The sequence below is a fragment of the Nicotiana tabacum genome, chromosome 6, assembly GCF_000715075.1.
Source record: "Nicotiana tabacum cultivar K326 chromosome 6, ASM71507v2, whole genome shotgun sequence".
Taxonomy (NCBI): Eukaryota; Viridiplantae; Streptophyta; class Magnoliopsida; order Solanales; family Solanaceae; genus Nicotiana; species Nicotiana tabacum.
The window spans coordinates 23009847-23071028 of record NC_134085.1 but is presented as its reverse complement, the minus strand read 5'-3'; the positions used below and the strand labels follow the sequence as shown (position 1 = coordinate 23071028).

The 61182-nt window shown below is 39.8% G+C and overlaps 1 protein-coding gene across 1 annotated transcript; it reads right to left on the bottom strand.

Annotated features, from left to right (window-relative positions):
- Positions 1-24460: 24460 nt before the first annotated feature.
- On the bottom strand, positions 24461-25384 carry LOC142181738 (protein FAR1-RELATED SEQUENCE 5-like). Its single transcript, XM_075255219.1, has 2 exons — positions 25203-25384; positions 24461-25103 (listed from the first exon to the last, which is right to left on the bottom strand). Exons 1-2 carry the CDS (start codon positions 25382-25384, stop codon positions 24461-24463), a joined length of 825 nt encoding a protein of 274 aa, XP_075111320.1.
- Positions 25385-61182: the final 35798 nt, after the last annotated feature.

The window sequence follows — 61182 nt, the reverse complement described above, 5'->3', positions numbered from 1 at the left end:
ATAAAATTATATATGTATATGATTCCATGGGTAGTGTAACATACAATTGTGCGCTTGAACATGTCAGAATTTATGCCCGGTTGATCACACACAGTCTCAACTGCTTGGATTTTGGGGCACATAATAAATTTTATGGGGAAAGTCCTGTGGAAAAATTTCAAATTATGTGGATGAAGACACCGCAACAGACTAACAAGTACGTGTTTCACATATGTTTTACCATGCATCTTATGTTTATTATTTTTTGCCCTTGTGTTAACTATTCTTCAATTTCTTTTTCATGTGTTTTTTGTAGTGTTGATTGTGGTATATTTGCTCTTAAGTTTATTGATATGCGGTTGAAGAAAGAAGATATCTTCAATTTCGATCAAAGTCAGTCATTGACATTCAGGAGAGAATTGGCTGCCAATCTTTGGGCTCATGGAAAGTGAAAAAAAGATAGCGGCTATGAAACTCCAGAAGAACAAAAAGGACATGATTATGGAAATTTTGAAGAGACTCTGTGTGAATTTTTTGATTAGAGGATTGGTTGAACATAATTTGGATTTTGTGAATATACATTAATTATTTTTTTAGTTCACTTTTGTGTCATACAAATATGTTTGTGTCTTTTATCATGAATTTTAAATACATTTTTGTTTGAAAAAACTTAAGCATGAAGTAAATGACTTCTGCTTTTTAAGCTGAAGTTTTGGTTAAAAGTCATAACAAAACTATTGAATCCAACACAAAAACTTCAGCTTATCGGGTGCTGAAGTTTTTAGAAATATACTAAAAACCATCAGCACATTGGGCCGAAGTTTTTTGAAAAAGCTTTACAACAAAAACTATTGAATCCAACACAAAAATTTCAGCTTATTAGGTGCTGAAGTTATTAGAAATATACTAAAAACTTCAGCACATTGGGCCGACGTTTTTTGAAAAAGCTTTACGACAAAAACTATTGAATCCAACAAAAAAAATCCGCTTATCAGGTGTTGAAGTTTTTAGAAATATACTAAAAAACTTCAGGATATTGGGCCGAAGTTTTTTGAAAAAGCTTTACGACAAAAACTATTGAATCCAACAAAAAAACTTCAGCTTATTAGGTGCTGAAGTTTTTAGAAATATACTAAAAAACTTCAGCACATTGGGCCGAAATTTTTTGAAAAAGCTTTACGACAAAAACTTTAGCATGTTTTGGTATTTGTTTTAACTTGATACTTATCTTTTTTGCATTTTCTAGCTACTTCCTTATTTAACTTGATACGACAAAATTTTTAGCATGTTTTGGTATTTTTTTAACTTGATACTTATTTGTTTTACCACTTACTTGTTTTGTCAACTACTTATCTTGTTACATTCAATTTCTGTGAACAAAAAATAATTAACAATCTCTTCAGTATTTATAGATATTAAATTGATTAGGTGCACTCTTTGGCTATATTAACAATCTCTTCACTTTAAAATTTCATAGTCATCCATAGATTTCTATCATATTTCTTTAAATTTGTATTCAAAGAAAAACAAGAAAATGTTGGCTAAGACATGTTTATTGGGTGTAGCAGGGAGTTCGTGGGAAGCAAAGATAGTGAAGGAGAAGTCGAAATACTTCATATGCGAAGGAGAGTGGCCAGATCAAAAACTCGAGCTCCAGGACAATTTGTTCTTTTTACTAGTTGATAAATTTAACTTTTAGGAAAAAGAGCAAATTTCCTGGGGCTCGAGTTTTTGATGTGGCCACTCTCCGTGACATATGAAGTATTTTGGACTTCTCCTTCACTATCTTTACTTCCCACGAATTCCCAGATGCACACAAGTAAGCATGTCTTTGGTCAATATTTTCTTGTTTTTTTCTTATGAAAGAAGACGGTAGCTGCTAAAAAAATCATAGTACTAAACTTCATCAACCTGTTTCTGACAGAAAATGCTTTGGTGAAATTAAATTTGGTGAAATGGAGCGTGACTGTCTTATGCTCATGGTGCTGCAGTGAATTTGTATGAACGCCTTTTCACACTTGGAAAGGTGTTCATACAAATATGTGGAAAATGCAAGAATATGGAAAATGTAATTCAGAGGTCCGTACAAGGTGGTGAAGTAAGGTGCTCGTATTGCCGCTTCTGTGAATCAGTTGAAGTCACAGTGAAGGTTCATGAAATGTGGTTAAGAAAACCAAAAAGAGCAACGAGGACATGACTATGGAGAATATGAATACACTCTGTGAATTTTTTGAATAGAGAATAACTTGTAAACAAAAAACTAATTTTTTCTTTTTTTCCAATGATGTAAGTGAAAACAAAATTGGATTTTGTGAATATACATTATTTTGTGTGAATTATGTGAATTGGATTGATTCAAATATTTTTGTGTCTTTTTTCATGAATTTCAAGTATATTTTTGTTGAAATTCAGCATGCCAAACTTGAGCATGAAGTAAATAACTTTTGCTTTTTAAGCTGAAGTTTCGGTTGTGAGCATGTGATTTTTGCCCTATATGAATTACTCCCATAAATTCAAAACAAAATAATTTCTTTCATTGTTCGCAATTTTGTGGATTTTCGTGACATGTTCTGTTATTTGTTTGCATTAAATTAATTATTAATTTAATTGTTTTTAAAAAGGGAAAAATCAAATAATAATAATGTATTTTTACAATTTTAATTTTAGTTTCGAATTTTGGTAGTTTTTCGTTGATTTGATATTTAATTAATGGTGGTAATTATTAGTTAGAATTAATTAATTCAATTTGATAAGATAATTTGATTAGGAATTAATTTAGGTTTTATTTTTAATTTTAATTTTATTTAAAAAAAATTAAAGGGAAAATTGAAAAAAAGAGAAAGAAGAAAAACAAAAAAATGAGATCAGATTTTTGGGCCAAATCTGATTTTCCAGCCCAAAATAGCCGTTTAACCCAGGCCTAGACAAGCCAAAACCCGATCCGGTCACCCTTTTCCCCGAACGACACCGTTTCCTTGGCAACAGATCAAGACCGTCGAGGTTTCTTGATCGTCCGGTCCTGAAGCTGGGATCATCTGATATTTAAGTGTACGAACCACTCAGACCCCCCCTCGTCGTCTCCAACACTCCCAAAGACCCCAACGCAACCCCAACGCAACCCCACCGTGCACCATCGCCGGAAATCGCCCTGCGGCGGCGGTAGGTCTCTGATGGCCACCAAATTTACACCCTAGCTCCTTCTCCTTCTCCTCGTTCCAAATCCACACCCCTTTTCCCTCTAATCACACCCGAACGTCTCAAATCTGGCTCAAAAGTTCCAAACCCTAATCTGCCGCCACCAACCACCACCAAACTTACACCCCATTACCTCCATAATCTCCTCTACCCTATCCCGTAGTCGGTTTTCCCCAAACATGGCTTGAGCCCTTCGAATTTCAAAAATAGGGCTCGAGTTCAGAAGCCAAATTGGAGGTCATGCATGCAAGTTCAGTCCTCCGTGTTTCTCTGAGTGTCCAAGTCTGTTTCATCTCAGAGTGGTGTTATTCGTGTGTTCTTACCGAAGAACAAGCGAGTTGCACTATTTTGAGGTTAAATCAGAATTGTTCGATGTCTTCAAGTCTAAATCGGTAAGTTTTCTCTTTCTTTCTTCATTTTGTTTGTTATTTTTGCCCCGCCTTTTCATTTTCTCCCTTCTCTAGCATGTTCTGAGTGAAATCAGTGTCGAAGTCCAGTTTTCCTTTCCAAATTTTAGCCAAATATCCTTTGTTATCTTCTTGGTTTCATGTTATTTTTCCTGATAATAATTTAGGTTGGATTGTTAATTAATTGATTAATCAGTGTTGTTTTAAATTTCGTTTGTTTTAACTTTTGGGCCATTGGGGTTTTCTCTGTTCATATTTTGTTTGGGAATCTCATGATTGGCAAGGTTGGACCTAGGCCCAAAGAAAGGGTTCAGCCCAGGTCTTGCCAGAAATAACTTTTGTGGAGCCTTTGAGGTACAACCGGACCCATTCTGGGCTGATAGGATAGGGTAAAAACAAGGAAGTTGAAGGGTAATTTAGGAAATTGGGGTAAGGAATCTTATTCTAACTAACTAGGAAGCTTCTAGGAAGCTGGGGAGGGGGACTAGTTTGAAGTTCTGAGATTTAAAAGAAGGATACCTAAGCAAAAATGAAAATTTCTAAAGGTTTGAAATGCAATTGTGAATTTATTAGAGCTGCCCTAGTGGCTTTCCTATAAAGGCATAAGTTACTTGCAGCTCAAGGGAGATTTTTTTTCGAGAGCTAAAAATCCAGAAAAAATACAGAAGCTGCATAAATTTACACTTTCATAGACTTCAAGAGCTAAAAAAGGGGTTCTGAGCAGCCGAAGGTTTTAAAAAGAAGCTGAATCTGTTTGGTATTCAAGTTTTTGGTTCACTCTTGAGTGGATTTTAGTTCTGAGCTTTATGTGATATCATTGTGAATACAAAACTGGGCTAAAATGGTCTTTTCTCAATCATTTCTGGGCTGATTTTGTTGCTGATTCATATTCCTGCTACTGATTCCATTACTGATTCTTCATTTCTCTGTTTTGCTTTGCAACTTCCAGGTATTTCCTTCAAACCTTGAATGGAAATGAAACTTGTTATGGCAATTGTGCTTGAACTATGTAACGCGAGTCGAAGAAATTGATCGTTGCCTTTTCCCTGTTACCTTACCAGCTTTGATGTTTATTATAAGTCGTCTTCACGTTCCTCCTAAGGCTCATATAAGTTATTTAGTTTATGCTCATTATCTTTTGGATTTTTTATGGTAATGTATAAATGTTTCCCTTTCACTCGCTTAGCTTGAATGTTTTAAGGTTCTTGATCATGTGTAGGAGCAACAGAGAATTATTGCAAAGAAATTTTAGTAGTATTCAGTGTATTTCAGGTCTGTTTGGGATCTGTTGAGACCCATGTTGTTTGATTGAATGCATGTTGTTCAGCTTTTCTTTGGGTTAGCTATACACTTGAAGATTAAGGTTTGTTTATTAGACAAATATTGTTTGCTGCTGAGGAGACTCGATATGGAGTCTTAAGGCTCCCGGCGGGTTACCTTGAAATCTCGCTTGGGCTCGCTTGGGCCCAAAGTTCATTTTTCTTATGATGTGGCCTTGTGAATCCAAGGCAAATATGGTCCTGAGGTGCAGACAGGATTAGAATTATAAGTTCAGTTGCTCTATGTTTGAATAACTAAGAAAGCAAAGATGTTGGTTTAATCGCTGCTCAACATAGCTTTAGCTGATTGGTATTCAATAAAAATATGTACAATGCTGAGTTCTTGGGTATGATCTGGCATTGGAGCGTGCAATTGGGCCTTTAACGTTGGCCCCGTGCCTTCGACGCGCTGCAACTTTTGTTCCAGACTTCTGTTATCTTTTGTGATTTGAGTCCGTGACTGATTTAGGCCGGCTGTTGGTTGGGTTCTATATTGATGAAATGTTGTTCCATTTCGCCAAGTCACTTGTTTGCTTTAGACGGAATTCAAATTACCTTAGACCTTTAGCTAACTAATTAGACCTTTTCAAAATGGGTCGAGGCCCGCCCGATTAGTCAAATGTATAACTTATGGCCTTCAAAAGCTCAATTTCGAACTTCCTTTAAAAATTGGGAATGAGGTGCGCCGTGTCAAATAAAATCTTAAAATGCATGGCCCTCTACTAATTTCTTATGATTTAGATATAAAATAACAAATATTCGTAGTTTATTTTAGGCCCGTTTAATATACCACCGTGATCGTGGACATGTTCGCATGAGATGATTACGGTTTCTAAAAAAATAAAATCGGAGTATGTGTTCGCGCAACTTCGGCTAAACTTTCTTAATAATAATAATAATGCGGTATTAATTGTGGACACGTTCGCGTGACATGATTTTGACACGCCAAACAGACAGGTAAACGTATGCGTGACCCATTTCAGGATAATTTTCTTAATTAAAAAGCGATAAAAGGTAAATGCACATAGGTTCTAAAATCAGTAATTAAATAATTTTAGTAAGCCAAGTATGATCAAAGCGACCGTGCTAGAACCACGGAACTCGGGAGTGCCTAACACCTTCTCCCGGGTTAATACAATTCCTTACTCGGATTTTTGGTTCGCGGATTGTTAAACAAAGTCAATCTTTCCTCGATTCGGGATTCAATCGGTGACTTGGGACACCGTAAATCTCCCATGTGGCGACTCTGAATCTTTAAATAAACAAATCCCGTTTTGATTGTCCTTTAATTGGAAAAACTCCCTTATATTTATACCCTTTACGGGGTGTAGTAAAAAAGGAGGTGTGACAGCTCTGGCGACTCTGCTGGGGATCGAACCCAGAATCTCTGGTTCAGGGTTCAAGAATTCGAGCTTGTTAATATGATTTTGTTTGGCTTTATTGTTAATATTACTGTATTTTGTGAATCTTTTGTGCTAAATGCTATTTGTTTACCGCTTTAATATTATTTGAATTGTATATAACTGTCTTCTTACGCTACCCATCTGAGTCTTCTGGGAATGGTGCATACGTTCGCATAGCCCGTTTTTTCTGTAGAAATTATACCAAATAGAACGAGGCTGGGCAAGCGACAAGGCCGGGTAGACTTCAGTGCTCCCGGTACGTCGCCCCCTCCTCAGCCCCAGTTGTCCGCCCGGGTACCCCAAGTCTAGACCAAAACCCCAGAGTTTAAACGTAGAAAAACACAGTCTCATGCTGGATCCCTAATAGGAACGTTTGTTTGCATCATGTGCATTTGACTTAGGGGACTCAACACAGGGGTTGGGTCTTTTTAGGACAGGTATGCCCGAAATAACAGAACATCCTGATGCATTCTACGTGCTATGTGAACATTTATTTGTTTTGGCTTGCATGCTGACCGGCCAGGGAAAATAAAGCGAAAAAGGAAAACCAAGAGTGATATAGGGAAGGAAATAAGGCTCGGTTCTAAAAATCCCGGTATTTGAAAAACGTCCTGAAACTCTGCCCAAAATCTTTCAAAAAGAGTTATTTCAAAAGAGTCAAACACTGTGTTCTTTCAAATGTGTCAAAACTGACCGAACTACGCAGGTCTGATTTTCACCGGATGTGTGATACATAGGCAACCTACATAAGGTTCGACCTTATTTTTGAAAAAAAGAGAGAAAGAAGAACAAGAAAAGAGAGTCGGTGGTCAAGTGAATGCAATCTTGATTTTTGGTCAAAATAAGCTGATCCAGCTTCGGCAATGTCTTAAACCGTTCTTGCCGAGATAGCTTCAGAGTATTCTTCAGTTGTGGAAAGGCTATTTTCGTAAAAGAATGGACAAGTTTGTGAAGGGTCATAAAATAATTCCACATGTCTTCAAAATTCGCGTGAAATTGGGAAGGGGCCGCATTTGCAAAAACAGTCACTTGACTAAAGTTGGCATATAGGGGAAGAAATTATGGTTCTTTTCTTCTTTTCTTTTCCCTTTCTTTTTCTTTTCTTCTTTAAAAAACTGTTTACAAAAGGGTCCACTCGAGTCAACCCTAACCTTAATCTTCCACAGGAACAAATAAATACCATCCAGGCACCGCCAGAAGTGGTCAGGGAACAGGCTCAGCTACACTTGCGTATGTGGTGGAATGATCTAGACGAAGATGGTCAGAAATGGGTGAAAAAGCACTTGGGTGCTCTTATAGACATCTTTGAGATCAAACCACGGGAAGATCTGATCAAAGCTTTGGTAACTTTCTGGGATCCTATCCACAATATCTTTCATTTCTCGGATTTTGAGATCACCCCTACTTTGGAGGAGATAGCCGGGTACATTGAATTCGGACGGTATTTGAGGAAGCAAAAACTTATATTTCCAAGGGCTCCATCGGTGCACAAGTTCTTTGACCTCCTGAATATTAGTAAACAGACGAATAAAGAACGTGTGAGCAACGGGTGTTGTGCTTTCCATTTCTTATACTTCAGGTTCGGGCACTCTACTGGTTTTGAAATGCATGAAAAAGGTCTGAGCAACAAACAAGACAAGGGCCTTTGGCAAATTCATCGCCGGTTCGCATTTATTGTGGCATTCTTGGGGATCATGGTTTTTCCAAATGAGAAAGGGACGGTGGATATTCGTATGGCTAGAATTGCACAAATCCTTACTACCAAGGAAGATAATACACTTGCCCCGTTGGTGCTGGAGGATATTTATCGAGCATTGACTCTATGCAAAGCAGGGGCTCAATTTTTTGAAGGTTGCAACATCCTTCTGCAAATGAGGTTGATCGAGCACCTTCGCCATCATCCCAGATTCATGAGTTATGGTTCGAGCCCGAATAACTTCATCACTAGTTACAAGGAGAGGATAAAAGATTATAACGCACCAGAAGGGTTTGAAGCATGGGTCTCTCACTTGAAGGTTCTTAACGTAGGCCAGGTTGAGTGGACTATAGGATGGCTCCCGAGGACAGAAGCCATCTATATGACCGCTACCAAAGGCTACCTGAGGTTAATGGGTGTAAGGAGTATTCAGCCATATGCACCGCAGAGGGTCTTGAGGCAATTGGGAAGGTATCAGATTGTGCCTGAAGATGAAGATCTAAGAACCTAGGTCATAGAGTTACATCCAGAAGCTGCATTGCCCGAGGCTGTAGTTCAGCAGGATTGGAATAGATGGTGGTATCTAAAATATGGCACCCAGGTACCAGACATCGCCAAGGGGGAAGTAGATCCAAATTATGTTGCTTGGTTTGAGAAAACGTCTTATGTAAACAACGAGCCAGAGCCCGAAAGTCCCGCCAAAAGGCCTCATGTTCAAGCCTTTGATGATAAAATTCAGGAGAGGTTAGCTTGGGGGGAGAAGGAAAAGGAATATAAGGCCATTATCCATGGTCTACGAGAAGAGTTAAGAAATGTCACCTTCAACAATGATTTGCAGGCACAAGAGGCCGAAGGTGAAAGGAGAAGATTGGTGCGAGAAAATGAAGCCCTCAAAGCTCGGGTTTGACAGTTGAAAATTGAAGCGAGAACCCAGGCCGAAGCATGAAAGATGAAAGGATCATTTATAACCTTACTCAAAAGGTACGTGACTATGAAGATGACCTGTAGAAAGCTGAGTCTGAACTAGCAAAAGCACGGGCAAGGTTGGCTAAAAGTGCCGAAGGGCGTGCAGCTTTCGTCCAACAGATGAAAGAAAGATATGCAAAAAGAGGTCACGGGTTAGGAAAAGGCAATTGGCAACCTCAAGGGTGAAATGGCTAAACAAGCCAAAAATTTTAAGATTGAAAGAGAACACTGTTACGCCTTAATGGCACGGCTAGAAAGAGACTTGCAACAATTCCAAGAGCAGAACCAGGTAGCCGAACGAACTTTGGAAGCCAGAACCGAACAAATTGGGCGCTTGAGTCTGTATTTTCTTTCCATTAAAGTCTTCCAGTTGTTTTGGAGTCTGTATTCTTTTATCAGAGTATGTGGGCTGTTTGTTTTTTGAGTCTGTATTTCGTCTTTCATCGGAGTCTGTTAGTTTCTATTTAAGTTTATTTCCGAGTCTTATTATGAAAATTTCAAGAATGTTTTATTATTTTTATCTCCAAAACTACGCTCGGTATGATTCATACGGGGTCATGATATGTAGGCAATATCCATAGGATTCGACCGTAACCAAATGATAAAGAGAGAAAGAAAATAAGAGGAAAAACAAGAGAGTAAAGAAAAAAAAGAGAAAAGAGAGAGAGCGGAAAAACAAGACATAAAAGAGAGAAAATAAAAAAATCAAGAGAGAATAAAAACAAAGAGAGAATGAAAGGAAGGAAAAGAAAAAGAAAGAAAAGGGGAAGTTTGCAATCGAAAGTAAGAAAAGGCCGGGATGTCGCATGCAACCTATAAAATACATAATAGAGACAGTTAACTTTTTAGGTGCATTCATGCCCAATGTGCGGTCGCCAATCTGTTAAAGCCTAATCGCTAACAAGGTTGTTGTTGATGTATTGAGTCCAGGCAGAGGTTAGTTGATCGGCATTCTGGAAACTCACTCATACAACACCCGATCGAAAGACAGGCTGAATATGGCCAACCAGGAATCAGAAACAAGTATTGTCGACCCATCAAAAGAAGTGGAAGAATTGGACGTTAATGCAATGAGGGAAGAAATGTATAAGCTAAAGCAACATATGGCTGAAATGTACCAAGCTTGGGCCAAGGGGCATCCACCACCGGTTTATCCCGCCAACCCTGCTTATATCCCACCATCATCCCAACCTCCGGAGCCTCCCACTGTGAACTCATCTCCATTCTTTCCCCTCTACCAACAATGCCATAGCGCCACTTCCCATACCTCTCAAGATCCACCATCCAAACAAGTCCCATACCCTCCCCACCAATTACACCTGTTTTTGTGGCACCTCCACCTGCTACATTACATTGATCTTCCAGTGAACCTCTGTTCCAGACTCACGACAACCAGTACTATCCCCCTGAACACACCTTCAAAGTTCCAGAACCATATCCTTACACCCCTCATCTTGATCTCCCGGTAGAAACCGAGACACCATCCAAAAATCCCGAGCATGAAGAGATGATCAGAAAGGTCAAAAGCTTAGAACAGTCGTTCCGAGATATGAGGGGGTTGGGAGGTCAAGTAAGTGTGGCCTATAAGGATTTATGTCTGTTCCCAAATGTTCAGTTGCCAGCGGGGTTCAAAATGCCCAAGTTTGATCTATACGAAAGGCATGGTGACCTAGTAGCACACTTAAGAGGATTTTGTAGCAAAATAAGAGGAGCAGGTGGAAGAGATGAGTTGCTGATGGCATATTTCAGCCAAAGTTTAAGTGGATTGGCCTTAGAATGGTATACCAGACAAGATCACAACAGGTGGTACACATGGGACGATTTGGCCCAAGCCTTTGCCTGTCATTTTCAGTACAACCTCGAATTTATCCCAGATCGTCTATCGTTGACAAAGCTTGAGAAGAAGCCCAGTGAAAGCTTCAGGGAATATGGATTCCGTTTGAGAGAGCAAGCAGCGAGGGTTGACCCTCCGATGAAAGAAAGCGAGATGGTTGATTATTTCTTGCAGGCTTTGGAACCCACTTATTTCGGTCATTTGGTGTCAGCAGTAGGTAAGTCCTTTAATGAAGTCATAAAAATGGGAGGCATGGTTGAAGAGGGACACAAGTCCAACAAGATCATGAGTTATTCAGCAATCAAGGCAACCACTCAGGCCATTCAAAATGGTACTGGGGGTGTGCTCGGGAAGAAGAAGAAGGAGGATGTTGCGACAATTGAGTCGGGAGCTTGGGTTGGATCCAGGAACCTTCCCCGTTACTACAACTAGCCACGACCCTATCTCCCAAACTTACCCCCACACTCCATATAACCCACCACAACACTATTACCCACCACCAGATCCCTATTTTTCTATCCATCAAGCACAAACCTATACCCAACCTCCCGCTCACGCACAATGGCGTGCGCCAGCCCCACAAAGTCCATACCTAGCTCCAAAAAATGCCCATCCACCCCTAAGAGTCTACAAAAATCCCCCTAGAATAAGTTTTCGGCCAAATCAAGCCTTTAAGAATGAGAGGTTGCAGAAATAGAAGACCTTCACTCCTTTAGGAGAATCATATGCTAGTCTATTTCACCGACTGAGAAAAGTTGGGTATGTTGAATCCGATCGAGGCTAAACTACCGAATCCCCCTCCCAGAAATCTTGACCGCTCGGTGAGTTGTGAGTATTGTTCAGGGACCCGGGACATGATACAGAGAAATGCTGGAAATTGAAAACAGCCATTCAAGAACTCATTGACACCAATCGGATTGAGGTCCAAGCTCCGGAGGCGCCCAATATCACAGAATCCCTTGCCAGCCCATCATGAAACAAATATGATTGAGATAGTGCATAAAGGAGAGGAGCCTAAGAAGCCTTCGCAAACTGTCATGATGATTTGGGCTAGTGAAGCCAGGCCATTTGAAAAGTGAACAAGTGAGAAGTTTGTGATCAAGTTGAACAGGGCAAATAATGAACCATCTGTGGAGGTCAAGAAGGGGTCCTCAAGTGACGTTGCAGGAAAACATGAAAGAGCAAAAGTGGTTGTGCCAGGAGTGACGAACAAGCTTGGGGTAATTGTGAAGGGCGCCCCCACGGATCCTGTCATTATCAAACCGGTAACTCAATTACCGATAGTCAACAACAAGGCAGTCCTATGGAATTATGAACGAGTGACCGTGACTTACAAAGGGAAAGAAGTTAAAGAAGAAGTGTGTGAGACTCATGGTTTGACTCGATCGGGGAGATGCTTTGCCCCCGAAGAGTTGAGAAAAGTTAAGACCTCAAAAGATAATCCAGTGTTGGTGAAGAAAGCGGTGACTGAGGAAGAAGTAGAAGAATTTCTGAGAAAGATGAAAGTGCAAGACTATTCCATTGTGGAGCAGTTAAGGAAGACACCAGCTCAGATCTTGCTCTTGTCATTATTGATCCATTTAGATGAACACCGTCGTGCTTTGATGAAGATCTTGAACGAAGCCCACGTTCCTGACAAAATCTCAGTAAACCACTTGGAAAAGATAGCTAACAAGATATTTGAGGTAAAAAGAGTCACTTTTTCTGATGATGAGTTGCCTGTGGAAGGTACCGAGCACAATAGAGCCCTCTATCTGATGGTGAAATGCGAAGATTTCGTGGTTACTCGGGTACTGGTTGACAATGGGTCTAGCGCGAACATTTGTCCTCTCTCCACATTGAACAAGCTGAAAGTGGAGGATGAAAGAATTCGCAAGAACAATATTTGCGTTCGGGGATTCGACGGTGGAGGGAAAGATTCAGTCGGGGACATAGTGCTTGAGCTCATAATAGGGCCAGTTGAATTTACTATGGAATTCCAGGTGCTCAATGTGGCCGTTTCCTATAATCTGCTATTGGGACGACCTTGGATTCATGCTGCCAAAGCGGTCCTGTCTACTCTGCATCAAATTGTCAAGTTTGAATGGGATCGACAGGAAATTGTCACACACGGCGAGGATAATTTGTGTGTGCCCAATGATGCCATTGTTCCGCTCATAGAGGTCGAAGACGACAAGGGGCCATGGGTTTATCAGGTTTTCGACATAGTATCGGTAGAGAAAATTCAAGAAGGGAAGTGCATTCCAACTCCAAAGGTAGCTACTGCATCAGTCATGGTAGCCGTTGAAATGCTGAAAAATGGTTTTGTACCAGGTAAGGGTTTGGGTGCATCTCTGCAAGGTATTGTGCAGCCAGTTTCTCTTCCAAAGAATCTGGATACTTTTGGTCTGGGGTTCAAGCCTACAGTTGCAGATGTGAGACGAGCCCGCAAAATGAAACAGAAATCATGGGCATTTCCAAGGCTAATCTCGCGCCTGTCCAGATCATTCGTCAGGCCAGGTATCAGAAAGCAATTGTTGTCAAAGGTTCCTGGATCATTGATTGGTGCTTATGGAGACTTGGAAAAGGGGTTCAAAAGGTTATTCACCGAGGTTAACATGGTTGAGGCTGGGGAAGAGCCCAACAAGGCAGATGTGCAATTCGTGGGACCACATGCAAAAGTCAGCAACTGGGAAACTACTCCTCTTCTTACCCGGAGGGAGTCTTGGTAGTGGGTTTTGATTTTCTTTTAGTTGTCTGGATTATTCCAAGTTCTGTAATTCAGATATTATGTTCCGTCTAGTTGGATGTGTTAAAACCCTGTTATCTTTAAATTCAATGAAATGCAATTGTTCCTTTCCCTTTATTTCTTCTAATTTTATTTTTGTTTTCTTCTTTTGTACAGTTCTTTTTATGCTGATATCAATGACATGACATGCATGAGGAATCTTCGGCCCAGTTTTAAAAGCCAATCTAACTCTGAAATAATAATACAAGAAATTGAGTGTGATGACGAGTTGGAATTTGATGATGATGAGGCCTATGAAGAAATTAGTAAGGAACTAAGTCATTTTGTGGAAAAGCCCAAACCTAATTTGAATGATACAGAGGCAGTTAATCTAGGGGACCAAGATAATGTCCGTGAAACTAAAATAAGTGTACATCTAGAACCTTAACTTATGGAGGAGATAATTAAAGCACTGTTCGAATACAAAGATATTTTTGCATGGTCCTATGATGACATGTCGGGTTTAAGCACTGATTTAGTGGTTCACAAGTTGCCCACTGACCCGGCATTCCCTCCTGTCAAACAGAAGCTAAGAAAGTTCAAAACGGATATGAGTGTAAAGATCAAAGAAGAGGTCACCAAGCAGTTCGATGCCAAAGTCATTCGGGTCACCCAATATCCCACCTGGTTAGCCAATGTCGTGCCTGTGCTGAAGAAGGATGGCAAGACCAGGGTGTGTGTTGACTATCGGGATCTCAACAAGGCGAGTCCAAAAGAAAATTTCCATATCTTGATTGATAATTGTGCCAAACATGAGATTGGTTCTTTTGTGGATTGTTACGTGGGTTATCATTAGATCTTAATGGATGAGGAAGATGTAGAAAAGACGGCATTCATCATACCGTAGGGAACGTACTGCTATCGCGTCATGCCATTTGGCTTGAAGAATGCTGGGGCAACCTACATGAGGGCAATGACAACAATATTCCATGATATGATACACCAAGAAATCGAGGTGTACATGGATGATGTGATCGTGAAGTCTAGAAAGCAGTCTGACCATGTCAGGGATCTAAGAAAATTATTCCAAAGGCTTCGCAGGTACAATCTCAAGCTTAATCCTGCAAAGTGTGCTTTTGGGGTGCCGTCTGGAAAGTTGTTGGGGTTCGTGGTCAGCCGCCGAGGTATTGAACTGGACCCATCAAAAATCAAGGACATCTAGGAATTGCCACCTCCGAAGAATAAGACTGAGGTAATGAGTTTGTTGGGAAGATTGAATTACATCAGCCGGTTTATTGCTCAGCTCACGACAACCTGTGAGCCAATCTTCAAACTGTTAAAGAAAGATGCTACGGTCAAGTGGACAGATGAATGTCAGGAAGCCTTTGATAAGATAAAGGGTTACTTGTCAATTCCACCCGTGTTAGTCCCGCCAGAACCAGGGCGATCTTTGATTTTTATATTTGACGGTTTTGGACAATTCATTCGGCTATGTATTGGGTCAACATGACATCACTGGCAGGAAGGAGCAGGCCATATATTATCTCAGTAAGAAGTTCACATCTTACGAGGTTAAGTACACTCAGCTTGAGAGGACGTGTTGCGCCTTAACTTGGGTAGCCCAGAAGTTGAAACATTATTTTTACTCTTATACTACTTACCTCATCTCTCACTTGGATCCGTTGAAGTATATCTTCCAGAAGCCTATGCCCATGGGAAGGCTCGCAAAGTGACAGATCTTGCTCACAGAATTTGACATTGTCTATGTGACTCGGACCGCGATGAAAGCACAAGCATTGGCCGACCACTTGGCTGAGAATCTTGTGGATGAAGAATATGAACCTTTGAAGACTTACTTCCCTGATGAAGAGGTAATGCACATTGATGAGTTGGAACAGATTGAAAGGACAGGATGGAAACTTTTCTTTGATGGGGCTGCTAACATGAAAGGCGTTGGGATAGGGGTGGTACTTGTCTCTGAAATAGGGCATCATTACCCTGTTACGGCTCAGCTTCGGTTCTACTATACTAATAACATGGCAGAATACAAGGCATGCATTTTAGGTTTGAGGATGGCTGTGGATATGGGTGTCTAGGAAGTCTTGGTCTTGGGTGACTCGGACCTGCTGGTACACCAGATTCATAGAGAATGGGAAACACGGATTTAAAACTCATACTGTACCGGTAATGCTTGCGTGATCTTTGCCAGCGATTTTAGTCAATAGAATTCAGGCATATCCCAAGGATCCATAATGAAGTTGGTGATGCTTTGGCTACTCTGGCGTCAATGTTACATCATCCAGATAAGGCTTATGTGAACCCTTTGCAGATTCAGGTCCGTGATCAGCATGCTTACTGTAATATGGTGGAAGAAGAACTTGATGGGGAGCCATGGTTCTATGACATCAAAGAATACATCAGAATGGGGGTATATCCGGTACAGGCCACAAGTGATCAGAAAAGAACAATTCGACGATTGGCAAGTGGATTTTTCTTTAATGGAGGGGTGTTATACAAAAGAACTCCAGATCTTGGATTGCTAAGATGCCTAGATGCCAGACAGGCCACAACTATCATGACTGAGGTACACTCCGGAGTTTGTGGACCGCATATGAATGGGTACGTTCTTGCAAAGAAGATTCTCCAACTAGGTTATTACTGGCTCACTATGGAGCGAGATTGCATCAGTTTTGTACGCAAATGTCATCAATGCCAGGTGCACAAAGATTTGATTCATTCCCCACCATCTGAATTGCATACAATGTCGGCACCATGGCACTTTGTTGCTTGGGGCATGGATGTCATTAGGCCAATCGAGCCAGCAACATCAAACGGACACAGATTTATTTTGGTAGCCATTGATTATTTTAACAAGTGGGTTGAAGCGAAAACTTTTAAATCTGTGACCAAGAAAGCAGTGGTCGATTTTGTGCATTCAAATATCATCTGTTGGTTTGGGATTCTGAAGGTAATCATCACAGACAATGGCGCTAATCTCAACAGTCACCTGATGACGGAGACATGTCAGCAGTTTAAGATTATACATCGCAATTCCACCCCGTACCGCCCTAAGGCAAATGGAGCAGTCGAGGCAGCCAACAAGAATATAAATAAGATACTTCGAAAAATGGTGGAAGGTTCTAGATAGTGGCATGAAAAGCTGCCGTTTGCATTGCTGGGTTATCGCACTACTGTCCGTTCTTCAGTAGGGGACACTCCTTATTTGTTGGTGTATGGCACGGAGGCAACCCGCAGAAATTGAAATCCCATCCCTTCGGATCGTCACTGAGGCGGAAATTGATGATATTGAGTGGGTCAAAACCTACTTGGAGCAATTAAGTCTAATTAATGAAAAGAGATTGGCAGCAGTATGTCACGACCAATTGTACCAACAGAGAACAGCGAGAGCATATAACAAGAAGGTATGTCGACGAAAGTTCGAAGTGGGTCAATTAGTGCTGAGACGTATCTTGCCTCATCAGGCTGAAGCAAAAGGAAAGTTCGCCCCAAACTGGCAGGGGCCATTTGTTATGACTAGAGTGTTGTCCAATGACGCGTTATATTTGACAGATGTAGAAGGGAAATGTATAGAAATGGCTATCAATTCCGATGCAGTCAAGAGATACTATGTATGATTTCTTTGTTTGATTGTACTTGTTTGTATTTGGCATATTTTGAAGATTGAAACGACGAAGGTGTTTTTGTTCTGCTATCTAAACACTTTATCCTTCGTTACCCCTTTGAGCATTGTTTATTTTCTTTCATACCCCTCTTTCGGAATCAGCAGCAAGGATCATAAACACAAACGTGAAAGAAAAGTAAAGGAAAAGGAGAAGAGAAAAGAACGGAAAGGAAAAAAAATGAAAAAAAAAGAAAAGAGAAAAAAGGGAAGAAAAAAAAGAAAAAACAACAAAACAACAAAACAACAAAAAGAGAAAAGGAAGAAAGAAAAGAAAAGAAAAGAAAAGAGAAAGAGAAAAGGAAATCACAACGATAGAGCAATTCCTATGTCGTGAACTACGTTCGACCTGATTCCTTTTAAGGATACGTAGGCAGCCTCACGGTTCGGTCCCGTCAAAATAAAAATCCAAAAGCCCCAAGCAAGAAACTGGGGCAGAAGTTGTGGCTGTTGTAAGAAATCTGATTCCGAAAGTTGTAATTTTGAACCCATTTGAATTGTTTTGAGCCTTTTATACCCTTTCTTTCTAACCCTGTCCAAAAGCCCACATTACGGTCCAAAGAAAGACCTTCTGATCAGTCTTTGAAAAATGCCAAGTCGAGCAGGTAAAGGTAATTCATGTCAGGGGCAACACTCTAGTTCAAGCAGGAAAAATAAAAATGAGAGAGTCTTATTGGTGAAAACCTTCACAGGCACCGTAAGGCGACGAGAGTTGAGAGAATAAAATGAGAGTCTTATTGGTGAAAACCCTCACGGGCACCTTGAGGCGAAAGTGAGTTGAAAAGTCAACAAGTGAGAAAGGTCTGTTGGTGGAAAACTATTTCAAGGCACCGCAGGATGAACAAGGTCAAGGTTTGGGTAAAGTAATCAGGTCATGGAAATTCTGAGGCGACAAAGTACGACAACTGAAAGTTGATTGGTTGGACAGATTGGGCCGATTAATCCAAAATACATGTCATGATCATTGGTACCAGCTGTTCCACTCAGATAAGTTTTTTTTCTTCTTCCACTCAGATAAGTTTTTTTTCTTCTTCCCTTTGTAGCAGTCATCTGGTTTTGGATTCTTCTTATCCTTAACCCGCAAAGTCATTGCATTTTATTTTCTTTTGGGTTTATTTGTCTAAGATATTTTAATGTCAGTCTTGTACCAAGTAAGTGGAAATGAATTTCAAAGCTCACTACCAACTTCCAAAATTGCAAATCACAATATGGTCAGAGCATACTAAAGACAACATGATGTAAGGTGGGATACAGGGGATCACCAGAAGTTTCACCGATGGAATGATTTGGTAATGTCATGGGAGATGCAAAGGTTCAGATAAAGGGGTCAGAGGTGTGAAACAACAACATGGGTATAGAACACTCGGTTCATCAAAGGTCATGGGATTTGAAAGTCAGTCAGAAAGTCAAAGCGGTTCAGGGCCAGTTTGGGAAAGCCATTCAGTGGAAAGATCTTCAGCAAGAATGCCATCAGCTAACCACCACTTTAAACTGACAAAATTTTCTTTGATTGAAACAGGGGCAGAAAATTCGTTTGTTTCGGAGAAACTCTCCATAGGGGAAAGAGCAAGCATCAAAATAGGTTTGACCGTAAACTTTCAGGACCTTCCTGGAAAATGGGACTTAGTTTAAAGTTTAGAAATAGCATAATCTAGCATAAATGTATCCCAAAAGAATATAAGTTAGCTTAGAAGTTTGCACGTTCGAGATAGGATTCAATTAGGAGTTTCCAGGACCCTCCTGAATAATGGGACTTAGCTTTAAGATTTCGATTAGATAATAACATTTAGCGTAAGTTCTGCTGTAGGGTAGTATAATTCAGCCATGAAAGTTGTCACTCTTAAGATAAAACTTGACTTTTGATTTTCAGGACCCTCCTGGATAATGGGGAGTAGTTTAGGACCCTCTTAGATAACAAGATTTAGCAGAAATCACACCTGTAGAAGACATAACTTATATTTTAAAAATTGTCATTTAGTTAAGAGTTGTCAGGACCCCCTGAATAATGGGATCCAACTTTCAATTCTTAGTAATACTTGGTAATATGATTTAGTTTTACACTCACATCTGTGCCCAGCCACCAAACTGGGGCAGAAAATTTTTCTTTGTTTTGTCTATTTTGAAGTCAGGAGCCCGCCTGAAGGGCAGGGAATACATTTTGAGTTAAAGTCAGGAGCCCGCCTGGAGAGAAGGGAATACATTCAAATGCAGCAGTCAGGAGCCCGCCTGGAGAGCAGGGAGCACATCTCAAGATGAAGTCAGGAGCCCGCCTGGAGAACAAGGGAGTACAATTTAAGTTTTAGCTTTCAAATTCTGTGTTTTGTCTATTTTGAAGTCAGGAGCCCGCCTGGAGAGAAGGGAATATATTCAAGCGCAACAGTCAGGAGCCCGCCTGGAGAGCAGAGAGCACATCTCAAGATGACGTCAGGAGCCCGCCTGGAAAGCAGGGAATACTTTTAAGTTTAGCAGTTAGGAGCCGCCTGGAGAACAAGGGAGTACAATTCAAGTTTTGGTTTTCAAAATTCTTATTGATATTCGGTAATGTGATTTGTTTTACACTTACACATGGGTCCACATACCCAAACTGGGGCAGAAAATGTTCTTTGTTTTGTCTATGTTGCTGAAGTCAGGAGCCACCTGGATAGCATGAGAATACATTCACGTTTTGAAGGCAGGAGCCCGCCTGGATAGCATGGGAATACATTCAAGTTCAGCGATCAGGAGCCCACCTGGAGAACAAGGGAATATAGTTCAAGGTTTTGGCAATCAGGCGCCCACCTGGAGAACAAGGGAACACAGTTCAAGTTTTGGAAATCAGGCGCCCACCTGGAGAATTAGGGAGTTCACTTCAGAATGCAATTCAAGTCGGCAACAAAGGAACTTCACCCGGAGAATAAAAGACAACAAGGCAACAAGAACTACAAGATCAAGTTTGAAGATATAGATAGGACTTTTGTAATCCATAGATCATATTCTAGTCTAACTTCTTGTTTTATTTTGATATGGTGTAATAAGGGGGTTCAGTAAGCAGTAGCAGCAATAGTGGAATCACAGCTTCATGGTAGTCCCAGCTACCAAAACTTCCCGAACTACACTGACCTGATTTCTTTTTAGCCAAGAATATGTAGGCAACCTCGGAAGCAGGGTGCGGCCAAATCTTTCAAAAATGCTTCCTATGGAGTATTCAAACGGGCAAAAATCGCTCGTATCCGCTCACTTTATCTTTGCACGAAAACTCTTCGTGTTTTTGAGCAAAGAGGGGCAGCTGTGAGCACATGATTTTTGCCCTATATGAATTACTCCCATAAATTCAAAACAAAATAATTTCTTTCAGTGTTCGCAATTTTGTGGATTTTCGTGACATGTTCTATTATTTGTTTGCATTTTTGTGTGTGCATTTTAGTTAATGAAAAATACAAAATATGTTGCATTTGCATTTAGAGTTTAACTTTGCATTTTCTTAAAAAATTAATTATTAATTTAATTGTTTTGTAAAAAGGGAAAAATCAAATAATAATAACGTATTTTTTCATTTTTCATTTTAGTTTCGAATTTTGGTAGCTTTTCGTTGATTTGGTATTTAATTAATGTTGGTAATTATTCTTTAGAATTAATTAATTCAATTTGATAAGATAATTTGATTAGGAATTAATTTAGATTTTATTTTTAATTTTAATTTTATTTAAAAGAAATTAAAGGGAAAATTGAAAAATACAAAGAAGAAAAACAAAAAAATGAGATCAGATTTTTAGGCCAAATATGATTTTCCAGCCCAAAATAGCCGTTTAACCCAGGACCAGACCAGCCAAAACACGGTCCGGTCACCCTTTTCCCCGAACGACACCGTTTCCTTGGCAACAGATCAAGACCGTCAAGGTTTCTTGATCGGACGGTCCTAAAGCTAGGATCATCTGATATTTAAGTATCCGAACCACTCAGACCCCCCCTCGTCGTCTCCAACACTCCCAAAGACCCCAATGCAACCCCACCGTGCACCGCCGCCGGAAATCACCCTACGGAGACGGTAGGTCTCCGATGGCCACCAAATTTACACCCTAGCTCCTTCTCCTTCTCCTCATTCCAAATCCACACCTTTTTCCCTCGAATCACACCTGAACGTCTCAAATCTGGCTCAAAAGTTCCAAACCCTAATCCGCCGCCACCAACCACCACCAAACTTACACCCCATTACCTCCTTCATCTCCTCTACGCTATCCCGTAGTCGGTTTTCCCCAAACATGGCTTGAGCCCTTCAAATTTCAAAAATAGGGTTCGAGTTCAGAAGCCAAATTGGAGGTCATGCATGCAAGTTCAGTCCTCCGCATTTCTCTGAGTGTCCAAGTTTGTTTCATCTCAAAGTGGTGTTATTCGTGTGTTCTTACCGAAGAACATGCGAGTTGCACTATTTTGAGGTTAAATCAGAATTGTTCGATGTCTTCAAGTCTAAATCGGTAAGTTTTCTCTTTCTTTCTTCGTTTTGTTTGTTATTTTTGCCCCGCATTTTCGTTTTCTCCCTTCTCTAGCATGTTCTGAGTGAAATCAGTGTCGGAGTCCAGTTTTCCTTCCCAAATTTTAGCCAAATTTCCTTTGTATCTTCTTGGTTTTATGTTATTTTTCCTGATAATAGTTTAGGTTGGATTGTTAATTAATTGGTTAATCAGTGTTGTTTTAAATTTCGTTTCTTTTAACTTTTGGGCCATAAGGGTTTTCTCTGTTCATATTTTGTTTGGGAATCTCATGATTGGCAAGGTTGGACCTGAGCCCAAAGAGAGGGTTCAGCCCAGGTCTTACTAGAAATAACTTGTGTGGAGCCTTTAAGGTCCAACCAGACCTATTCTGGGCTGATAAGATAGGGTAAAAACAAGGAACTTGAAGGGTAATTTAGGAAATTGGGGTAAGGAATCTTGTTCTTACTAACTAGGAATCTTCTAGGAAGCTGGGGAGGGGGACTAGTCTGAAGTTCTGAGATTTAAAAGAAGGATACCTAAGCAAAAACGAAAATTTCTAAAGGTTTGAAATGCAATTGTGAATTTATTAGAGCTGCCCTAGTGGCTTGCCTATAAAGGCATAAGTTACTTGCAGCTCAAGGAAGATTTTTTATCGAGGGCTAAAAATCCAGAAAAATACAGACGCAACATAAATTTACACTTTCATAGACTTCAAGAGCTAAAAAAGGGGTTCTGAGTAGCTAAAGGTTTTAAAAAGAAGCCAAATCTGTTTGGTATTCATGTTTTTGGTTCACTCTTGAGTGGATTTTAGTTCTGAGCTTTATGTGATATCACTGTGAATACAAAACTGGGCTAAAGTGGTCTTTTCTCAATCATTTCTGGGCTGATTTTGTTGCTGATTCATGTTCCTGCTACTGATTCCATTACTGATTCTTCATTTCTCTGTTTTGCTTTGCAACTTCTAGGTATTTCCTTCAAACCTTGAATGGAAATAAAGCTTGTTATGGCAATTGTGCTTGAACTATGTAATGCAAGTCGAAGAAATTGATCGTTGCCTTTTCCCTGTTACCTTACCAGCTTTGATGTTTATTATAAGTCGTCTTCACGTTCCTCCTAGGCTCATATAAGTTATTTAGTTTATGGCCATTATCTTTTGGATTTTTTACGGTAATGTATAAATGTTTCCCTTTCACTCGCTTAGCTTGAATGTTTTAAGGTTCTTGATCATGTGTAGGAGCAGTAGAGAATTATTGCAAAGAAATTTTAGTAGTATTCAGTGTATTTCAGGTCTGTTTGGGATCTGTTGAGACCCATGTTGTTTGATTGAATGCATGTTGTTCAGCTTTTCTTTAGTTTAGCTATACCCTTGCAGATTGAGGCTTGTTTATTAGACATACCTTGTTTGGTGTTGAGGAGACTCGATATCGAGTCTTAAGGCTCCCGGCAGGTTACCTTGAAATCTGGCTTGGGCTCGCTTGGGACCAAAGTTCATATTTCTTGTGACGTGGCCTTGTGAATCCAAGGCAAATATGGGTTTGACGTGCAGACAGGATTAGAATTATAATTTCAGTTGCTCTATGTTTGAATAACTAAGAAAGCAAAGATGTTAGTTTAATCGCTGCTCAACATAGCTTTAGCTGATTGGTATTCAATAAAAATATGTACAATGCTGAGTTCTTGGGTATGATCTGGCGTTGGAGCGTGCAATTGGGCCTTTAACGTTGGCCCCGTGCCTTCGACGCACTGCAACTTTCGTTCCAGACTTCTGTTATCTTTTGTGATTTGGGCCCGTGACTGATTTGGGCCGGCTGTTGGTTGGGTTCTATATTGATGAAACGTTGTTCCATTTCGTCAAGTCACTTGTTTGCTTTAGACGGAATTCAAATTACCTTAGACCTTTAGATAATACTGTAAGCTGAAGTTTTTTGTCGCAGAAGTCATTGCGTGCTTTTTTATAATGCAACCAAACCTGTAAGCCTGCGCAACAAAAATGAGTGATTTGTACTTTAGCAGTATATAAAATAATCCAAGAGCTTATTTTTTTATTCCTATGAAAAAAATCACATTTCAATTATGTCATACAATAAGGAAAGTCTAAATTCAGGCCAAAGATTATTGAAGGTTGGAGTATTTTTCAGTGTGTTTCTTGGAATATGGATGAGGTGCTAGAGAAGACAAGCAAGTTGTTCTGTTATGCCCAACTTGTTTACATCGACTGCATTTGGTAGACTTGAATGGTACTGATTCAGTCACAGGTATATGCCTCACTTTTGTCTTCTTCCTTGTAAAATCTCTACATCGGAAGGTTTTTTGATCTGAGATTATACATTTTGTGGTATATTCCATAATTTTTGATCTCCCACGGTATTCACATGTACTTCATATGTTTTTAACCATGTTTCCCTTGAATACCAATTTGAGTAATATTCAGATTTCTGCAAATATCTCTTATTAATAGCAACAATTGCATGTGGACAGGGCAATTCATCAAGTTGGAATTCCAGGCAGTCGCAAGTTCTCTTCTTTAAGTCCATAATGAATTCGATTCCTTCACTATTTATTATAAACAACATTGAGTCAAGGTTGAATACCTAACAAGGAATAAAAAATTAAGACAAACTATATTAGCGTATTTTTGTCAAAAAGAAAAAGTATAATTTTTTTAAATGTAAGCAGTAAATCACTGCAACAGATATAAAAAGCTGAAGTTAATAAATATACTCACAAACATTTTGCAAGCCAAGTCCATCTTCTTAGTCATCTCTTCTTCTGCCCATATTGATACTCTGTGAAAAGTTTCATTTGCCTTTTTTCTCCGTTCATAAAATCACTCTCCCAACTTTTCTTGGATGAAATCTAACATTCTTAAAATAGGCATTTCTCTCCCTTTTAGTAAAACAGAATTCATTGATTCTACCATATTTGTTGTTAGCATATCATAACGTCGTCGTGGGAACCACGATCGAGCCCATCTCTCGGGAGGCTCTTCCATTATGTAATTGTATGTTTTCTTGTCAATACTTTTGAGTTGGGACATTAACTGATTAAAATCTTCATGTTTGTATGACCTTGCAACACTTTGAAAAAGATTTATTAGTGTGGCTTTTGCATGTCTTTGCTTTAAATTTTTCTCAAAGTGATAGAGGCAGATACCATGTCGAGCTTCAGGAAAAACTTTTCCAATCCCATTTGCGATCGATTGGTTTCTATCTGACAAGAAAACCAGTTCATGACGGACTTGAATTGCTTTTCTCATTTCCCCAAAGAACCAAATGTATGCCTCATTGTTTTCTGAACCTGCTATACCAAAACATAGAGGAAAGATTTGATTGTTTGCATCCTTTGATACATCAACAAATAGAACACCACGATATTTTGACTTTAAAAACGTTACATCTACTGCAATAACGGGTCTACAGTAGGACCAACCAGCTACTGATGCTGCAGGAGCAAAGAACATGTAAGCAAATCTGTACAGTGAAACATAAAAAAACAAATCATAAGGTGTGAAGTTTTTCAAATAGGAACATTTGAAACTTTAGGTTGATGGTTAGTATTGTTTTGCTTACCTATTCTGCGCATATCTTTTTATGCTTGTGTGCATTCCTGGGTTTTTGCCCACCATCATGTGTAGGTATGAAGGAAGAATTTGGTAGTTCTCTTCAGGTGTTCCCCTTATGCAAGCAACAACTTTTTGAATAGCACGCCATGCCTTGTGATAACCAATATTAATTCCAAATTTCTTTTTCATTTTTTTTCTACAAAGGCTGGTGTAACCTCTATCTTTTTGTCTCGAACATGTTCTACAATTTGTTCACTTATAAAATTTGATGTAGCATGCTTCTGATCTAATTTTCTTGCATCAACCGAGCATTCATAGATGTTATGATATTTTATCACCCTTAATAGTGTGGAATTTTTTATTCTGGTAGCACGTACATTCCAACCACATTTATCTACGATGCATTTTAGCCCGTATCACTTTGAACATGATCTAACAGTAGTGAATTCAACTTTCTGGTTTATCCCCAAGCTGCAGAAAAATTTAGTCATGTTTTGTTTGTTCTCAAAAATTGATCCAACTCTTACTTCCTCAGGCAACGCATCGTGCCTAGTATTTTACATGGTGGAGATTCTTTAAGCTTTCTCCTCACTCTTTTTCTTGATTTTTGAGAAGTACAAGAACTTTCAGCAATTTCTTCAGTTCTATCTGATGTTATCGGTATAAGCTCCATGTTTACTTCATCTTCGTTATTACTTATCATTGCAGAAGGTAACAAAAAGCTTTGTTGGATTGTGTGTTGGTTGTCAATTTGCATTATTAGTTGTCCTTCTTCTTCTTGGTCATCGACAAACTGGTATGAATTTATAAGAGGAGGGGGTAATTGTTGCAACATTATATATTCTGAAGCAGCTATAATGTTAGAAGGTTGTTGCTCGTTGTCTACTTCCATTATTGGTTGTCCTACTTCATGTTGATAATCAGCAAAAGGTTCTGAATCTATTGTATATGCAAGCGATTGTTTGAATGCTGTAGATTCTGAAGATTGTATTTTTTGATAATGACATGGCAATTCTTGTAGGGTGAATCATTTGTAAGCAAATGTATACAGGTACTGAGTTCTTCATCTGAAGTTACAAGCATTCCTTTTCTTGTATTTAGTTTGATATCAAACCATACTTTTAGTGCATATCTGGTTGAATCCATATTTGTAACTTCACTAATTTTTTTCAGGAAAGTATTGAATGATATGTGCTTATTAAGTAGAACAAGTTTTGTATCATGATCCAAGTATTTGAAATCAGGATTCCAACTCCCATTGAAAGTTATAACAACGCAAATCAAACTCATCCTGCAGATTCATGTTTAGTGGCAAGTATTAGAAAAGTGAACATAAGAATTTTTAGGTTGTTTGTGCTGAAGTTTTTACAAATGAACTAAATCACTTAGGCATCTTCTGCTGAAATTTTTTGGAAAAAGATGTATGACATAATTAATGAATGCTGCACAAAAAACTTCAGCTTATTAAGTGCAGAAGTTTTTAGAAATAAGCTCAATAACTTCAGCATATCAGCTGAAGTTTTTTTGAAAAAGCTGTATGACAGGGATTCATGAATGCAGGGAAAAAAACTTCAGCTCATTAGGTGCTGAAGATTTTAGAAATGAACTAAATAACTTCAGGACATTGAGCTGAAGTTTTAGCAAATGAATTCAACAAACTTGAGCATGTTTCAGCATTAATTACATAGTATACAGGAGTAACCTACACAATTAAAGTAGTAATTATATTGCGTTGGGGGTATGTGTTAGTGTAATAATTACATTCCTATCACATTCATGCACGCTTTTCATTAGACAACGTTTAAAATTCGTCTCTGCCTTTTCACATACCATGCAGAATTTTTTTCCCCCTATATAAGCACGCTATTCCTTGTGAGTTTATTCACTCAAACACATATATTTTAGCAGACATAAAATACAAAAAGGAGAAAAATGGATGCTGTCATCATGCAAATAGTGGAAGAAATCAAGCAAGACATTATAGAGACTTTTGAGCTGAAACTGAATGAGCTCATAAACAAGTACGACATGGAGCTGGAAGAAATTAACAACAAGCTTGATACGCTTGTGATGTATGCAAGATTTGATAATTTTGCTGATGAAGATGCTCGTTCATCTGGCAGTGACGACGACGATGATGATGATGATGATATGGATGATTAGTTTTTCTTTTTGTTATTTATATTTATTTTGTTATTTATGCAATTTAATTTATCGTTTTTGATGTTTAATGAAATATTCAGTTTTTGTTTTAAGTTTTTTTTTGTGTTTTTTTAATAATAATTCTATTCAAAGTCAAAAAATAGCAGAGGAAATAAACTATATAACTTCAGCAGGAATTAACAAAAACTAATCCGAATATTAAGCATTTTTTGGTATGAAGTTTTTTCAAAAAATCATAATACAATACACAGTGCTTGATGAAAACTTCAAGCATGAACTAAAAATTCTTTTTAAACTTAGAAAATAATAGAGAATTAACAAAAACTTATCCAAAAATTACATATTGCACGACAAAATATTAAGCATTTTTAGCAGATGAACTAAAAAAACTTCAGCATACAAAAAATTATATGAAAAATGTTTTACATATTCCTGAAAACATAAGCATTTTTTGGTATGAAGTTTATCCAAAAAATGATAATAAAATACATAGTGCGGGAGGAAAACTTCATCTCCATTAGCCGAAGTTTTTATAGATTAACTAAAGAACTTCAGCACCTGTGCTGAAGTTTTTTGTGCAATATGAAATTTTAATTTATGTTTTATTTTTTACCCAGTGTAGGAGGAAAACTTCAGCTCCTCCTGCTAAAGTTTTTAAATATTAACTAAAAAACTTCAGCACATATGCCGAAGTTTTTTGTGCAATATGAAATTTTAATTGATGTTTTATTTTTTTTGCCCAGTGTAATAGGAAAACAACAGCTCCTCCTGCCGAAGTTTTTTGTGCAATATAAAATTTTAATTTATGTTTTTTTTGCCCAGTATAATAGGAATATTAACAAAAAAACTTCGGCACCTATGCCGAAGTTTTTTGCGCATAGGTGTTTTAAATATTAAAACACTCATATAATGTTTTAATATATTTTTTTCTTCGTTGTGTTATTTGCCAGCTCGTTTTGCTGAATTTTTTAGATATGAACTAAATAACTTCAACTTGTTTCAGCATATTTGTCGGATTAGAATATTAGAATTTATCGTCAAACAGATTTAGAATGCAAATTCAGTATATAAGTGAAGTTCATCAAACAACTTCAGCCAATCAATCAGAAAACATGTAATTCAAAAACTATTTTGAATTCTGAAGATGAATTTGAATACTTACAATGTATTTTGTAATTTTGAATTTGGAATTTGAATCTGGTTCAAATCTGGTTTGCGAGAGGCGATCTCAGGAGAGACGGACTGATGGAGGAGATACGAAGAAGATTTGGAATTTGAATCTGGGTATGCTTGATGCATCTTTTATATATTTTGGAAGGGGTATAATGGTCATATTATTATGGATTTTTTGTTAGTTGGTTACGAAATCAATAGTTTTTAAAAATAGGGTATAGGTTAAAAAGTGGTATAAAAATAGGATACGGCTGCAAATCTCCCATACAATCAGTAAAGCAACTACACCAACAATTCAATATTTTCTCTGAAGCACCAAGGTTAATTGAAAATCCAAACAAGAGCTGCATATACTTTGGATGAGTGGATGTCATGACTCAAAAGAAGATTATGGACATGCTGGGCTATAGCAAGGGAGAACTACCCTTTAGATACCTGGGGTACCTTTGAGCACAAAGAAGATATCAATAATTCAATGTGAGCCTCTAATTGATCAAATGCTGAGTAGAATCGAATGCTGGACAACAAAGTTTCTGTCATATGCCGGGAGAGCAGTATTAATAAAGAGTGTACTGATTACAATTCAAACCTTCTGGGCTTAGATCTTTGTTCTACCTAAGAAGATCATTCAATTCATTGACACAATATGCAGAAGATTCCTATGGATAGGAAATGCAGAACCTACAAGGAAGGCACTGATTGCATGGGAAAAATTATGTTGTCCTAAAGAAGCAAGGGGCCTAAATTTTATCAATGTGGATATATAGAACAAAGCAGTTATATGCAAGCTTCTATGGAACATTTGTAAGCAGAAGGAAAAGCTCTGGATACAATGGGTTAATGCATATTACACAAAAGGAAAAACAGTATGGAACACAACACCAAAGAATGCACCATGGGTCATACAACAGATATTCAAGGAAAAAACAATACTTTGAAAATGCTGGCTATACAGAGGAGGAGGTGAAAAAGATGGAAAACTTCTCTATCAAACACATGTACAAAGTTATGCAAGGGGAGTTTCAGAAAGTATCATGGATAAGATTAATATGCAACAACTATGGACTTCCAAAATGGATATTCATTCTAAGAGTTACAATACAGGAAAGGCTGGCCACAAAAGAAAGACTAGCAAGATGGGGACCTATAGACACCACATGCACATTATGTCAAAAAGAGATTGAAACAATTCAACACTTATTTTTTGAATGTGAAATAACAGGAACTATATGGCAGCAGCTCCTAAAATGGCAAGTAATTCAAAGAACAAAGCTAGAATGGAGGGAAGAACTGGCATGGATAGAAAGAAGAGCTAAAGACAGAAGTGGAGGGGCAGAATTATGCAGAATGACATTAGCTGTTGCGGTATACCATATTTGGCAGGAAAGGAACAATGTTGTTTTCAAGCAGTAGAGAAGAACATTACTAACCATAACCAGAATGATCATTTAGGAAATTCATGTTAGAGCTACCATGTTTTCTAGGCTAGAACGGACTATGAATATTGTAAACTGGTATCCAGATGTAACGGACTAGGTGTTGATACCCAATTTTTTTTATATATTTTTAATATACATAAATACTTTCAAAATAGCATATATATGCATATATAATCATGCAAAAGGTTTTTATAATTTTTTTTATAATTTTAAAGATTTGAAATTGATTTATTTCCTCCCCTTTTACTTATAAAATCCCCGATAATTACCCCTCAAATTATTAATGTGGTAATTTAATCATCTAAATTCTATATTTATGCCAAAATATTATTAGAATATTTTTAATGCATTTTTATAATTGCATTTTTAAAGCTAATTTGCATATAGTTGCAATATTAGCCTTATTAATGTATAATTACATTTATATGCATAAAATTGACCTTCTATATTTTTAAAATATTGAATATCTATTTTAAATCATTTTAGTACATGAAGTTATTTTTTAGAAATTAGCTATTATTTATTATAAATTATATGGGGATAAATTGGCTATTTAAAATCTAGCCAAATTGCATTTCAATTTTAGCCTTAATTGAACCCAACACCCCAGCCCAATTTCAGATTAAATAACCCGACCCAGGCCCTAATTACCCCTACCCGACCCAAAGCCTATCAAATCCTGGCCGTTGATCTAAAAGATCAACGATTTTGTTCTTGCCTTTTTTATTCCAAACGACCCCCAACCCTAACCATTTTTCCAAATCCGCCGCCCTAAGATCCTCTCTTCTCTCAATAACACTTAACCAAACCCTAGCCCTTCAACCGTCAACCTCTCTTCTCCGGTCATCTCCGGTGACCTCTCATCATCTCCTAAGCCTCCAATGGATTCTCTCATGCCACACCTGCCTTCTTTAAGGTCTTCAAGGGCCCAGGGCCATGCCGCCTTGCATCTAAGGTTCGTCACTTGTCTGTTCTTGGCTACTCCAGTATGATTTCGAGCAAAATCATGTTGTATCTGTTACGATCCTTGGGATTCTAGACAGGTTCTTTCATCTCTCTATGGGTTTCTTCTGAAACCCTAATTTCTTCCTATATCTCTTAGATCTGTACAGATCTAAGATGATTTGAGTTTGTTTCTTTAATATTTTACACTGTCCTTGGAACTCTTTTGCAAGAATCATTGATTTCAAGTATTTTCACCTTCTTCTAAAAAATTAGGGTTTCGAAACTTCTTTTAAAATTTTGTTTACCTAATTCTTTGTGTTTAAACTTCTATTTCTTGCATATTTTTGACTGATTCTATGATTTTACTACCTCTTCAACTCATCTATGTTGAAAGCCCTAATTTTCTAGGTTTCTTCGTTTGGTTCTGTGTATTAGCATGACTGATCATTTCTTGTTTGAGTTTTTGTGACTATCTTGCCTTGAATATGTTCCTACTGAGTTTTTAGCCTAACTTCTATCACTTCTGTGTGTTTGTGTCCATCTTGACTATTCAAGACTTGCTTCTTTCTATCAGTGTTGTTTAACCTTCGTGTTTGCTATGTCTGGTTGTTCTTATCTTACTCCATTTATATGTTGAACATTGAATCGTGAATTTCTCTTTGATTGATTCTGGATTTCCTATTTCATGGTTTGATTGGAAGACCTTCCTTTAAACCTTCGATTCCTACTCTTTCTATTCAAATTGATTGATTTTCTTACCTTGTTTGCATTAGTATTTTATTCCTACTGATTATCTCCTTAATTAGAGTTTTTTGAACTTAGCCCTAATTGTTTACCCGATACTTACTGAATTTGAGATCTTTCCTTATTGGTAATACATTGATTTCTTTCCTTATTTGTTACTTATTCTTACCGTTTAAATTGATTCCCTTAACATATGGGAATACTTGTACTGATTTTGCTCTAATTGGTTCTGAGTTCCATAATTACTATACTATTGTGATTCTTGCCTTATTTTACCTAGTTTCGAACTACTATATACACCTACTTTCTCATTGACACAAACACGAACTCATTGGTTCAAAAACTCTCTCTTTCACACTAAAAGCTTTGTGCTTACTATCCCCATACTACAAGCCAAGGCGAACCCCTTTCTAGTTCTGTATTTGGTTTGACTGATTGTTAGTCACCTTACCTTTTTAAATTGTCTCATTTAATAACTTCCTATGTGTTTTCTTACAAAACCATTTCAAGCAAATCTCTTTTTAACACTGTTTTCCCACTAAAACCTTTCAAACTATGTCAAGCACTCTCACTCTACTCCTAAGTTACTAAGTTCTGCCCCCTCCAGTATTTGTATTTCCTTGGGATCTTCTTGAGAACCCTCTGAACTCTAGCATACTGAGGCTATCCCTTCCACACTACACTTACTCAATTTGGTTACAAAGTCTAGGTGTGAGCACTGCCCTGGGTCCGTGAGATCCTTAGGGAACTCTAACGCACCTAGACAATGATATTGTCTATGAAATTGGCATTTGAGGCTATTGGTGGTCTTGGGAAATTATTTGGGCCTGCTTCAGGCTCCCTGTAGTGTAACTTCTTCTATTCTTTTTATCTATTTATGTAATTCATTCATCTAGTTTGTAATAATTTGTAAACGAATATTGGGGTAACTAGTGAAAAAGAGTGGGTAGTTACATATTTGTGGGGTAATATGGGCAGAAACCATGCCTATAGGATGTTATATTTGCTATATTTGCCTTACCATGTTAGAAATCATGCCTACAGGTTTCAAGTGGTTCCAATAATAGAAATCAGGTTTATAGGTCTTAAAATTAACTTCTCAAGTAGATATCATGCCTATAGGATATGATCCAGTTCAACTTCTGTAATAACGAGTGTTTATATGTGTTTTCATTTGTTATCATGCCTACAAGTTTCTAACATCAGCTCTTAAACAATTAGATGTCATGCCTATAGGAAACAATATCAGAAACGCTGCCTAGATCTAAAATCAGTTTAGTTTAAATAAGTCAATTTAGTTCCTGAGTAGTTTGCTTCGAAGTTGGTCTAATTAACGGTTTGTTTTCTTGAAATGAATTCTCTCAAAATACTGCTTTAATTCACTATTAGAAAGCATGCCTATATGGACTCAAGAGTCAGTTTTAAAATCTTCCCACTATTTTACTATGTCAAACTTAGTTATCATGCTCTTAGGACACCGATATTCAGTGTGTAGGCAAGCCTGTAGGACGTTTTCAAATCCTGCAGCACTGAAACTGTTTCTGCTACTTAATGTTGTTCTAATTTTAAATCAGTAGGCAAATGGATAGAGCCATTACTTCTGAGTTTATAAAAATAAAAACTGCATATCTCATGTGTTCTAATATTCGCCTAGACATCATGTCTTAAGATACTGTTTAACAATATTACCCTCATTTGTGTTTGAGTCGTGCTGTTTACATGCATTTTCTGTGGAGGTGAACTTGAGCCTCTAATTGCTTCTTTTTGCCTTATGTTCTAAGGTCCTGTTTTTTTTTGCCTGTCGCCATAGAATTTTCTCCTTTTAAGCACCTTAGGGGTCGTCTAGAATTGTCCAGATTTAGAGGTCCTAAAATACCTCCAGGGCCACAAGGAAGGGGTGGGTAGTGCACACGTAGGCATCGTCAAGCTTACTAGCACGCTTTAGGCTAAGACCACGTGGTGGGAAGGGTAGATATGGGATATGATGACTACACGCTAATGTCACGTGTAGCCCCTCATTGAGAATTGTTTACCGGACATTGTGTGGGGTGATCCTGTAGGCTAACCAACCTAGGACCCCTCCTTTCCCAAATTCCTTCTGTTTAAAACTTTGTTTTATATACAACTTGTTCAAAACCTTTGTCTTATTATTTGAGTTATACAACGTCCAACGTGCTTTACTTGCAAGTTATTTGATTCAACTATTTATTTGTTAATGGACTAATTCGTGAATATAAGTTCAGCCGGGACCCACCATTGTGGACCGAGAGGGGTGCCTAACACCTTTCCCTCAAGGTTATTTCGAGCCCTTACCCTAATATCTGGTAATGCAAACTAGTCTAAGAGTTAATCGCTCTAGGTGCCCTAACGCACCATAATCCGTTAGGTAGCGACTCTTCAAATACCCAATTCCCAAAAAGAAATGAGTTATTACCCCCATGAATATCGAAACCCGAACTTTCTCTGCGGAGGAAAAAAAGGAGGCGCGACAACATGGCGACTTTGCTGGGGATACCTTTATGCTCTTACCATAACGAACTTATCTTTTTACAAATTAGTCCAAGCATGCTTTATCTCGTACCATTCTCCCTTATTTGAATTTAACTGTCCATTTTTTAAGAGTTTATGGTTCTTTATCCCAGAAATTGACTTATCTCTTTGTTTCCTTTTTCCTGTAACTGTCTTTTAATTATTTATATATTTATTTTTCCTACGTGCAAATACTTGACTACATGTTATTAATTGCTGCATAAATTATGCTCTGCATCATATTCCACTCATGCATATCAAATCCTATAGCAACGCTTTAATAAGTGGTTGCGTTATTCCTATTTACTACCCTTAAATTTGGAAAGGCTTATTTGCGGTAAAACTATTCGATCAACGGTGCAGTCGACGGTTCCATGCCTTCCTCCTCGAGTTGTCCGCTTGAGGGTACTAGTCTAAAACCCCATAGAAACCTTACTCTGGTTAAAATTGTGCATGCATAATGGTCAAACCTAACCGAATCATTTATGTTGTCCACATAATGATCCTTTAAGATAAGCCTTATCCAAAGTCCATCGGGTTTTCCATATTTCCAACGGACACAACCACGTTCTGTGCATTAATTTGGAGAACTAAATATCGATATGTTGATCATAAATGTATACATAGTCGAGTCCGGTAAGAGTAAGGTCTAACCCTTTTGTTTTGCAGAAAATGAGGCACGAGATCCCCAGATTCGGTATGGTCAGCAACATCCCACCATTGCTGCTAGATTGGTGGGAGGACCTTTCCTCAAGTGACAAGAAACATGTGAGAAAGTACATGGGTAACCTGCCTTCCTTCCTAGATATTGAGCCAAACAACAAATTGATCGAAGCTGCCACTTTATTCTGGGATAGTGAAAGGGCTGTGTTTCGTTTCGGCAACATAGAAATGGCACCGCTTCTAGAGGAAATTGGAGGGCTTGTGGGATTGACTTGGGATAGTCCCGGGCTATTGGTACCAGAAAACTGTACGGGCAGGGGATTTTTGAAGATGATGGGGCTGAAGAAGAATGTCGACCTAGTGTGCTTAAGAGAATCTTACATACCTTTCGAATACCTGTACGAGAGGTATGGCCATAGCAAGTCTTTCTGTACTTACCATGATGAGATATCTCTCACTTCTCTGGGTCACATCCATCGTAGAGTGTTTGTATTCATTGTGTACTTTCTAGGCCTGATAGTGTTTCCGATGAAAAAGGGAAGAATCCACACTAGGTTGGCCATGGTCGCCAAGACTCTGATGGAAGGGATTAATGGACAAACATATACCATAGTCCCCATGATCATAGCCGACATCTACAGGGCTCGGGAGTTCCATCAAAGAGGGGTCAAACATTTCGAGGGTTGTAATTTGTTGCTGCAGTTATGGTTGTTGGAGCATTTCTAAAAGAGTCGCTATCGCCAAGAATTTCCACGAAGGGCTTGGAACGACCATATTGCCTTACATCACCCTAAGAAGATGACTTACATTCCAGACAGATTTGCTCAGTCGAAGAGCGCTAGAGAATGGGTAGAGTTCTTTGACAATCTGACCGAGGAATAGGTGCAGTGGATGTTTGAATGGTTCCCAACAGACGAGTTTATTATTAGGTTCAGGGATGCTCTACAGTTGGTATTGATCGGGTTGAGAGGAATATACCATATGTCCCTATGCGAGTTATGAAGCAAGCAGGCAGAAAACAGGTTGTACCAAGGGTTGTCAAGATGAGTTATTTCAGGGCAGACTTGCAAGATGACGATGTCCCTTACAAGTGCCAAGCTCAGCACATGTAGCACTGCAAAATCATTATGGAGAAGAACACAGTTGAGCCAGACAGGTATCATGTAGGGTGCGAGCCTCTCCACCCGGCATGGTTGGAGGACAATCTGAAAGGAATGGTGACACCAGGGGCTGGTAGAGGGAACAAAATCATAGATGAGGAAACTGAAGCTCAAGTCAAGTACAACAGGCTGCGCAAGAGGGTCCACAACTCTCAGAATGAGCACCGGGAAATACATGAGAGGAATGTGAGGTTGATCGAGGGGTGAAAAGAGATGGCAGTCACTTCCAACAGGAAACTGAAATATCTGGAGCAAGGAATAGTGGAGCTGGAAGGTAAAGTCATAAAGAGGATTGAAAATTTTCGGAACGCTGAAGAAACTGAAGGAGAACATTTAGCCAGAGCCTACTTGCTGCTGGGCTGCGCGAGCTGGGGGATCTATTTGATGGAATCCGGAAGATCGAATTTGGGGAAGGTTCTTCTAGGACCAAATAGGCTAGATTTACTTGCTTTTTCCTAAAAATGTAATAAGTCCAAGTGCCAATAGTGAATTATTTTATTATTAACTTAGTGTCGTTTTGGGATTCGTCTATTTCTATATTATGAAATGAAGAATTTATTGGAATTAAAAGTTCTCCAAGTTTATTTGTCACTAGGACTACCTCGGGTACAATGAGGTTCCCAAAGTAGGACACGAATTTACATTTCCACAATATATGATTAAATATTGCAAACATTTTAGGATCCTCTCTAACTTGTTACCTTTTTGTTTTTCCTTATTTTTATTATTCTCATCCCCTAAGGTTGGTTCACTCATACTGGCCTCATCAGCGTATCATACCAGATCCAGAGGCCCTCCACCTCTTCCTCCTCCAAGAAACACAAAGGGCGGAGGAAAAACAAAAATGGATGACTTAAGTCGTATCTGAATGGAGAATGTTGAGAACGCATGAACCTCAGATGGCTGTAGTACTCCGGCCCCAAATGATCTAGTCCTGAGACTGGAACAAAAGATACTGGAATTGCAAGGAGAACTTGAGAAGGTTCGCAACTTGGCAAACTTGTCACTCACCCTCAATGTCCCCGACATCCACCAACAAAACACAAAGAACCCAGCACATCCTCAGAACACACAAAACCAAAATCCTATCGTGCCAACTCAATACACAACTCCACCCCAAAATCTCAATCCACTGTCAATACCAACTCCGCCATAACATCACCATCAAACAATTTAGTACCCACCAACCACCACTTACCACACTCCCTAAAATACACTACAACCTATTCCCGATCCACAAAACTCCACCAATGACCATCACTACACCCAAGTTTTTGGCACCCATCAAAGCAACACTATATATGTGGAAACTATACCTCATTCTACCCAACCAATCTCCTGTACACCGGAATCCTTCGAGAAGGACCTACTCATTAAAAACATGGCTGAAGAACTCAAGAAGTTAACAAGCCGAGTTCAGGGTGTTGAAGGCGACAGAGGAGTAGAAGGTTTAAACTATGAAGACCTGTGCATACAACCAGATGTGGAATTGCCTGAGGGGTATAAACCTCCCAAGTTCGAAATGTTCGACGACACAGGTAATCCTAGGGCTCATCTATGGACCTATTGTGACAAGCTTGTGAGGGTCGGGAAAGATGAAAAGATCCGGATGAAACTCTTTATAAGGAGTCTTACTGGGGATGCTTTGTCCTGGTATATCAGCCAAAATCCCAAGAAATTGTCCAATTGGGTAAGTATGGCATCTGATTTCATGGACTGATTCAGGTTCAACACAGAGAATGCAACACATGTGTTTTTACATCCAGAATCTTAAGAAGAAACCTACTGAGACTTTCCGTGAGTATGCTACTCGTTGGAGGTCGGAAGCAGCCAAGGTCAGGCCATCTTTGGACGAAGAACAAATGAACAAATTCTTCGTCAGAGCACAGGATCCACAATATTATGAGAGGTTGATGGTTATCGAAAATCACAAATTCTCTAACATCATCAAACTTGGAGAAAAAATCGAAGAAGGAATCAAGTATGGGATGGTAACGAACTTTGAGGTGATACAGGCCACAAATAAAGCACTACAATTAGGCGGTATATCAAAGAAGAGAGATGTTGGGGCAGTAATGGTGGCCCAGGGCCCAAAATCTCCACTTACCTATCAAATACCTCCACCCACATATCAAATACCTCCACCTACATACCAAGCACCACCACCCACATATCAACCTTCATCCCCCAAATATTCCCAACTAGCCACTGTCCACCACACCTATAACTCCCAACCATCCCATTTTCAATCACCACCAACTTGCCAAAATTATCCAAGACCAAGACCCAACTTCGACCGCAAGCCACCCAGATAATATACCGCTATTGCTGAACCCATCGACCAATTGTATGAAAAGTTGAAAGACGCAGGTTACATCATCCCTATTCCCGCTGTGGCATTAGAGAATACATCCTAATGGGTCAATCCGAACAAAACTTGTGCATACCATTCCGGTATGAAAGGGCACACCACTGCTGAGTGCCGAACATTGAAGGATAAGATCCAAACGCTAATTGACAACAAGGTCATACAGGCGAAGGAAGTCGTACCTAATATCCACAACAATCCCCTCCCTGATCATAGAGGTGATGGTGTACATGTGATAGAGACGAATGAAGAATGGGACCCTGAGGGGTCGATCGGGCTTATTCAAGAAGGCGACGACTTTAAAGTTGCAATCACACTTACCCCTATCATGGTACAGACTCAGTCACCAATCGAGGTTGAGGTAACTGCATCGGTTCCATTCGAGGTAGAGGTGGCTCCGCCCGCGGCCACCCCCGCTCCCTTTGAAGTAGAAGTGGTCACACCTTTCACTGTGACGGTATCAACCACACCCCATTCAACTCAAAAGCAATACCCTGGGATTATGTTGCTGAGGCTCGGCAGAAAGGGAAGGCCAAGGTAGAGGAATCTGACGCTGCACAAGGAATGACTATAACTGGAAGAGTCTATACACCAGAACATTTGGGAGGATCAAGCAAGGATGCCACTACTAGGCAGCCAATCATTGAGACCGGGCCAGATGACCCGTGGAGGAAAGTACAAGCAAAGGGGTATTCTGTTGTTGACCATCTGAACAAAGTCCCTAATCAGATATCTATCCTGCCATTATTGCAGAATACAGAGGCACACACGAACGCTTTGATGAAAGTACTGAGCGAGGCTTATGTACCCAATAACATCACTGGTAGAGAAATGACCAATATGGCAGGGCAAGTATTGGAAAGTCATAAGATTATCTTCCACGAAGATGAGCTACCGCCTGAGGGATTGAATCACAACCGAGCATTGCATATTACAGTACAATCTGAAGACAAATTCATTGCTAGGGTCTTGGTTGACGGAGGTTCAAGCCTCAATATTTGTCCGTTGGACACTCTAAAAAGGTTGGATAAAGGTTTTCATGAAATACGGGTAGGAAGCATGAATGTAAAAGCTTTCGATGGATCCCAAAAAGCCACAATCGGGGAAATCAACTTTTGCTTGCAGATGGAACAAACTTGGTTCGACGTCAAGTTTCAGGTGCTTGACATACCAGCCTCATATAATCTTCTATTGGGCCGGCCATGGATCCATGCTGCTGGAGCCGTGCCCTCCACACTACATCAATCCGTGAAGTTCGAATAGAATCATCAGGAGGTGATCATTCATAAAGATGGAAGTAACCCCATCTACACTAGTCAAACCATCTCGGCCATTGAACATAGAAGAAGGCTAGGAGGGAAAACCTATCATCACATTGAACGGGTCAATGCCGTCGAGAAGGATAAGTGGTGGAATAACAAAATAGAAAGCATACTAGCATGGTCTGGGTATGAATTCGGCAAGGGGCTTGGGAAGAATCTCCAAGGCATCACCAAACCAATACAACTGAACCGTCATGGTACTACTTTTGGGCTTGGATACCAGTATACATGGCAGAAGTATAATGATTGGTAGCCTCCATGGCATGGACCTTATTACCCTTTCAAGCAACCAGTGCCACATCTGGGTCAGACTTTTCACCAAGCTGATACAATATGGGGAACTGCAAAAGAAGAAGAAGCATTAGCTGGGCTGAGAAATCTGTTCCTGGAGGACGAAGACATGGATTGCAGTGCAATAATTAAGGAGGAGGAGGAAGAAGGCCTCACTATTCAGACTGTGAAGAAGGGAGTTGTTCTCAGAAACTGGGCCACCACACCATTCCGAGCCCGCTGAGTCCTGGGTAGCCTGGCAAATTTTTACTTCTATATCCGTTCTAGGCATTTAAGATTTCCCGTAATTTTGTTTTAAGATTTACTTATTTCAAAATAAATGCTTGATTCATCGAGCCAAACTTTGTCTGAACAATTTTCTTAGTTTTAGTCAAATGCATTTGTTCTTTATCATTATTCACTACTATTTCTATACTTTTTTCTTCTACAGTGTTGTTATTACTTTTCCTGATGAACTAGTGATTGTCACATGTAATGAGGCAACGCAACATGAGAATAGTGATTCAGAGGAAGAAGGTGAAATACCCGAGGAAATTGTCACGGAGGTTGAAAATTTTGATAATAAGCCTAAGTACAATCTAGACGAGACCAAGGCAGTAAATTTGGGAGACGCCAAGACTATCAAGGAGAACCGCATCAACATTCACTTGTCACAAACAGAGAAGGAAGAGTACATCCATTTCCTAAAAGAGTATGAGGACATTGTTGCATGGTCATATGATGACATGACCAGTTTGAGCACGTCCATAGTGGCTCACAAGTTGCCCATTAATCCCATGTGTCCGCCAGTAAAATAGAAACTCAGAAAGTTCAAGCCAGACATGAGCCTGAAAATCAAGGAGGAAGTTACTAAGCAGATCAAAGCCAAAGTCCTTAGGGTGGTTGAATATCCAACCTGGTTAGCTAACATTGTGCCAGTTCCGAAGAAGGATGGGAAGGTCAGAGTATGTATTGATTGCGCCACTATATACGCATTGTGCCAGTTCCCAAGGACGACTTCCCACTACCAAATATACACATCCTAATCGATAATTGCGCCAAGCATGAACTCCAATCTTTTGTAGAATGCTTCGCGGGTTATCACCAGATCTGGATGGATGAAGAATATGTAGAGAAGACAACTTTTATTACACCTTGGGGTGTATACTGTTACAAGATGATGTCATTCGGTCTGAAGAACGCTGGGGCCACTTACATGAGAGCCATGACAACCATTTTCCATGATATGATACACAAGGAAATAGAGGTGTATGTGGATGAAGTCATTATCAAATCCAAGATGGCCGCAAATCACATAGCGGAACTGAGAAAGTTCTTTGACAAGCTAAGGTGGTACAATTTAAAATTGAACCCCACAAAGTGTGCATTCGAGGTTCCCGTAGGAAAATTATTGGGATTCATTGTCAGTCATTGAGGGATTGAGCTAGATCTATCTAAAGTCAAAGCTATTCAGGAGTTGCCACCACCAAAAAGCAAAAAAGATGTGATGAGCTTCCTAGGACGTCTCAACTATATCAGTCGCTGCATAGCACAGTCTGATAACTAGGGATTATGATGCAATTTACACTCCTTCTAGCTTATGTTTTGATTATGAATGTGTACAAAATAGTCCTAAAGGCTCACATGTTGTACTTGATTGCAGGGTTTGGTCAACAAGGTGACAATTTGTCAAAAACCAGCTCAAAAAGGAGTGAAACATGCACAAGTACCAAGAACAAGGCCAAGCTCAGTCTAACAGGATCAGTGCGGTCGCACACCATTCTGTGCGGTCCGCAAAGATGAGGTTCAGAGAACATGCAATTCAGGCAGCCAGGCAATGCGGCCACAGAGTATTTTGTGCGGACCGCATTGACTTCGTTGCGGCCGCACTCGACTTTGTGCGGTCTATAAAGCTCAAGTTCAGAGAGGTGCTATTTTGGAGGAACTTGGCCAATGCGGTCCGCGGTCCAATTTATGCAGACCGCAATAGAAGCCACCGCGGTCGCGGAGCATTTTGCGCGGTCCGCGGTGGGCAACTTCAGAGAGAAGATTATTTAGCCAAGAGTCTTAGTTCGGCCGCACTCGATTTTGTACGGTCCGCACTTGCCCCGCAGGGGTATTTTTGTCCAAAATTTTCAGCCTAGTATAAATAGTTTCTTTTCCCATTTTTAGGGTATCAGTTGTATTTGGAGACAGAGCTGCGCTCGTGAACACTTCTTCTTTTCCATTTTGAGTAATTTTAGCTTAGTTTCATCATTGAATCTTTAAGTTTTATCTAGTAATTAATTATTATGGGTTTCTCTTCATCTATTTCTTTGTTTTCTTCCATAATCATGAGTAACTAGACCCATTAGCTAGGGTTGTGGCTCAACCCTAGTGTAGGTAATTGATGGTCTTGTGTTTTAATGCTTGATTGTCTATGGGTGTTTGATATTTGGACTAATTTAGTGTTTTAATGTTGAATTAGTGGTTGCAAACACTAGTTTATCCCTAGTTGACTTTGGCTCTTCTTGAGAAAGAGATCCTAAGTCTATGAAATTGGTCCAACAAGGAATTGGGCGTATTCAAGAGATTGATAGCCCCAATTAAAGGGTTAAACCTAGAGATAGTAATACCTGACTTGAACCTCAATTGCTTGCACAAATTGGCATACCCAATTGGTCTTGAGAAAGTCAATTTGGACAAAATCACTCAAACTACTGAGAGGTATAGAGTGAGTAAAATCGTACAATGGTTATATCATACTCCCCAAATGTGACAATCTATCCTTAGACTCAAGAATCCGTCAATTAACCACCTAGGAGAAAGTCACTACCCTAGTGCCTTTTATCTATTTGAACAACTTTCAATAGTTTAATCTTAGCTTTACTTAGCCTAATTTAGCATCTTAGTAGTATAAAATTAGAAGTAAAATCAAAACCAATAATGTTTAAAAGTGCAATTAGGAACAAATACACAACTCTAATTTAGATAGAATCTCAACTCCAATCTCTAGCTCAACGTGGAAATCGATCCCAACCTTCTCGGGTAAAAACTGCTTCGACCTCTCTCTTGCTACTTTGTAGTAGTACAGGGTTGGCCTCAACCACTTTTTGGCATCGTTGCCGGGGAGCTAACGGTTTTGGCTATCTATATAAATAGTTTTGTGTATTATTCTTCTTTCCTTCTGGGTTACTAATTTGTGTGTGTCACAACTTCAAGTACAAAATGGCAGCAAACTTAAACAACGCATCTCTTGGAGATCTTCCGCCGGGGGAGGAGGTAGATGACAATGTTAATGATGAGGTCCCTATTGTGCCTCAAGGACAAAAGAGAGGCCGCCAGGCCAATGATAATATTCCAGACCCTCCCCTGCCACCTCCAAGAGTGGCTCCTTGAGTGCTTCCCAACCAAGGCTATGCAAGTGCAATTGTCCCACCCCAGATCCGGGCAGTCAATTTTCAAATTACCAATGTGATGCTGACATTGCTGGAGCAGCATTGGTATTTCACGGGCGCTGCCAATCAGAATGCTTACAAACATCTCAAGGGTTTTGTGGATACCTATTGAGGGAGCAAGCAAACAAATGCGTCCAAGGATGCACTTCGGTTGAAACTCTTCCCATTTTCACTTAGAAGGAAGTCATTGGATTGGCTTGAGCGATTTCCCAACCATTCCATCACTACTTGGCATGAGTTGGAGGACAAGTTCATTGAAAAATTTTTCTCACCGGGGCATATGGCAGCATTGAGAGATGAGATCTTGGCTTTCAAGCAGGAGCCCACTAAACCATTACATGAGATTTGGGAGTGCTATAGAACAATGGTAAAGGAATGCCCCAACAATGATATGACTGAGGCGATGATCCAACAGACCCAGCTGGGGAAAACTTCATGAAGCTGACTTATGATGAGGCTTGTGACATTCTTGATGAGATGGCTGACACTTCTTCTGTTTGGCAAAGTAGAGCCAATATGCCCTAAGGTGACACCACGGTTACTCATTTGCACAAGGAGTTACATGATCATGGGCAGGCTATAGCTGAGTTGACAACTACAATGAACCAACTAGCAAAGGCACAGTTGCAACAAGTTCAAAATCATCGCCAAGTGAATGCTACGGAGGACGTCAACATGCTAGTCAACAAAAGAAGACAAAGAGGTCAATAGAACCAAGGGAATTCAGAGCAATTTGACAATGATTGTGGTGGATTCCAAGATGATGGATATAACGGGCATAATGAAGAGGTGCAATAGGTGAACAATTATCAAGGCCAAAGGGGCAATTCTTCCAACCAACAACAATGGAAACCCCAAGGCAATTGGGGCAATAAACAACAACAAGGCAATGGTAATTGGGGGAATCACAACCAAAATTCCAATTGGGGCATTCAGAACAATAATCAAAACAATCAGGGTAATTGGAATGGTAATAACAATAACTGGGGTGGTAATAATAATCAAGGTGGGTGGAATAATGGCAATCAAGGAAACCGGGGGCAAGTCTTTCAAAGGCCCCCAATGTACCAACAACCAAACAATACGCCCCCATTTCCATTCCAAGGTCCTAATTCTTCTAACAATGATATGGGGAGAATTGAAATGATGTTCGAACAGATGATGAAGAAGAATGCGGATTCTGATGCTCAGTTGTCTTCTCACAATATCTCAATTAGAAATTTGGAGGTTCAGTTAGGCCAAAACTCATAGTCCTTGAATACTCGCCCTAAGGGGGCTCTACCAAGTGATACGGTAGTAAACTCGAAGGGTGGGAACAATCATGTTATGGCAGTAACTACAAGGAGTGGACGAGGCGGTGATGTGAATGCCTAAAAAAGCAAATTTTGAGTGATGAAGTTGAGTTGCAAGAAGATGAAGTTCTGTTGGTGGTTGAAAATGTGATTGATAAGAATGTGAATGAAGAAGTAAGGATTGATATTCAAGATGCCGAGGTGGAAACTCAAAATGACGTGAACCCGTCTAGGGAATACGTAATAGACTTGCCGGAGCCGGTTGTGCCTAAAGCCAAGGCTCCTTTGCCAAGGCCACCTCTACCTTATCCTTAAAGGCTCGCGAACCAGAAAAATGAGAGTCAGTTTAAAAAGTTCATTGACATGATGAGGAGTTTATCCATTAATGTGCCTTTGGTGGAGGCTCTTGAACAAATGTCGGGCTATGCTAAATTCATGAAGGATTTAGTGAAAAAGAAATGATCCATGGATTGTGAAACTATAAAGATGACCTACCAAGTTAGTGCAATAGTGCATTCAATGGCCCCGAAGCTTGAAGATCCCGGTGCTTTCACCATTCCTTGCACCATTGGGAGTGCGGACTTTGCTAAGGCTCTATTTGATTTGGGGGAAAGTATCAATTTGATGCCCTACTAAGTTTTCAAGACTTTGGGTATTGGGCAACAGAAGCTGACTTCCATGAGATTGTAAATGGCGGATAGAACAATGAAGAGACCGTTGGGTATTATTGATAATGTGCTTGTCCGAGTGGACAAATTTATCTTGCCAGCTGATTTTGTGATCTTGGATTGTGAGGTGGATTATGAAGTTCCAATCATATTGGGGAGACCTTTCCTTGTGACTGGAAAGGCCTTAGTTGATGTGGAAGCAGGGGAACTCACCTTCCGGGTGGGTGATGAAAAAGTGGTCTTTCACGTGTGCAAGTCAATGAAGAAACCCAACAGTTCCGAGGTGTGCTCTTTTGTGGACCTTGTCACGGCAGTGATAGTTGATGATACCAGTGCAATGATCAATGTGGAGGACCCTCTAGAGGCCGTATTGTTGAACCTTGATGTCAATAAGGATGAAGTCTGAGTGGGGTGTGTGAATGCTTTGCATGGGATGGTCTCTTACTCTTATGAGCCTAGAAAACTATCTTTGGACCTTGAAAATAGGAAGACCCCACCAACAAAACCTTCGATTGAGGAACCTCCGGTGTTGGAGTTGAAACTGTTGCCTCCACAACTCAGGTATGAGTTCTTAGGCCCTAGTTCTACTTTTCCAGTTATTCTTTCCTCTTCTCTTACTAACATGCAGGTTGATGCCACATTGGCAATGTTTTAAAAGCGGAAAAAGGCAATTGGATGGACTTTAGCTGATATTTTAGAGATAATCCCCGCATTCTGTATGCACAAGATTATTCTGGAAGATGATGCAAAGCCCTCCTTGGAGAATCAAAGGAGATTGAACGAGGCAATGCAAAAAGTTGTGAAAAAGGAGGTGATAAAGTGGTTGGAAGCCGGGGTTGTGTACCCCATCTCTGATAGCTCTTGGACTTCACCGGTGCAATGTGTACCGATAAAGGGTGGCATGACCGTGGTTGCAAATTCACAAAATGAGTTGATTCCTACCAGAACCGTCTATATGCATGGACTACCGCAAGTTGAATAAAGTGACCCGCAATGATCACTTTCCATTGCCTTTTCTTGATCAGATGTTAGACCGAATTGTCGGGCGTGCCTTCTACTATTTCTTGGATGGGTAGTTTGGATACAACCAAATCTTGATTGCTCCAGAAGATTAGGAGAAGACCACATTCACTTGTGTATATGGCACCTTTGCCTTTTCTCGGATGCCTTTTGGGTTGTGTAATGCACCGGCTACATTTCAGCGGTGTATGATGGCCATTTTTCACCAATATGGTGGAAGATATTTTGGAGGTATTCATGGAAGACTTCAGTGTTGTGGGTGATTCATTTGATGAGTGTTTGAAAAATATTGATAAAGTTTTGGCCCGTTGTGAAGAAACCAATCTTGTTCTTAATTGGGAGAAATGTCACTTCATGGTGGAAGAGGGCATAGTTCTTGGGCATAAAATTTCAAAGCATGGTATTGAGGTAGACAAAGCAAAAATTGATGTGATTTCAAAGCTCCCTCCCCTACCTCTGTCAAGGGAGTTAGAAGTTTTCTTGGGCATGCGGGGTTCTACCGGAGATTTATCAAAAACTTTTCGAAGGTAGTGAACCCCTTATACAAGCTATTGGAAAAGGATGTCAAGTTTGTGTTCGATGAGAGATGTATGCAAGCCTTTGAACTTCTCAAGCATAATTTGACCACCACTCCTATCATTACTGCACCTAATTGGAGCTTGACCTTTGAGCTCATGTGTCATGCGAGTGATGTTGCGGTTGGGGCAGTTTTGGGTCAAAGAGTGAACAAAATGTTTCATCAGGTGTACTATGCGAGCAAGACAATGAATGATGCTCAAGTGAACTACACGATGACCGAGAAAGAACTTTTGGCTATTGTGTTCGCAATAAAAAAAATTTAGGCCGTATCTCATGGGTGCTAAGGTTATAATTCATACCGACCATGCCGCACTCCGGTACTTGATGACGAAAAAGGATTCCAAAGCTAGACTGATGCAATGAGTCTTGTTACTTCAAGAGTTTGATTTGGAGATTGTGGACCGGAAGGGTAGTGAAAACCAAGTGGCGGACCACTTTTCCCGCTTGGAGGAGGAGGGAAGGCCTCGTGATGACCTAGAGATCAATGATTCATTTCCCAACGATCAACTCCTTTCGGTGTCAGTAAATGGTATGCCATGGTTTGCAGACGTTGCTAATTTCCTTGTGACTGGTATAATCCCGTGTGAGCTCTCTTCTAACCAAAGGAACAAGCTCAAATGGGATAGTTTGGATTTCTATTGGGATGAGCTATACTTGTTCAAGATTTGCACGGATGGTGTGATCCGAAGGTGTGTCCCAGAGGAAGATCAATTGAGTATCTTGGAGGTTTGTCATTCCTCTCCCTATGGTGGCCATCATGGCGGGGTGAGAACGGCTTCCAAAGTTCTTAGTTGTGGGTTTTATTGGCCAACTTTGTACAAAGATGCAAATGAACTTGTGAAGAGGTGTGACGAATGTCAAAGAGCGGGTGGAATTTTGAAGAAAGATAAGATGCCTCTCAATACCATTCTTGAGGTTGATATTTTTGATGTATGGAGCATTGATTTTATGGGCCCGTTTGTTAGCTCGTATGGGAACACATATATTCTTGTGGCAGTTGACTATGTTTCAAAGTGGGTTGAAGCCGTGACTTTACCCAACAATGAGGTCCGGAGTGTTGTTGCATTTCTCAAGAAGAGTATTTTTACAAGGTTTGGCACTCCTCATGCAATCATAAGTGATGGGGGGTCTCATTTTTGTAATAGAGCTTTTGACACTTTGCTTGCAAAGTATGGTGTCAACCACAAAGTTTCTACCCCTTATCATCCTTAAGCGAGTGGCCAAGTGGAAGTCTCAAATAGGGAAATCAAGAGTATATTGTCTAAGACGGTCAATGCAAACAGGACCGATTAGTCAAAGAAGTTGGATGATGCTCTATGGGCTTATAGGACTGCTTATAAGACTCTGATTGGTATGTCTCTGTATCGGTTGGTGTTTGGGAAAGCTTGCCATCTACCGGTTGAGTTAGAGCATAAGGCCGTGTGGGCTTTGAGGAAGCTAAATCTTGAATGGGATGTGGCAGCAAATCTTCGTGTGGAGCAGCTTAATGAACTTGATAAATTCTGATTCCATGCCTACTCCAGTTCGTCCTTGTACAAGGACAAGATGAAGTACCTTCATGATAAATATGCTCGTAGCAAGGAGTTCAAAGTGGGTGATTTGGTTCTCTTGTTCAACTCTCGGTTACGTCTATTTTCGGGAAAGCTTAAGTCAAAATGGAGTTGACTTTCTGAAGTGGTGTTTGTGACCCCGTTTGGTGCACTTGACTTGAAGAACAAAAATGGGGAAGTTTTTAGAGTGAATGGGCACAGGGTCAAGCACTACCTGGAAAAAATTGATGACAGCCACGTGGTGGCACTTCTTCGTCTCAAGTGATTTGATGGCAACCTGCGTCGTGCCGCGACGTAAAATCAGGCGCTTCTTGGGAGGCAACCCATGTGTCTTTCTTCTTGTTTTTCTTTGATTTTCATAGTGGTATAGGATTTATTTTTTTGAACTGACTGGTTGTGAGATGTTGTAGGATTATGTTGATGTAGTGCAGGAAAAAAATTGAAAAATGACCACTCTCTGAAGTTGGCAATGCGAACCACACTCATTTTGTGCAACCGCAAAGGCCTTTGTGCGGGGGAAACAAATCAATTTGGACCGCACTAGTGATTTGACAAAAATTGGGGTTCTCTGAAGTTTACCACCGCGGCCGCATTGCATTTTGTGCAGTCCGCGGTGGTCTACTACGGTCGCATTGCATTTTGTGCGGTCCGCAGTGGTCAATTTGTCAATGCCCTATGGTTTCGTGCATCGCGGACCGCGATGCCATTTTTTGCAGTCCGTGGTGGGTAGGTGAGTTGGGGCCCACGACCTTTTTCTATAAATAGGACGTAAGGCCCTCCTTTTGAACTTTTCAAACTTTTTAATCTCAGAACCACAAAAATTACTGTTCATCTAACTAAATTGCATGCAATCAACTACTAAAACACATTGATCATCACTACATCTCACTTCTGGTACCTTCAATCCCCTCTCATTTGTTTAATGTTATTATTTTCTTTGAATTTTCGTTTTTCTTAGTTTTTCTTCCTTCCCTTCCCGTTTTTCCTTCAAGTTTTTAGTATAGGTTAGTTAAAATACTATGTTAGTTAGGGTTAGGTAGTTAAAACATTGTACCAACACTTAGGGAAGTATTAATAGATGTATAATAGGACAAAAATCGAACAAAACATGAACCCTAGGTTAGTATTGCTGCTGGGAACTCAGTGCAGACCGCAGTGGATTTTGTGCGGTCCGCAATGCTATTTTGTGCGGACCGCAATGACAAAGATCTGAATGCTGACTATTGAGGACCGTGGCCGCAATGGATTTTGTGCAGTCCGTGGTGCCTCAATGCGGACCGCATTGACATTTTGTGTGGTCCGCGGTGCATAGATTCAGAGAGTGGACAGTCTGAACCCCACCTCTGTGTGGACCACAATGGATTTTGTGTGGTCAGCAGTGGCCTCTTTGCAGCCGCACTGCATTTTGTGCGGTCGGCACTCTGCAATATTCAAACTATCTGCAACATATTTTTTTCTACAACTTGAATTTCATTGTTTCTATGGATACTAACAAAGCATGACTGAATGTTGGTTGCAGACTATAGTGAAATCAAGAGGCAAAGGTGGTAAACAAATAGGAAGAGGAGAGTCCTCCCTGGGTAGGGGACAAGGAATGATAAAATTAATCCCATAAGCCCGACAAAACATAAAGAACACAAGGAGGATCATAAGAGCTGCTGACAGAGCCATTGACCAGTCAGAGAGTGAGTATGAGCCTTCCCAAGAGGCATTTTTAGGCTCCGTGCCAGAGTATGTTCCTGACTGGTCGGAGGGGAACATGTTGAGGGATACACCTCCAGGCTCTCCCACTGCCCAAACATCAGTGAGTATATCTTTTGAGTCGTCTGAGGGCTCATCTGCTAGTAGTGGAAATGAATACTCCACCTCTCTTACAGCTTCACTCTCCGGAGAGGGTCTAGTAGCAGAAGATGGGGAAGAAGTAGAAGGGGGCAGTGAGGTAGAGAGGACTAGAAATCCAGAGGCATGGCAGGACCGGTTTGTAAGCGAGGTTGCCTCCCACAAGTTCAGAGAGTGGTGGCCCGAGAGGAAATTGATACCTGAGTGTAAATTTATCACTCGGGACCTTTTGCCTCATAACCCCAATGTGTTGAGGCAATTCAGAGAGGGAGCTGGATTGGACTACTTCATAGGCAATGTGAAGGACGCCAATGAGCATTTAGTGAAGGAGTTCTACACAAATGTGGCCCACATCAAAAAGGGCACGACAGTCACAAAAGTGCAGAACTTGAAGTTGAAATTCAATGGCAAGACCATAAATGATTACCTGGGCTTCTTGGAGGATGATGAGTCCCTATACTTAGACAAGATGAAGTTGGGTGAAGAAGCTCATCTGTGGTTGGCGGAGTACTTGGAAACCCCAAGTACCACCCCCGAGTGGTTGACTGCGGGGGTGAAGATATTGAGGAGAATATTGAACTTTGAGGCTAAGGGGTGGGAGACTTTGTGCGCACCGGGATAGACCCAACCACCCACGAAAACTCACTCCCTATTCACCAGGCAATTTTGGTAGCATGTATCATGGCGGGGTACCCGATTAACGTCGGGAATATGATGTCTCGGGTTATTACACGGGTAGTGAACGAAGGTGACAGATCTTATCCCTTCCCCAACTTCCTGACCATGTACCTGGAGGACCAAGATGTGGAAAAGCAGAAGTTTGATATGAAAGTGAAGACGAAGACACCTTTCTCATGGTATAGCCTACAAGGTGATGAAAACCCTAAGGGCAAGCACTTCAAGGGCAAAGCCACTACTTTGACTGGCCAGTCTGAACAACCACTAGTGGTAGTGGCTCCTACTCAGCCTCCTTCCACCTCAGCAGGCATGGCCCCAGGTCCATCCACATCTATAGCTCCAGAGATACCCACCACCACTGCATACCCATTGACTGCCCACCACCTGAGCCAGGCCCTCTCCAGCATCAACAATTGGATGTAGATAGCTACTTCTAAGCTGTCTGTATTATCTACCACGGTGGCATCTCAGTCAGCACCTCCTCCTCCACAGGTCCCACAGTCCATTGAGGACACTCTCAAGGATCTTCTAGACAACCAAAAGAAGATCCTTGAGAACCAGAAATTGCTTACGGACGTTGTTGATTCATATGGAAAGGCTCTCAAGGAGCTTGCTAGGGAGGCAAAGAGGATGAGGAAGACTCGGGCTTCAAAAGAGTAGGTGAAGGAGCTACGGGTCGAGCTTGATAGATTGTAGGCGAATCACTTGCCTTTAGATTTGTTACTGCATGACCCAGCACCAGCAGCCCAGCCCCAGCCAGAGCAGTCCGAGAGGCCTTCTAAGAAGAAGAGGGTGATTCCCCAGTCTGATGATGCAGTTATTCAGTTGGAGGACCTGCCGGGAGATTCCTCCAGCCAGCCCTAGGAGGCATCCTAGGAGCCAACCCAGGCCCAGGTCCCAGCAGAGCCACAAACCATAGGGAGCTAGTCATAGGTTCCCGAGCATACAAAGGACCCAGGGACCACTCAGGATCCCATGCAGACGGACGACCCATAGGGAGTTTCTTTTTCCTCTATTTTTGTGCTTATTTTGGTTAGTTGGCATTGATGACAATGCCAGCTTTCATTTGAGGGGGTAGCCCTATTCGGATTTGGATGATTGTACATATGACAGATTTTATGATTTCTTTCTTTATTTTTTATCTTTGGTATGTATGTATACAATTTCATCATTTCATTACATTTTTCATACTTTTTTACCTTGGGTCTGTATATAAAAGTTACGTTCTTATGTATATATTCATCTCCCCTATTGTATATTTGATTAGATCCCCTCTTGTACATATTTATTTTACTTTCCGCATTTTTCCTTTTCTTAGATTCTTATTTTATGTTCGTAGCTTCTTGTTTTGAGTTTTTGCAATAAGCCTTTGGTTTTCTTAATGCCATGGTTATTTCCAAAGGTGGAATTCGTGTGAACCAGGTGACTCTTCCCGATGATCATCAAGTGGTTTTTCGGGATCATTGTGTGCTCAAAATCTTATCTAAGGTTGTTGTGGGCCCCCGACTCTATGTCTTTAGCAATCCCCTAGCTCGTGTGGTGAGAATTTGAATCGCAAGTCCAAGTCCCAAGCCATTGGTCTAGAACTTGCCCTGAATGTTTGTCTAGGCAAAATCCTAAGTGTTATTTGACTTGAGACATGATTATAGGTTCTCCTTAATCCAGACGATATCTTGAAAGATACCCTAGTCAACCCTTTTGAGCCTTAGACCTTTTTTTCCCTTCAAGAACCATGATACAAGCCTTTACCCATTCTAAAGATACCCTCTCTTGGCACCTGATCTTTCCTTAGCACATCTCAAAAGTATAAGTTTGGGGGGAGAGATGAGGATTGCAACAAAGTGGTAAAAAGGTACAAAATGAAGAAAAGTAAAGGCAATGAAAAAGAAAGAAAAGCAAAAAGACAAAAAGAATGTTCAATGTAGAAATGAATAAAGGGATTCAATAGAAGCAAAGAATTAAAGGTGTGGAAAGTTGAAAAAGGAGAAAAGATTTGAAATGAACAAGAAAGAGTGACAGTGTGTCTCTCTAACCCCTTAGAAAGAAGTGAAATGGCTTAAAAAGTCAAGTGAATGTGTGCCAAAATGAAGCAAAAGAAGTGCTAAAGGGAAGATGGAACCTACTTAGACCAAACATTTCCTACCCTGAACCAAAAGCCTTCACTATATCTCCACAAAAGCCCTATATGATCTTGAGTTGAATGAAACTTACATTAGTGGTGACACACATAAGGGTCAAGTATATGATACTTAGAGCCGGACTTGTGACTTTTCCTTGAGAGAGATGAGTGTATTTCCATTAACCTCGTTTTGAGTGCCACTATACTAAAGGTGAGGTTTGCTTAGGGAGAGTTGAGGATATGTGAGTTTGGGTTCCATAATGACCAAAGTAATAGAAAAGAGTTTCTTTGATGTGTTGAGTCAACTCTTGATACTCTTGTGTCGCACTAAATCCATGGTGTTCAAAAGAGTGAACGTTGTTAATGATTCATTTAAAAATAGGGCAATTGTTAGTCCCAATTGATGTAAGATAAGGTCACTTTAGGTTGGCTGAATTTTCTTGGATTGACCCTTAAGGGGTGGGTCTTATTTTGTTTGCTTTAGGACAAGCAAAAGCTTAAGTTTGGGGGAGTTGATAACTAGGGATTATGATGCAATTTACACTCCTTCTTGCTTAAGTTTTGATTAGAAATGTGTACAAAATAGTCCCAAAGGCTTACATGTTGTACTTGATTGCAGGGTTTGGTCAACAAGGTGACAATTTGTCAAAAACCAGCTCAAAAAGGAGTGAAACATGCACAAGTGCCAAGAACAAGGCCAAGCTCAGTCTAACAGGATCAGTGCGGCCGCACACCATTCTATGCGGTCCGCAAAGATGAAGTTCAGAGAACATGCAATTCAGGCAGCCAGGCAATGCGGCCGCAAAGTATTTTGTGCGGACCGCATTGACTTCATTGCAGCCGCACTCGACTTTGTGCGTTCCGCAAAGCTCACGTTCAGAGAGGTGCTATTTTGGAGGAACCTGGCCAATACGGTCCACAATAGAAGCCACCGCGACCGCGGAGCATTTTGTGCATTCCGCGGTGGGCAACTTCAGAGAGAAGATTATTTAGCCAAGAGCCTTAGTGCGGCCGCACTCAATTTTGTGCGGTCCGCACTAGCCCCGCAGGGGTATTTTTGTCCAGAATTTTCAGCCTAGTATAAATAGTTTCTTTTCCCATTTTAGGGTATCAGTTGTATTTGGAGACAGAGCTGCGCTCGTGAACACTCCTTCTTTTCCATTTTGAGTAATTTAGCTTAGTTTCATCATTGAATCTTTAAGTTTTATCTAGTAATTAATTATTATGGGTTTCTCTTCATCTATTTCTTTGTTTTCTTCCATAATCATGAGTAGCTAGACCCATTAGCTAGGGTTTTTGGCTCAAGCCTAGTGTGGGTAATTGATGGGTCTTGTGTTTTAATGCTTGATTGTCTATGGGTGTTTGATATTTGGACTAATTTAGGGTTTTAATGTTGAATTAGTGGTTGCAAACACTAGTTTATGCCTAGCTGACTTTGGCTCTTCTTGAGAAAGAGAGCCTAAGTCTATAATTGTATTTTGCATTTTTAAAGCTAATTTGCATATAATTACAATATTAGCCTTATTAATGTATAATTACATTTATATGCATAAAATCGACCTTCTATATTTTTAAAATGTTGAATATATATTTTAAGTCATTTTAGTACATGAAGTTATTTTTTATAAATTATCTATTATTTATTATAAATTATATGGGGATAAATTAGCTATTTAAAATCTAGCCAAATTGCATTTCAATTTTAGCCTTAATTGAACCCAACACCCCAGTCCAATTTCGGATTAAATAACCCGACCCACTCCCTAATTACCCCTACCCGACCCAAAACCTATCAAATCCTGGCCGTTGATCTAAAGATCAACGGCCCTCATTCGTTCTTGCCTTTTTTATTCCAAACGACCCCCCCAACCCTAACCATTTTTCCAAATCTACCGCCCTAAGATCCTCTCTTCTTTCAGTAACTCTCAACCAAACCCTAGCCCTTCAACCGTCAACCTCTCTTCCTCGGTCATCTCCGGTGACCTCTCATCGTCTCCTAAGCCTCCAATGGTTTCTCTCATGCCACACCTGCCTTCTCTAAGGTCTTCAAGGGCCCAGGGCCAGCCCAATTGCATCTAGGGTTCGTCACTTGTCTGTTCTTCACTACTCCAGTGTGATTTCGAGCAAAATCATGCTATATCTATTACAATCCATGGGATTCTAGACAGGTTCTTTCATCTCTCTATGGGTTTCTTCTGAAACCCTAATTTCTTCCTATATCTCTTAGATCTGTACAGATCTAAGACGATTTGAGTTTGTTTCTTTAATATTTTACACTGTCCTTAGAACTCTTTTAAAAGTTTGTTTAACTGATTCTTTGTGTTTAAACTTCTATTGCATATTTTTGACTGATTCTATGATTTTACTACCTCTTTAACTCGTCTATGTTGAAAGCCCTAATTTTCTAGGTTTTTCGTTTGGTTCTATGTATTAGCATGACTGATCGTCTTATGTTTGAGTTTTTGTATGCTGAACACTTTGATTTATATGCTGAACACTGAATTGTGATGTTCTCTTTGATTGATTCTGGATTCCCTATTTCATGGTTTGATTGGAAGACCTTCCTTTAAACCTTTGATTCCTACTTTTTCTATTCAAATTGATTGATTTGCTTACCTTGTTTGCATTAGTATTCTATTCCTACTAATTATCTCCATAATTAGAGTTTTCTAAACTTAGCCCTAATTATTTACCTTATACTTACTGAATTTGAGATCTTTCCTTATTGGTCAAACATTGATTTCTTTCCTTATTTGTTACTTGTTCTTACCGTTTGAATTGATTCCCTTAACTTATGGGAATACTTGTACTGATTTTGCTCTAATTGGTTCTGAGTTCCATAATTACTATACTATTGTGATTCTTGCCTTATTTTACCTAGTTTCAAACTACTATATATACCTATTTTCTCATTGACACAAACACGAACTCATTGGTTCAAAAACTCTCTCTTTCACACTAAAAGCTTTTTGCTCTCTTTTGTGTTACTTACTACTGCCTAAAGTCAACCGACTGCAAGCCAAGGCTAACTACTGGTTTCTCTTTCACTTTGTGTTTACTATCCCCTTACTGGTATGTTCCAATTTTAATTCAAGTCCCAAAACAATATGCTTCTCCTATTACTTCAATTTGTCATGTTTCTGATATGCTTCTATCTATGGTTTTGTTGTTCAACCTGCAATTAACATGTATACTTCACTGTCTTCTTTGTTGTATGTTATATACCCGTTAGGATCCCCTTCTAGTATGACCCAATGTGACTATGTTTCTTTGATCCCTGGCATGCACCTTTATGTATTAAGTAATTGGCTATCCTAGGCCTATTGATTCTGTATTAACTCTACAGTTCATGTTATACTTTAAAGCCTTGACCCTTTTTAAGGCTCCTCTGATTCTGTACTTATGTGCATCTATGCTTACTATGTGCCCTATGCCTACCTCAAACCCCCATTAGCCCTAAGTGCATGTGTGCACCTGTTTGACTCCATGTATTGAAGTGTTGATGAACCCCTTTCTAGTTCTGTATTTGGTTTGACTGATTGTTAGTCACCTTACCTTTTTAAACTGTCTTATTTAGTAACTCCCTATGTGTTTTATTACAAAACTATTCAAGCAAATCTCTTTTTAACACTGTTTTCCCACTAAAACCTTTCAAACTGTGTCAAGCTCTCTTACTCTACTCCTAAGTCACTAGGTTCTGCCCCTTCCAGTGTGTGTACTGCCTTGGGATCATCTTGAGAACCCTCTGAACTCTGGCACACTGAGGTTGGCCCTTCCACACTACACTTACTCAATTTGGTTACAAAGTCTAAGTGTGAGCACTGCCCTGGGTCCTTGAGATCCTTAGGGAACTCTAACGCACCTAGACAATGATATTGTCTATGAAATTGGCATTTGAGGCTATTGGAGATCTTGGGAAATCATTTGGGCATGCTTCAATCTCCCTATATTGTAACTTCTTCTTTTATTTTTATCTATTTATGTAATTCATTCATCTGGTTTGTAATAATTTATAAACGAATATTGGGGAAACTAGTGAAAAAGGGTGGGTAGTTACATATTTGTGGGGTAATATGGGTGGAAACCATGCTTATAGTATGTTATATTTGTTATGTTTGCCTTACCATGTTAGAAATCATACCTATAGGTTTCAAGTGGTTCTAATAATAGAAATCATGTTTATAGGTCCTAAAATCAACTTCACAAGTAGATACCATGCCTATAGGATATGATCCAGTTCAACTTCTGTTATAACGAGTGTTTACATGTGTTTTCATTTGTTATCATGCCTACAAGTTTCTAACATCAACTCTTAAACAATTAGATGTCATACCTATAGGAAACAACATTAGAAACTCTGCCTAGATCTAAAATCAGTTTAGTTTAAATAAGTCAATCCATTTCCTGAGTAGTTTGCTTCGAAGTTTGTCTAATTAACGATTTGTTTTCCTGTAATGAATTCTCTCAAAATACTGGTTTAATTCACTATTAGAAAGCATGCCTATAGGGACTCAAGAGTCAGTTTTAAAATTTGCCCACTGTTTTACTATGTGAAACGTAGTTATCATGCTCTTAGGATACCGTTATTCAGCGTGTAGGCAAGCCTATAGGACGGTTTCAAATCCTACAGCTCTAAACCTGTTTCTGCTACTTAATGTTGTTCTGATTTTAAATCAGCAGGCAAATGGATAGGGCCATTAGTTCTATGTTTATAAAAATAAAAACTACATATCTCATGTGTTCTGATATTCGCCTAGACATCATGTCTTAGGATACTGTTTAACAATATTGCCCTTATTTGTGTTTGAGTTGTGTTGTTTACATGCATTATCTGTGGAGGTGAACTTGAGCCTCTAATTGCTTCTTTTCTGCCTTATGTGCTAAGGTACTATTTGTTCTTGCCTGTCGCCTTAGAATTTTCTCCTTTTAAGCACCTTAGGGGTCGTCTAGAACTGACCAGATTTAAAGGTACTAAAATACCTCCAAGGCCACAAGGAAGGGAGGGGTAGTGCATGCATAGGCATCGCCAAGTTTACTAGCACGCTTTAGGCTAAGACCATAGGGTGGGAAGGTAGATATGGGATATGATGACTACGCGCTAATGTCACATGTAGCCCCTCATTGAGGAGTGTTTACCAGACATTGTGTGGGGTGATCCTGTAGGCTAACCAACCTAGGACCCCCCATTTCCCAAATCTCTTATGTTTAAAACTTTGTTTTATATACAACTTGTTCAAAACCTTTGTCTTATTATTTGAGTTATACAACGTCCAACATGCTTTACTTGCAAATTATTTAATTCAACTATTTATTTGTTAATAGACTAATTTGTGAATATAAGTTCGGCCGGGACCCACCATTGTGGACCGAGAGGGGTGCCTAACACCTTCCCCTCAAGGTTATTTCGAGCTCTTACCCTAATCTCTGGTAATGCAAACTAGTCTAAGAGTTAATCGCTCTAGGTGTCCTAACGCACCATAATCCGTTAGGTGGAGACTCTTTAAATACCCAATTCCCAAAAGGAAATGAGTTATTACCCCCATGAATGTTGAAACCCGAACTTTCTCCGCGAAGGAAAAAAAGGGGGCGCGACAGCACGAAGGTAGAAAGATCCTAATTGGGGTTGCATGTCCAGTGGACTATAGAGAGATGGAAAGCTCAGTTTTGTATATTCTGTACATAATTTCACTTGGTAAATAAAGCCATTTAATTACCAAAACAAATTATAATTTTTTGCTTCTCATTCTCTCAAGGAGAGTGCAATACACATACTCTGCCACATAAATATCTAGGGTATAAATAATTCTATTCTAAAATAGCTAGCTCGAGAGGGGGAGGATGGGTAATAGGGCCCTGTGTATTTGAAAATCGGGCCTTAGTTCGGGGGTACTTATGTATTTTCCTTTTTTCCTTCAAATTTATGGTGCTTTCTAGGAAGAAAATTTCAGCCTTTGTTTTAAACAGTGTTGAAAGTGTCCGTGGAAAAGTTCTTTTTTTATTTTTTGTTTTGAAATCAAACATTATTATACTATTGATGATTCTTTTTAATTTCTTCAAATACTAAACAGTAACTTTGTTTACCCTAAAAAATAGATAATAATTAAATTTATACGTGGTTTTAAGGTTATGTGGATTAATCCAATACAAATGATCAATAACTTTAGATAAACGAATTAAGGAAGAAACAAGTAATCAAATAAGTTGTAATGTTAAGTCCGAGTTTGGGTATGAGCTAAGTGATTGTTCTGCCCTCGGTTCAGAACCGAATATTTATGAAAAACTATGAACAAGAACAAGAACTTTGAACAACCAGAGAAAAAATATATATATTGCCTTGATACGCATGTTACAATGTATTCACTAAATAGTCAGCTTTCCCTTTATATAGTAGAAGAATTTTATCCTAAGTATTATTCTAAGAAAGTTAAAAACCTTTCTTCTCGCTAATCACTGATTTATATCTGATATGGGCCTAGGTTTATGCCGTGATATCTGATTGGGCACGGTCCTTTATTGATCTTGTGCGGTCGTTCAGCAATGCTTTATGAGGTCACATTCGAATCAGGTCCGCGGGCATGATCTCGATGTATCCGAAGACATGACCTTGGTGGCTCCGGGGGCATGACTTTGATGGTTCCGGGGGCAGGTCTTTCGCTCAAGCTTTGACACGAGCGGCTCCTGGCCATGGTCTTGGCTACGTGCAGGTATGTCCTCTCTTTGTTCTGCCCATCGGGAAATCGGGGCGCTTCTTACCTTCGATCTTTACCCTATACAGATAGTCCCCTCATTTCTTAAAGTGTAGGCTTGCCGAAATGATGAGAAACAATAGATGTTCCCCGATTCCTTCTCTCGTACGTTATAATCGAAAGTGACTAAGCCGAAACATCCCGTCAGGCATGTCGTTTTGACTTCGAGCACGTGTCAACCATCGGTTAGTTACTTCCAAAGGCGAAGCATCGTAAACTCTTTTCTGTATAAGGTTTCGCCCCTTGTTCTTTTATTACTTTTCAGCTAATCTTCTACCCTCGATTTCTCAAGTCATCACCAGCCTTCTTCAACTTTCATATCTTCTCCCTTATTTTTTCAAGATTTCACAACAATTTCTAGGTTTTTGCTCTGATTTTCTCCAAATCATTATACCCAACTCTTTATCTTTCAAAATCTTCTCTTGAATTTTCAAACCTCTTCAAATAACAATGGCTAAAACATCTAAATTTGTTCCTGAACAAGCTGCCACTTCATCTTCTCAACGAACCGTTGGTACCGATGTGGTTGCTTACAAAGTAGTTGCCCTTGCAATGACTTCTCCCGAGGTGGCTGCCGACGAACCGCTCCTCGTGTCTCTCTTGAAAATGTTTATTCCTGGGGGCTGCTCAATTATAGATGACTTCAAGGTCAAGAAACCCTCATGCAAGCAGGACCGGGGTGAAGGAATGTCGAGGTACATCTTCTCCGTGACTGAAGACATTCTTCCTATAGTTCAAAAGGATTGCAATTGGGAGGGCAAAGACTTAGTAGTCTACTTCGATTATACAATCCTCGAATATTTCAAGGGGGACTGATCAAGCTTGCTCGTCGGGCCAACAAGGCCCCCTTTTTGAGTATCGACGATGACCAAGACCGGGGTTGGCAGGGATGCTTTATTCAAGTAAAAATTGAGGATATGATTTCCCCCGAATACTCCCCAAGAAGTGGAATGCATCTCGTAAGTGCATCTCTCTCTAAATGTCAAAATTCCTTCTCTTCAATTTCTTTCTTCTCATTCATGTTTGTGGTTGCCCAGCTGTCGCCCAGTTCCGAATGTGTTTCCCTTGCTAAAGAAATAGACCGAGGGCATATGTACTTAGATGTCATACTTCGAGCGCACATGGCGCGGACTCTTGAAGGGCTGATGGTAGGCGCGTTCTCATAGTAAGGCCTCTTTTTGAATAGCCAATACCACGTTTCTTTCTTTTATTACACAAAAACTTCTTCTCTTTTCTTATTGCAGATTTGCCTAAGACCACCGAACTTGGACTTTAGAAAGGGA

What these genes read in the sequence shown, in the direction of transcription:
- LOC142181738 (XM_075255219.1), bottom strand. Translation starts at nt 25,384, where the DNA reads ATGAAAAAGAAATTTGGAATTAATATTGGTTATCACAAGGCATGGCGT. An exon ending in AAAAGATATGCGCAGAATAG is followed by an intron (nt 25,104 to 25,202) that starts GTAAGCAAAACA and finishes TTCACTGTACAG; the next exon opens with ATTTGCTTACATGTTCTTTG.